The sequence below is a fragment of the Manis pentadactyla genome, chromosome 10 (assembly GCF_030020395.1).
Source record: "Manis pentadactyla isolate mManPen7 chromosome 10, mManPen7.hap1, whole genome shotgun sequence".
Classification (NCBI taxonomy): domain Eukaryota; kingdom Metazoa; phylum Chordata; class Mammalia; order Pholidota; family Manidae; genus Manis; species Manis pentadactyla.
The window spans coordinates 94,844,105-94,910,946 of record NC_080028.1 but is presented as its reverse complement, the minus strand read 5'-3'; the positions used below and the strand labels follow the sequence as shown (position 1 = coordinate 94,910,946).

The 66,842-nt window shown below is 55.2% G+C and overlaps 2 protein-coding genes and 1 long non-coding RNA gene across 3 annotated transcripts; 1 reads left to right on the top strand and 2 right to left on the bottom strand.

Annotated features, from left to right (window-relative positions):
• Window positions 1-8,067: 8,067 nt before the first annotated feature.
• HSPB1 (heat shock protein family B (small) member 1) lies at window positions 8,068-9,634 on the bottom strand. Its single transcript, XM_036905460.2, has 3 exons — window positions 9,179-9,634; window positions 8,542-8,605; window positions 8,068-8,385 (listed from the first exon to the last, which is right to left on the bottom strand). Exons 1-3 carry the CDS (start codon window positions 9,543-9,545, stop codon window positions 8,196-8,198), a joined length of 621 nt encoding a protein of 206 aa, XP_036761355.1. The 5' UTR covers window positions 9,546-9,634; the 3' UTR covers window positions 8,068-8,195.
• Window positions 9,635-16,274: 6,640 nt separating this feature from the next.
• Window positions 16,275-66,457, bottom strand: SRRM3 (serine/arginine repetitive matrix 3). Its single transcript, XM_057487256.1, is given in 17 exon segments — window positions 16,275-17,786; window positions 19,107-19,139; window positions 19,141-19,186; window positions 19,589-19,726; window positions 19,841-20,065; window positions 20,268-20,641; window positions 30,309-30,486; window positions 30,891-30,995; window positions 31,601-31,651; window positions 33,450-33,485; window positions 33,602-33,664; window positions 34,085-34,114; window positions 34,592-34,672; window positions 34,755-34,883; window positions 43,469-43,570; window positions 48,384-48,648; window positions 66,350-66,457. Coding segments are annotated over 16 exon segments (2,088 nt in total). The 5' UTR covers window positions 48,617-48,648; window positions 66,350-66,457; the 3' UTR covers window positions 16,275-17,522.
• LOC118922555 (uncharacterized) lies at window positions 28,221-43,343 on the top strand. The gene is made up of 4 exons (XR_005028809.2): window positions 28,221-30,300; window positions 36,423-36,677; window positions 39,391-41,513; window positions 41,770-43,343. It is a non-coding gene; the product is annotated as an uncharacterized LOC118922555 (long non-coding RNA).
• Window positions 66,458-66,842: the final 385 nt, after the last annotated feature.

The window sequence follows — 66,842 nt, the reverse complement described above, 5'->3', positions numbered from 1 at the left end:
CCCTTAATAGCTATCCATCTCCCAATTTCTCCAAATTGTCCCCAGAATGCCTTTCTAGCTCTTTCTAACTCCTCCCTCACCTAAGATTTAATTAAAACTAATTTGGATTGCATCACTGGGTTTCTTTAGCTTCGGTTCCTTCCACCTCTTGTCTGATTTCAAGAGACCCAGCTACTAGATGGTCTTACAGAAGGCCCCACATTCTGAGTTTGTCCAGTTGCTTCCTCTTATGTCATAATTTTTCCCATTCCTATTGAGACACTTTTTATCTTGCGTAATAAGGCTTTTGCTCTGTCCCTCTATCCAGCCTCTTCAGTGCTTCATGTGGACCTGAGTTTGAATTGAATGGAGGCCCAGCCTGCACTCTTCCCCCAGAATCAGGTAGTCTTCAGCAGTGGCCAGCACCAGGGCCTGTTAACTAGGCCTGCAAGGACGAAGCTGTATCTAAAGGACAGGCCAGAGAGAGCGCCTGCCACCCATGGGGATCGTCTAGTTTTCTGAGTCCTCTAAGCTAGGTTGTTTTTCCTCCACAACCTCTCTTGCCTCCCCTGGATGGAAAAAGTATTAGGTGCCCAATCATCACTGCTTTGACTCAGCAAGAGGTCTGCACATGTGCTCACTTGGCCTGGGGGTCTGCAGCTGTTCTGCCCCTGTGCCTGGGGGAGGTGGCAAAACAGTGCAGCCCACCATGTTCTCAGCAATTCCTCAGGAACAAGCAGGCACGCCCGAGAGCCTGCCTTCGTACTGAATCTACATCAGGAGAATTAATGTGACTTGTTTTCATACAATCTTCGTGTTAACTGTTCTTTCCACCGTGATGGACAAATTATAGCTACTACTTACTTGCTCTTAGGGGCCAAGAGGAGACACTGAAACCCACCTCCTTTTCACTCAGTGTGAAGCCAGATTTTAGGGATGGGCTATTGGTGCCTGGTGGAAAGCTCATTTTGGATTCCATTAGGTTTTTAATCAAAGCACACTTCTTTTCAAAAGTCCTTGCCTCCCCAAGTACTAAGGTGTTTCTGCCTGCTCAGTTTGGAAACTGCTGTTTTAAAAACATTTGGTGGAATGTTGGGGTCCCTTAGCGGTGAGTTTAGGCTGGAGAGGTTTGTGTAGTGAACAGAATACTGTTGCCCTAAATTGGATTACATTCAAAGAGACAAGATATAGGAAACTGGCTATGTCTGGGTACCCTGTATAAAGGATGAGCAGCTTGTGGCTGGCTGCCAGCATTCTGAGTGAGGCTCTTTGCATGTAACCTACCTAAGAACTGTCCAGATCTCCACAAAATCAGAAACACATCCCACTGCTGGGCGAAAGCAAAGGAGTAATCATTGTTTCCCGAGGCATATTGAGAAATAGGTTTCTTTAGCTTAATGGTGATGGGGCCAAAACGAACCTGGAGAGCAAAACAAAACTACCTTGGGTCCAACCTTCAGGGTTTCAGCATCCAGGAACGCACCAGAGACAACTGGTCTGGCTGCTCTCCCGTTATGTGGGTTACAGCGTGGTTCGCAGGGCCCTGGAGTTGGAAGTGGGTATTGCGCACCTACCCGGGCCCAGGTCTGGGTCTTCGCCCCCACCGAGGTGCTGGCTCTAGTGGTGCAGCCTTTGCTGCCCCCCGCTGGGCGCCGAGTGGCCCTGCAACAGGCCCGGGCCGCCGGTTTCAACCGGGTTCTGCTTCCCGCAGGCTTCCGCGCTTCCCAGATTTGGCTCAGAGCCCTGGACAGCAGCAGCGCCCCCGAACCCAGCCACCCGCGCGCTCACCACTGCCTGAGCTCCGTCCTTGGACTTTTCCCCAAGCACCCAGGCCCCAGGCGGAGGATCTGCCTGGCTGCGTGTATGCGCCGGCCTCAGTTTTGGGCGCACGTGCGCGCGCCCCGAGCAGCGAGTCTCCGCACCGCTGTAACTGCCCGCCCCACAGCCCGGCCGCGGGACTAGACGCGCCGGCTCTCTGACGAGCCTAAGGTTTCTAACGTCGGATCGCGAAAGTTCCAAGACAGGCCAGACACCGGGATGAGAACCGGGCGAGGACACGACCCTCCTTCTAATCTAATCGCAGGCAATAGCGAGAGCCAATCACAAGCCAGTGTGCCCCGCTCCTCCAATGGTCGGCCTGTTGCTAGGGCTTGGATCACTGCTAGAGGATCTGCCTGCGCAGCTGCCCATCGCCGCTCCCTACCCAGCCTCGTTCCCCACCGGGCTTCATGTCTTCACCGGTTCCCCTTGCCTCCTCTCCGCTCTCCGCCCGCTGCTTTGTCACGGGAGTAACCTGGTCTGGGCTAAGCAGGCGTTGTAACGCCATATAGGGCGTTAGCGACATCTCTGGGCGTTGTCCATCGCTGCGGAGGCTTGAAGGAGCCGGTGTGGGAGAGCGGGACCCCAGGCTTCTCGCTGGGTTCCCTTGACCCAGTGCCTGCCCCGCTGTTTTCTTCATTTAAACGTTGACACGACCTCTCATGCCTCGTGCAGTTTTGCTTCGCCTTCTTAAGGGCATTTCTCTCATTCTGGAACCAGCCCCTGAGGTATGCGTTGTTTTAGAGGAAGCCCTTCCTTTCAAAAGGACGTTCATGAACTCGTGTGGGAAGAAAAGGGTTTACCCTCACCTGCCCTGGGATCAGTGCCACTACTGAAGGCCTTTCTCATGCCAGGCCCTTGCTGGTCGTACAGAGAGTCATCCTTATGTCCATGGGGGCCCTTGGGACTTTTGCCTTCTTACTAATTGTTAGGCGACCCTGTACAGCTGGCCCGACCCACACCTCGGTTGGAAGGGCTCAAAGCGGAGTGGCAACTTGGGTCTGTCGGGTTCCATCACCTCATACGCTGGCCCCATGGCGGAATGGTCAGGTAGGGTCAGACCTGGTAGTCCAGAGGACACTGAAGCCAGCCCCCGCCCTTCTTAGGCATTCAAAGCTCTGCAACAAGGCCTTTCAGCCTACCTCTATGGGCATCGACGCCTGGCCTCTGTGTCACAGCCCCACCCTCCTTTGCATGCGCTGTTTCTCTGCTGACCACTCTGCCATCCCCTACACTACTGGGTAGATGTGCATAACTTCGAATTGAATGGTGGCCACCCAGGGCTCTACTCCAGAATCATGTCAGGAATTTTAGGGAGTGCATGCACCCCAATCTCTGCCCTTCACATGTCCCAGCGTAGAGCTGCTTAATCAGACCCGGGAGGAGTGATTTGGTTGCCCACTGCACAATCAAACCTGAATTTAGGAATCCAAGATCAGCTTTAGAGTGGCTACTGACTCTCTGATACCACCCTGCAATGTTTGTCATTTTTCAAATGAAGGGCTGTCAGCAGCAGAAGGGATAAGCGCTCAAGATGTGAATTCCTATCCTACCATGTCCTAGTTCTGTGGCATAATTTGTCAAGTTCATTAGTCTTGCAGTGTCAGTTTCCATATTTGTAAAATGGGAATAATACAGTCTACCTCATAAAAATGTCCAGTATTGGGTGCTTACTGTGTGCTCCAGGCACCACTCCAAAGACTTCAGAGGTAGCAATTCATATAGTCAGCTTCATTTTGCAGAGGAAGAAGCTAAGCTTTAGTAATTTGCTCAAGGTCCTACTGCTAGGAAGTGGCCCAATGGGTATTTGAACTGAGGCAGATTTGACTCCAGTGGCTGAAAACATAGCTGTGATCCTCTGCTGCCTCTTAGCAGCACAGAGTTGCTGTGAGTTCGTAAGCTAAGGAGTGATTGGCAGCTAGCAGGTGCCCAACACAAGCCAGTTATGAGAAGTAACAGGAACAGAGGTGAACACCTATGCAGCAGGGCAGGGCCGAGCCCCTGGCTCCAGGCCTTGGCTGCCTGATCCTGTGAAGGCTGGGTCAGGGGTGACCGCCAAGGAATTTCCAGAGTGAACTGCCAGGAGGCTCAGGTGCTCTTAGTAAAGCAGAGAAGAACAGGTCTAGAGGCATCATGGTAGTGTAGGGCAAGGGGTGTCAGAGTTTTTTCCAAGACCTGGTCTCCTGCCCCATTTCTACTCTGGGCCTGGCAGGACCCAGAAACTGGGCAGAGAGGTTCTGCCCTGTTCATCTCCAGGGGGCAGGTAAGCTTTCTTCCACTGAGGCAGCCCCTGGACCACCGGTGCTGTGTGTTGGCCCTGCCACTGCCCCCTTACTCTGGGTGAAGTGGTGTACCAACTGGTAGGTATGCAAGGCTGGAAGGAGAGGTGGGAGGGGGCCATTATGCTGTGGGGACCTCTCCAGGGGTTGATTGGTTTCTCCCAGGGTCCTCAGACATAACCTTTTCTCTCTGGGCTGGATCCTGGGGGCACTTGATTTTCCCTTGCCCTTCCTTAATCTGCCCTTTAGGAGAGATGGAGATGGGCTGGTGGCCAGAGGCTCTTCCACTCTCCACACTCCTACCTGAGGTCCTCCAGCAAGTCTGTTATTGATTCCTAGCTTCCCTTTCTTAGCCAAACTGGGATTCCTGGCAGTTTTCATGCCGCTGGCTTTCCCAGCATGACTAGCAGTTGGTGGAGCTGTCTCATACAAAGTCCATAAGAGTATGGCTCATCCTTGGGAGGCAGAGTTAGGTGCACGTAGTGAAATCAAAGTCACCCGGCCAGGTGGTGGATGAGGAGGAGGACCCAGGGCCCTTGACTCAGGACCCATTGTATCAGGGATGGAGCTATTTCCGGCTCATGCATGGGTCTCCCGCCAACCCCACGTGTGCTCCTCAGGGCTGGTGCACAGGGGCATTGGTTGGTAGAAGACAGTGCACACTTTGGGGTGGGGACACAAGCAGGGCCTCCTCCACATCCACTGGGGCCACTTTCTTGGGAGAGCAGTATGAGGGTGCAGCTTAACCTGTCTTTCATATTGGGGATGGGGTGTGGATTGGGGAAATGGGTGGGGGGGTAAGCTGAGCTGGATAAGACCCAGGGCCAGACTTGGCTAAGACCAGCCCAGTCTCACCTAGCTGCCTGCACCCATGCGGCTTACCCCCTCTTCTCCCCTGCTTTGGTCCTGGGCTGGAAGCTCATTGCTGCTGTGCAAGTCTGGACCTGGGGCCAAGCCTGAGCTTTGGGACTGTCTCAAATCCCCATGTTTCCCACTGAGTGCATGTGGGGTCGGTGTGCAAGTGGGAGGTGGAGAGGGGTCCAACATAAGGCCAGCAGATAGGACCCTGGCCAGCCTGCCTCCTGCCCTGGTCTCTGCCAGTGTTGGGTGGCCTTGGTGGCTGCCAGTAGACCAGGGGCTCTCCAGCTGTCAGTCCCATGGCTGGTCCCTGGTGGGGAGGCTCCAGTCCTGCCTGACCCTCCTCTTCTCTCTTTCCTTGGTTACCCCTCCCCACATCATGAAGGTACTCTAGCCATGCCCTTTGGACCTAGCACTAAAGCCTCTGCAGATGTTCTCTGGGCAGCTTTGCTCCCCACCCTACCCTCTCAATGGAGCAGTCTGCGCCTGGCAAACCCCAGGTGGGTTCTGTAGCAAGCAAGATGATGGGATCTGGAAACAGTTCATTCCCCCAGCAGCCAAGCTCTGGAGTCTGCCCAGCCTTACAGAGACTGTGAGGTCATCAAACCCTGGGCAGGAAGACCTGACAGGCAGGGGCTCAGGGCCTCAGCAGACAACCTCCTCCCCTGGTACCCTCATGTCCAGTCTGTCACCCCACCTGCTGCCTGCCACATCCTGGCAGTCACATCCTGGCACCTGGTCCCCTTTCTCCCTCCCCCTGACAGGACCCATGCCCACATCTCAGCAGCACATTGCATCCTGCTTCTTGGCTGACCCCACCCAGTCACCCTTCTCTGAGGTCTGGACCCTGGTTTCTAAAGCAGGGTGCTAAAACCCTTTGATGACTCCCCTGCCCTGCTCCTAGTGTGGCCTTCAGTGCCCTCATGTGCCCTCTGCCTCTCCTTCACGTGCAGCTCCTCCAGCCTGAGCCCAACAGCCCTCTAACCCTTGCCCATGTGATTCTCCCTTGCCCACCACACAAGGGTCACTTCTGGAAATCCTTTTTTCCCACTCCCCTGAGACCCCCACAGGATATTCTCTCCCTCTCTAATGTCATAATGCTGCTTATCACTGAGCTCTTTCCTTTCCTTGCCCCCTGGAGCAGGGATTTAGACAGATCAGCTGAGGGCTGGGCCCAGAGGAGGTACCAGCAGGGAGGGCAGATTTCACAACTGGGAGGGAGGGAGAAAAGGAGAAACCCAGGATTTGGCCTGAAACTGAGAGTAGCTTGTGCACCTCATAGACCCCTGGGGGAGCTGGAGCTGGCAACGGGTGACCAGTAACTGCAGAAACTTGAGATCCTCAAAGGAGTCTTTGTCATCAGCCTGGAGCATGGAGCTTTGCCCCTCAGTGCCGTTTGGCTGAGTATAGAGGCCCAGATGCTGGCATGCATTGAATCCAGCTGATGTGTGTCTGTAGACCCTGAAGGAACCGCAGGTCCTGCCCCAGGCCATGGCCCTGGAGTCTGGGCCTGAGACAGGCAGCTCTTTCCAGGCCATTTTGCAGCCTGGACCCCAGGCTCAGCTGCATCCCTATCCTCCTCCTGAGGCCCCAAGCCTCATTCAGCAGCATGTGGAGACCCACCCTTGGTGAACTAACATGTCCTCCCCTGCCTGTGGCCACACAAATGTCCCTCCACCCCATCCAGACCTAGCTGTGTGGCCATTTTTGAGGCTCACCGTGCCCAGTTCAGCAGGAGTGACCACACCTTTTTTCAGGGTTGATAAGAGGATGACCTTGTCAAAGGATTGGTACCAGCTTTCCCACACTTCACGATGCTGGCAGCCTTGCTATCACTCACTCTCTGACCAGGCAAGACGCAGCCACACCCCTAGAGGCCAGGGTGATCCTGCTGTCAGCTACAAGGGAGCTGGTGAGCAGAGAGGGTGAGATCTGGGTCACAGTCACAGGAGCATGGAGGTGTCCAGGAAACACCTGAGATGTGAGTATGTGCCAGGGAGGACAGATTTAGGAGATGGAGCTCAGGAAGTGAGTGGTGGACTGGGCAGTGCCCTGGGTGACAAGCCCAGACCCATGCTGCCTGCTGGGCCAGCACAACTCTCATCCCATATTATTTCCCTGTTGGCTTCCCTCCAGGTCAGGCGAGGCCCCCAAGGGCTGGGACCTGCTCTGGCCTCATGCCTGCTCTAGGTTGTGGTATCTCAACAGGGAGCCTGCACCAGGAAGTGGAAATTCATGAAGCTGGGCAGTGTGGGAGGTAGTGTATGTGTGTGGGGAAAATTCCAGGCTCTTCTCTGTAGTGCTGCTCCTCCCTGGGACCCTGGGAAAGTAGGGCTGTGGGCTTAGGAAAGAGCATGGCTGCATCTTGCCATAGTCTCAGGGTCTGGGACCTTGTGAGACTGGGGTGGGGGGATGTCTCTGAAGTTCTTGGAGACTTGAGACTGGGCTGCAAGGCCCCCATTTGCTTTCTACCTCCCCCAGGTCTCTCCAAACCCTCCTTGGGCCAGGTGAGGGTGGTGGTAGGACAAGGACAAAGTTGAGAACTGTAGGTGATTGTTCCTGCCTGGGCCAATCACCACAGGCCCTCCCAAGGCTACTTCCTTCCCCACTGGGGTCTTTGCCTCTTTTCTACCAAAACCTTGTCCCCGCAGCCCCCTCTGCAGGGTACCCAGAGTGAGAGTCCAGGCCCCATCTTGCATGCGTGGGCATGGCAGCTGGGTCCTCTGACTAGGCCAACCTCCCTTCAGGTGGTCACCTGGAGCTGCCATACCCTCTGTACCTGGTCCTGAGTCTCTGGGAGAATAATAAAGTCCGTAAGGGACACTGAGCCCCTAGGAAGCCCCCTTCCCTGGCCCTGCTCTGTCCTCTCTAACAGGTGTCCCTGAGGGCCCAAGCCTGGGCCTGGTATCTCTCCTGCCCTGCGGAGCTCCTGCACCTGGCCTTTGGGGTTTTAACTGCTGGTTACAACCATTACTTCTCTTCATATTAATGGACACAAGACTGTGCAGGACATGGCTGTACTCATAGGGCCCAGCATGTGTGTCTCACACAGCAGGTCCTCACAATTGTGATCGTGTTTGAGCCAGAGAATGGCACTAGCCCTTGACAAACACCAGGGTATGAGGCAGTGGCAGGCAGTTGCTCCAAACTTTATTTGAGAAAATCGGAAGGTGAATGTATCAAAAGAGCACACAGGTTGGCGGGTGGAGATGGTCAGTGATGGCTACTGGGAGGAGGGGGTGGGGAGCAGGGCCAAGGCCCTTACTTGGCTCCAGCCTGCTCTGGCTTCCCAGCTTCTGGGCCCCCAATCTGGGCCCGTGCCTCGAAGGTGACAGGGATGGTGATCTCCGCTGACTGGGTTGCTGGCTTGGGCATGGGGGCCTCCACAGTGAGTGTGCCCTCAGGGGACAGGGAGGAGGAGACCAGGGTGGAGTCCACACCAGGGGGAAGTCTGGAGGAGCAGAGGAGGGAGAGCAGTAGTCACATACCCGCCCGCCGCTGCCCCTCCTCCCTGCGGCAGCCCTCTCCCCATCATCCACCCCGCCACCCCTTACCACCTCCCATGCCCCCTCCCCGCCCCCCGCCACGATTAGTCGCCGTGACTCACGTGTACTTTCGAGTGAAGCAGCGGGAGATGTAGCCGTGCTCGTCCTGCCGCTCTTCGTGCTTGCCTGGCAGGAAAAAGGGATTAGAGGCTGCGGGGAGGGGCCGCCTCGGGCCCGCCCATGACCCACCGCGTGACCCGACTCCGGGCGGGCAAAGCTTGATTAGGATTTGAGGCCCCCCGAGACTGTCCCGGGCCCTGGAAGCTTCTGGAAAGTTTGATTCAGGGCTTCAGAGGGGCGGGAATGGCGCCGGGCAAGCGCACACGCCCCCTCCGTGGACCCGGGCTAGGACAGGGGCAGTGCCGGGGGAAAACGCCTGTCTTAACGCCGATCGCAGGGCGGGGCGCGGGTAGGCTCACGAGACCTGGCCATTTGGGGATGAGACTGGAGGTATCTCCGAGGTAAAGCGGGGCGTTTCTTCCCTTAACGGAGCATTTCCAGGGCTGAAGGGGCCCTCGGGCGCTCCCCACAACCCCCATTCTAGAGTAGCGACACCGGCCCGCGGCCAGGGCAAGGAAGACGGCCAAGCTCCCGGGCTGTGGCCTCCGGGTCCTGGGCGCAGTGTCCATTGCCCAGGCCTCTGGCCCATGTTTCCACGGCCCACCCACCAGCTTCGTCCCCGCAGGGCCGGGGGCTCACCTGTGATCTCTACCACGCCGTCCTTGGTCTTGACGGTCAGCTCCTCGGGGGCGAAGTGGTTGACGTCCAGAGACACGCGCCAGCGGTCGGCTGTGTGCCGGATCTCCGAGATGCCGCTGCTGAGCTGCCGGCTAAGAGCACGGCTGTAAGGCGGCGCGGCCCCCGAGGGGCCCTCGATCGCAGGCCCGGGCAGCGCGCGCACGTAGCCTGGCCAGGCGCCGTGGCTGAACCACTGCGACCAATCCTCAGGCAGCCGGGGCATCCCGAAGGCCTGGTCGAAGAGGCGGTTGTGGGCCGGGTACCAGTCGCGGAAGGGGTCCCAGCTGGGGCTCCGCAGGAGCGAGAAGGGTACGCGGCGCTCGGTCATGCTGGCTCGACCTTCTACCTCTGAAAGAGGTTGTGAGAAATGCTCAGAGCGCGACCCCGCCGCGCTTTTATAGAGGTCTCCAGCCGGGTATTTTTAGCAGGCGGTGTTTCAGGTCTCTATTAATGGTAATGACTGGCTGGGGGCAGCTCCGCCCGCCGCATTCCTCCCCTGCGTGCGGGGGCGGGGGCGGGGGCGGGGGCGGGGCAGGCCCTGCCCACAGCTGGAACCTTCTGTTCGGGACAACAAACCACTGGCGCACTGATGCTGGCGCGCTGCCCACGGCAGACACTCGCTGGCCTGGGCGCTAAAGCGCTGCGCGCCGCCCGTGGGCAGACCCATGCTCTTGTCGAGGAGGACAAACGAGAGAGGTTAGGTTCCTTGTTTCAGGCCACAAAACTAGGAAGTGGCTGTGTAGGGATTTGAACTGCAGGGTGTCTGAAATCATGTCTAAAGAAGCAGTCTGGTGTGTGGTTGGTAGACTGCGGGGTCTGGAGCCAGACTGCCTCAGTTCTGCCATTTAATTGAATGAACCTGTGGAAGGCAGACGCTTCGTGCCTCAGTTTCCCCATCTGGAAAAGGGAGAGGATAATAAATCTTACCTCACCAAGTTGGTGTGAAGATTCAGCAACTTGATGTGAGCAACGACTTCAGTTCAGGGCCTAGTACCTGATAACTGTTGATTATAGGTTTGATTATGTACCTGGAACTGAAGAGGCAGGAGAGTGGGTATGTGTCCCTGTTGCAGAGGTGGTGGCATGTGTAGGTTCGGCTGTCCTCCCTGTGCCCCCCTCAGTGGGGTTGACCCAGATCAGAAGCCCAGAGGCCTGGGCTGACAGCGGTCAGGATGAAGGTTAATGGCAAATTTCCCCATTATGTCTGTCTATCCTTGGAGATCCCTGGAGAGGGAACTGGAAATGCAGTGACCTTGAATCTAGTCTGGGTTTTGCCATTGACTTACTGTGTGATTCTGGGCAAGGCCCCTCCTTTCTCTAGATCTCAGTTTCCCTTTTTACAGATTATGATCTCAAAGCCCCTTTTGCTTATGATTCCCACAGCACAAACAGAGAGGGCGCTCTAGGCAGTACAGTTTACTCAAACTCGCTCGGAGCCTGAAGCCTGCTGCTTCATCCTAGCTCCTATCTGACCACCTGTGGAATCCAGGCCCCCATCTCTCACCTCTGGGAGAGGGTGCTGCCCCTAGGCTCCTGCCGTAATCCTAACATTTCCTCTCTCCTGCCTTCATAGGCATGATCCCTAGCCAGCCTGCCATCTTCTGATTTATGTCCTATTATCATCCCTCTTTTTAGATGAGGAAACAGGTTAAAAGAGATTAAAGTGATTGGCCACTGTCTCTTGTAAGACAATAGCAGAGGAAGTCTCTTGCCCCTCTACTGCCCAGGGCATAGAGCAGTAGAGGGACTCCCGTCTTGGGTTCCTCTCCTTCCTCTCTTTCTGAGGCCCACTGTGCTTGCTACCCATCTCTCAGTGCTGGGCTGAGGCCATACTCCTGCCAATTCTACAGGTGACCTTGCCCTGCCCGGGGCTGGAAGCCAGGGCGCTCAATGAGCTGGGGGTGGTGACAAGTCTCATACCCTCTGTCAGTCAACCTCAGTTTCCTCTTCAAAGAGAGTGCCCCTGGGTTCTTCTTTTTCTTACCCATCTGCTCTCCATGAAGCCCCAAGTCTGAGGTCACCTCTGGAAAGGTCTCTGAGCTCCTGGAGCTCTCACGGGCCAAGGGTGGGAGGCAGACAAGACCTCTGCCTCTGCCTCACCTCCCTGTTGGATCATGTCATGAGCCCAGTGGGTCTCAGTTGAGAGCTACTGGCTGCCCCTGAAGAATACCAGCTTCAGGAATCATCAGGCCTGGGCTCCCTGGTGCTTGCAGCCCCACCTCTCCCAATTCTATAAAGTCAGGGTGAGGTCAGAAGCCAGGGAGGGCCCTCGTCCGCCTGTGCTTGCCCACTGTGGCCCAGCCTGGAGCTCAGGTGCTCTACCCTAGAGGGAGCTGTCAGATGTGGTCATGGATGCTTTCAAGTGTAGTCCTGCCAGGTGCAGCCACACTCTGGGTGGGGGCTGCCTGCTTGGCTGCCAGCACTTTGTAGACATAAGCTCCCTTCATAGCTCCCTTCATCTTGCCTGAAATCAGGGCGGGAACATCCATCCTTGCTGCCCCAGCCAGAAGTTGTGCAACCTGGGCACACCGCCCATGGGGAATGGGGGAGGCAGTGTTGAGAATCCACATCCATCCTCAATGGGTCAGTTCTGCAGGACTCTTAGATCACCTGCCAATCCCAAAGGAGGGATGTGGGTGGCTCTGGGTGGTGGTAAGAAAGGGTGGGGTTGTGGGAGAAAAAGGATTTGGGGTCATACAAGGCTGGGCTTGAGTCTGGGTGCTATTCTTCACCCTGTTTGTGCCCCCATGTCCACATCTGTAAAACGTGGCTAATAATGCACCCAACTTGCAGGGTTGTGGTGAATCTCCAATGTGATAATGTCTGTGAAGTGCCTTAGTAAATGCCCATTAAGGAAACAGGGCCTTTCATTATGAATACTGACATTTAGACTAATGAGACTCACCCAGTTGTATGTGCTTTACTGAACATCCAAGTATCTTATCAGAGTCACATTTTTGAGATGAGAAAACTGAGAGTCAGAACTGCCCCAAGGTCACAGAGCTGGTAAGGGAGTGGGAGGGGTGGGAGCTCAGGCCTCCTGATTCTCCATCAAACAGGGGAGAGATTTCCCAGGCAGTCCAGGGAGAGCTGTGGGCTGTGGGCTGTGGGCCTGTGGGCACAGGGCATGGTATTGCAGCCAAGGGTTGCCTGTTGGTCTGGGGTCCCTTCCACCCCTGACCAGGTGCCCTTCCTCCAGGAGGTTGTACCCCTGTACCTGGGCACAAGTCTTAGCAAGAGGATCAAGGGCTGCATATCAGCCCCCACTTAACCACCTCCCCAGATGTGCTTTGATGATGATCTGCTCTAGCATTCTGGGCACTGAGCTGCCAGGGATGGTTTTTCTGGGATTAAGGGGACAACTCCACCCTCAGGGATTTCCCAGAAGCCACAGAGGGGTTGGGGGGGAGGGTGGATGCTGCAGGGTCTGAGATTCCTTTGTCTGAGGGCCCCTCCCATCACCCCTAGTCCCAAAGTCTGGGATATTTTGTAGCAGCCCCAAGAACAGCTTCCCAGTCTCCTGGCCTGGCACTGTGCCTGAGATCTGGGCCACACTAGCCACACCCTTGGCAGGCCTTTGCCAACTGCAGCTGAGCCAGCCCCACCCTCCCTGGCCCAGCCTCAGAGAAAGCTCGAGAGTCTTCAGGCAGCTACCCGAGCTCCCTGGAGAGGTCTGACAGCTGACAGATTGTGCCAGTCACTGAGCTTGCTGGGAATTTACAATGTGAGCAGCAGTAATTAGAGCTCATGGTGGGTGAGGGTGGCACCAGGTCTTTCTGGAAGAGTCTAGATACTGCCCCTCTGGAAGTCCATTTCCAAAAACCCATCTCCAGCCTGCCTACCTTCTAGGCCTACAATTCTGGCTAACTTTGGGGTGACCTCACCCCCATCACTGCTGAAGGGGAGCCAAGGAGGTGCCAGGTGGGAGGGCTGGGGGTCCGTTCTCTGGCTCCTCCTGCCCTGCTGTCTAGCAGAAAGAATTTGTCTAGCTTGGGAGTCTGGGGATCTGCATGTCTGACTCTGTAACCTTGGCCTACAGCCGGCTCCCATGACTCATTTTCTTCATCTGCACAATGAGACTGTTGACTGGGTGTTCTCTAAGGCTCCTTCCAGCCTGGTGAATCAATAGTTTCACCTCCACTGCCCCCTTGCCCCCAGGTCCCCTGCTGCCCGCTGTGTCCTCTAATGGTGCTGGAGGGCATGTGTCTGTGGTGAGTGGAGAGAGGGTGTGAGGGAGGATATAGCCTTGTGTCATCCCCTGTGGTGGCCATGGAGGCAGGAGACCCTTATGTCTTGGGTGTCCTGAGAGCCCTTGTCAGGATGAGGAGGGGCTGGAGAAAAAAGGCCAGGGGCCTGGTGATGGGGCCAGTTTGCCAAGAAAGGCCAGTAGGAGGCCAGGGGCTTCCAGGAGCATCTCAGAGAGGCAAGGGATTGAGGAGAAGGGGAAAATGCTGCCAGGAGAGGAGGCCACAGGAAGTGCTGCCCAGCCTCAGGGATACTGGGTGTCCAGGGGGGAAGGCTGAAGGGGACTCCAAGGCCCCATCTGCGGAGAGATACCAGGAGAGGTTCTTATACACCCCAAAGTCCCGCATATGGGAAGGTCACTCACCTGCCCCACATCACCCCGTCCCGATGCGGAACTGGAGTTTCCTGTTTTCCTGCCTGCCTTCCTGGCAGTACTTTTCCCTTTTACTTAGATACAGAGCAGAGGTGTTGAGGCTGAACCCTCTGTCTGGAAGGGACAGGGCGTGGTACGCTCCCCATCCTTCCACAGGGAATGGACACTGCTACCCCTAGTAGCCATGCAGGGTTCCGAGGACAACAGCTTCGGGCTTCCAGGCTGACGGGGACCTGCCTTACAGGGAGGGCTCCCTCCCTTGTCGAAACCTGGTTTGTGCCCCTCCCCGGTGAGCCATCAAGCAGTTTTTTTCCCCCTTTCTGTCGCCCTCTAGTGTGCTCCTGATGCTACCACACCTCACCTTTGGCCCTGGCCCCATTTCTGGGACTGGTCACTCCCTGGCTCCCTCATTCACTTGTTTACTCATTCAACAAGCATTTCAAGGGTGCCTAATTTGGGGATGCAGAGACCAAGAAGGCATGGTCTGGGCTCCAGAAGCTCACAGATTTAGGGATAGACATGCCAACAAATAACTGGGGCCCTAATGGCAGGAACAGACCTAGAGCTGGAGGAAGCAGGGGTGGGAGTGGCCACTGTGGCTGGGGATCAGGAAAGCTCCCTGGAGCAGGAAACAACTGTGCTCAAACCATGAGCTCACCTGAACCTGTGGAGATGGAAAGGCATGCATAGGGGTCCAGGGCAGCGGGTCTGATGCAGCATATTGGAGCCAAGTGCAGTGACAGGGGAGGAGTTTGGAGGACCAGCAGGAGTAAAAGATGCCAATTCTAGATGGAGCCATTCGGAAGGCTTTCCAAGCCCTATGAGCTGGTGGACATGGTGACAGGATGCAGGGTCCACAGGGTGGGGAGTTCTGTTTCATTAATTCAACACTGTGTCCTCAGAGCCGGGGACTGGGCATGATACATACTAGGTCTTCAGTCAGCATGTGTATAATGAGTATTTTTGAATGAATGATCCAATTTGTATTTTAGATACAGTGGGATAAATTGGAGGGGGCATGTCCCAGGCAGGCCATCTAGTAAGGAGGTAGGCATGGGAGTGTCCTGGTGAGGGTCCAAGGAATTTTGGGCCAAGAGCAGAGGTGGGGCAGAAGGAAGAAGTGGCATGGTCTGGAGGCAGCCTGGCTGTGGGGTGCGATGAATGGATGGGTAGATGAGGAAGGCAGTCAGGCTGGGCCTTGAGTGGGTGGAAAGGTAAATGTGAGAAGGAGCAGATAAGGGCTCTGTGTGACACCCAGAGTTTTTATGCCCAGCTTAGGATGTTTCCTGTCCCCCTTCCCAGCAGGGGGCATCTCCAGAGCAGGGCCAAGTCCACTCTTCCTGCCACCCCAGCTGCCTGCCTGAGGCCCAGTTTTGCTGAACTTGAGTAAAGGGTTAAAGAGATCACCAGTGCTTCTTTGAACAGGCTTCCTCAGACCAGAAACAGAGTCAGTGGCCAGAAGGGCACCCCTTCCAGTTTGAGAGAAAAGAAACCATTGAGAGTCACGTGTTGACACAGACTTAGAATTCAGGTGCACCCCCCTGCCTGGCTCTGGGGACCAGACCAGACAAAGGACACCTCCTGTGTCATGGCTCATGCGGACCTGAGCCATGGACATGCCAGCTGCCCCCAGAAGTGGACCTGGGTTCTTAACCTGGAGTCCTTACAAGCTTCGGAGTATCTAAGAGCCGAAACTGCATGCCACGTTGTGGGCGTGTGCACATCCTTCTGGGGCAAGGCTTCCTGGCTTGCACCAGATTACCGAAGAGCTCTTGATTCAAAACAAGGTGAAAATCTATCACACTTAGGGAAAAGGAAGAGAAGGGGCATCTGATATATTTGTTTAGCTATATATAAAATAAAGAAATACAATGTGAGTAGCTATTTAAAATAAACCCACCACTCTAAACTCCCTTTCCAGTGCCCAGCCAGGGCCAGTAAGCAGTCTCTCATGGAATCCTTGCCTGTCCCTGTGTGGGCCCTCTTAGCCCTGTGACACCTAGTGGGAAGGGGGGAGCCTGGATTCACAGCCAGGAGGTGCTCCAAATTGGGTTCTAGCAGCTCTGGGCTCTGCAACACCCCAGCTGTTGCGGGGGGGGTCCTGTGTGTTGGTCTATGCCTTCTCCCTTGCCCTGACCCCATCTATTGCTGAAGCTAGGTGGGGTGTGGGGTTGGGGGCATGGGTGTGTTCAAAGCCCACTGGGTCTCCAAGCTGGAAGGGAGGTCTTCTTGGGTCCCTGTTTTCCTCCACACCAAGTTGCAGGCTCTGCAGACTCATGTGCTGAGGTGGGGGAATGGTTCCTTGAGGTCAGCTCTTCGCTCTGGGGTCCCAAGGAGTCTGACCCCTTCTCATTTCTTGGAGGGAAGGATGTAAAGACCCCATACCCTCCCCACACTCCCTATGTGCTCAAATCCACAGAGGCCTGGTCTCACCAACTGTTGTCCGGGCACCAAGTGTTTTATTAGAGTCCAATTTTTATCCGCACCGCGGAGAAGAGAGGAAAAAATAGGGGGGAAACTGGACCAGACCCCAGAACCCCCCCCCCTCCACTGGAGCCCAGGGCATCTGCCCTATTGGGCCAAGGAAGACTGTGAGATCCCTGAGGGCCCCAGGAGGAGTGGGCTGGGAGCAGCACAAGAGGGCTGGGGGCCACTGCTTCCCCATCGATGCCCCAGGCGAGGTCCTCAGTCTCGATCCTACCCTTTCTTGGAAGGCTGTAGCACCCCTCTCTGGGAAGCCTTGGCTCACCACCTCCACACTAAATCCTGAGGAAGAAGTGCTCCCTTGAGCAGGCCCTGAAGCACATGTCATCCTGTGCCCGTGACCCCGTGCTGCCCTCTGGCACGTGTCACAGACACTGGGCACACGGGACATGGGCCCACTCAGTCATGGGACTGCACTGCTTTCCTCCTCACCTGCTCTGTTCCGTCTACCCCATCCCTCTGTCACTCCTGACTTGAAACCTTTTGGTCTCAGGGTCAAATGCAGTGGTGACCTCTATGTCCCAGCTCTTGTCATGCAGAAGGCCTGGCTCGTGTGGTCTTGGCCCAGGGCATAGAGTGAAGACTGGAGGAAAGAGCCTGACCTGGAGAGGAGAGGTGGGACCAAGAGTGGACTTCCTGGCCCCTCAGGCTGGGGCTTAGGGGCCCACCTAGTCTGGGCATTCCTGGGCCAGAGGAGAGGTTTGGGGAGGCTGTGGACCAGCCTCCAGCTCCAGGCAGTCAGGGTCCCCTGCAGTCAGCTCAGTAGGATGGTCATGCGCCAAATGTTAGGCCATTCTCCATTCTTCCTTCCATCTATAACTTAGATCCTCTTACTGTCCCACCTCCTTGTCTGCCCAGTGATGGAGGGGAGCTGAGGGCCTGGTGCAGTGGGGAAGGGAGGCCCCCAGATCTGGCACCTTCAGAGGTCTCCCTGGGTTCGTTGAGCTGAGTTCCTCAACCTAGTGAGCTGGCATCAAGCAGGAAGTGGGGCAGGGTGATCCCTGTGTTCACAACGGCTCTTTGTTCCCTAGACATGGTGGGCAGGCAGGAGGTGGGCGTAGGAACCCTCTAGGAGCAGCAGAACCCAGCTCCTCCTTGTCTGTGGGGAACCCCATCCTCAGGTCTTCCCTGGCCCCAGGACCATTTTGTAGCAGTGGGGTGTAGCCCCCTCTCAAGCCCTGGGTCCTGACCCCTCGCCTCTCCCTATGCCAGGGGCACCAAGCTGGGTCTGGCTGGACTTAGAAGCCCCCACTCTCTGAGCTGCTCCGGCTGTGGTAGCTGGGACTGGGAGTCCGGGAGGGGCTGTGTGAGTGGCTGCGGGTCCCATGACTGTGGCTGCTGTAGCTTCCATGGCTGCGGCCGGGGCTGGGGCTGCGGCTGGGGCTTCGGCTTGAGTAGTCGCTGCTCAGGCAGCTGGAGGAGGACGAGGGGCTGGGCCGGTAGTAAGGGATGGGACGCTTTCGGGCACTGCCAGGAGGGAAAAGCCAATTATAAGCCATCCAGGGCTCTGAGCTCTGCCCATCCTGGGCCCTCCCTCAGGCCCAGAGCCCCTCCTCAGCAGTGGCCAGGGCTTTCCTGCCTCAGTTTCCCCTGAGCCTTGGTCTTGGAGTGCCCCCTGCCCCAACAGGATTAGACAGTCAGTGGTCACTTGCCAACTTCAAGGTGATCATTTTGTTTTTCCTCACTTGTGTGCAGGGAAAAGGGACCATGTCTCTGCTTGACCTGAGTAGATGCTCAATAAATATTTTTGAATGAAGGAAAGTTTTAAATATAGACTGCTCACATCAACCAAGCCAAGCAGTGGCTTCTTTACACGGAAGGGTTTGTGGATATGGCCCAGCCCTGTTTCTCTGTCGCCCACAGAACTGAGGATTTGGGGTTTTCAGGTTTCTTGATGGAACCAGGAGGAGCCCCCTGGCCACAGCTGCCCATCCCCACAGCCCGGCGCAGTCCTGCTGGCCCCTTCTCCTCACTCAGCTACCTCCCGCAAGCCCGGAGTTAGTCTGAAGCCAGGAGGCTGTGACCCAGAGACAAGAAAGGAGAGTTGTTAAGGGGGTGACAGTGCCCCACGGCGTGGGATTAATGCTGAGGAAGAAAACAGGTGTACATTAGTGGGAGGAGGAGGAGGCAGCAGCCTGGGAGAGAGGCTGAGGTGGGTGCCAGGTGGAGGGTATGGGAGCTCGGACGTCTAGTACTTCCCACGTGTGGGTGGGGTGTGTGACCCGTCTGGGGATGTCCTGAGCCTGGTGGTCTGGCTTCCAGTTCTGGGGTGAGGGGAGGAGGCCATGCCCTTCCTCTCTTGGTGATCTGGATCCTTAAGGACTAGGAAGGGCTTGTTTGAGAATCAGACCATGTGAGCCCTGAAAAGATGCTCAGGGAGCCCTGATTATTGTTGGGATGTAGCTAGAGACCCAAAGAGGCACACCAATCTCCTGAGGCTCCCAGCAAGGTCTAAAGCTGAGCTGGGCTCAGAACTGTGCCTGTGGCCCTCTACTGAGGTCCAGGGCTTCAGACTGATTTCCACAAACACAGACCATAAGCTCACCTGGAGACCCAGGCCCAGCCCCTCCAGTCCTGGCACAGAAGCTCTGATTATGGCTTCTGCCACATCAACTCAGCCTGGCCCCACTGGGCTGTGTGGGGAGAGCGGCGGGGACTGGTTCCTCCCACAGCTGCCCCAGAGACCAGGCTTCGGGGTGCCCCCTCCTCCACATTCCCCAGGAGCAGTGAGGTTAGTGAGAAAAGGTGGGGCAGACAGATGACAGGGACAGAGCCAGATCAGCTCACATGGGCATCTCCCCTGCAGCCTGGGGGGAGGGGGTCCACCCGGCCCCCAGGCTGGCCACAGGCTACTCGGCAGACTGGACCTTGAGATGAAGGAGAAAAGGAGACATCATTGCCAGGAGACAGATGTGGGGAGGGAAGGGGCTCCAGAAGGGGTGGCTGGAATGTTCCAGAGCTGACTTCCAAGCCTGGTGACGCACACCCAGACCAAGTACAGAGTCTCCCCCCCGCCACCCCGCCCGCCGCTCCTCTCCATGGGCTTCAGGCCCTCAGCAAGGACCCTTCCCTTCTTGAGGCCTTCCTCCCCTCAATGAACCTCCGCCTCTGTCCCCGAGTCCCGCCCGGCAACTCTGGTCCTAGCCTCTCCCCACTGGGCCCTCTTTTCTTCCGTGAACTCCACCTCCTCTCCTACAGCCTTCTCCCCACTGTCCCTGATTCAGTCGGTCCCTCGGAAGTGCCAGAGATCCCCGGAGGTCCCTCCATACCTGGTAATGCGCCGCGGCTCCATGAAACTGGGCGAGTCCCGGCGCCGCTTGCGGATGGGCGAGTAGCTGCGAGAGCGGCGCCGGGCGCGGGCGGCCTCCGCCTCGGCGTGCCTCGCACGGCCCTCGGGGTCCTTGTCCCTGCGGACCCGCCCGACGTGAGCGAGGCGGCCCGGCCGGTCAGCCCAAGCCCGAAGCCGCCGCCCGCGCAAGGGCGCCCCGCGCCGCCCCGCGGCATCCCGGGCCCGCGCTTACCGGCCCAGGGTCTTCTTGGGTGATGGCGAACGGCTGGGGCTGCGGGCCCTTTTCTCGGCCGAGCGCGAGCGGGATTTGGAGGGCGAGAGGCTAGAGCTCCACGACCGAGGGTGGGGGCCCGGGCTGCGCGACGAGCTCTTCCCCTCCGGGCCGCCATGCCTGCCGTGCGCGCCCGGGGACGGGGAGGTGCTGGCCAGCCGGGTGCGCGGGGGCCGCTCCTTGGCCCTGGAGGAGGGGCAGGGCGACAGCGGAAAGCGGGCTGAGCGGAGGGGAGGGGAATAGGGAGGGGCCCGGTGAGGGGAGAGGGGCGGGGGGCGGTGTTCCGCCGGGCGGGCCGCGCTCAGCGCGGGGAGAGGGGTGGGAGCGCCAGAGCAGCGAGCAGTCCCGCGCGACCCGGGGGCCCCGCTCCCGGGAGCCAGCCGCTCACCGTTTCGCGTGCCCGCCGTGGCCTCGCTCGGAGCCGGGCTCGGGCCCGGGGCCGGGGGCGCCGTCGCTGCCCGAGTCGCTGCTGGAGCGGGCCCTGCTGAGCGAGCGCGACGAGCCCCGGGGCGGCGCAGGCCGGGCGCGCCGGCGGCCCCTGCGGCGGGGCGCGGACGCCGAGGACCGCGAGCGCCGTCGCCGGCGCCGTCGCCGCCGCCGCCGGCGCCGCCGGCGCCTGGCCGCCCCGCCCGCCGCGCGGCCTCCTCTGCCCTGAGACGCGGGCGCCGAGCGGGGGCTCGGGCTCTCCTTCTCCCGCGCCGGCGGCGTGGCTGCGCCGGCCTCCGCCTGGTCGCGGGCCCTGGGCGAGGGCGAGCTGGGCTTCTGACGGGGAGAGAGAGAGGCAGAGAGGGCACGGAGGGGGTGGAGAGGGAGACGGGGACGGAGACCGGGCGAGACGGGGCAGAAGAGACGGAGGCAGAAGCAGAGAGGACAGTAGATTGAGGATCCAGAGGGGAGAGAGAGCAAAGAGGTAGGGAAGTTAGAGAAGCAGAGAGAAAACGGAGACGGAGGAAAAGAGACAGAGAGGACAGACCAAGAGAAGGAGCAAGATTGAGGAGAGGAGAGCGGAGGGGTGGGGGTGGGGGGAGAGAAGGAGAGGGGGCTTTCACCGGGCCCAGGCCGGGGGCTGCCAGTCCCGGAGCGCACACACGGTTCCCCGCGCCTGCCCTGCCTCTGCCTCTCCTGAGTGTCCACCTTCTGGCCTCAACAGTGCAGCTCATGCAAGATTCTCAGCATGCAAAACACAAGAAGGACGGGACGGAGCGGTGGGGTCGGGGGTGGCTGAGAGGGAGGGGCTCCAGGATGGGCACGGGGCCTGGCATTGCCCCCCGACGGGACAGACGATCCCGGCAGAGAGAAGAGAGAGGGCGGGCACCGGGAGGCTGGGCCAGGGCCAGCCCACCAGGCCAGGCCCCCCAGCGCATGGGGGTAGGGGGATGGAGGGGGCACACGGCACACAGATGGGGTGGGGGCTGGGGGGGACGACTGAACTCAAAACTGAACCGAAGAAAGGGAGGAAAAACAAAACAAAACAAAATCCACAAATGTCATTAGATACCAAAATCAAAACAATGTCTGGACTCCTGGGGAACTGACATTTTTCTGGTTAACATTTTTCTTTGTTTTCCGGCCCTGCAGAGACCTGTGGAGCTGTCAGTAGCACCCGACTGTCTTTCTGTTTCTCTCTTTTTTCTTTTTTTTTTTAAGTTCTGATTTTTTAAGTCCCTCTTGGTTAACGTCCACTTACCAATAAAGTGGCACTTCCTCCTTTAGTAGGTAAGATGTGTAAGAGAAGGGAAAAGTGTGGTAGCGTAAGTTCATCATCAGATTCACAAAATGCAAGAGAGATAGAGAGAGAGAGAGAAAAACGCAACCACCCCATTCTAGGCCGAAAGGAGGCCGTGCTGCCTCTGGAGGAAGGACGGGCAGCACCTGGCTCCTCGGGCCTGAGCAGGCACCTCTTGGGTGACCGCTGGATAGAGATGTCAAATGTTTTTCCAAAAGTGGAGGTAGGACATAAGGATGGGGATACAGAAAGCCAGAAAGGGCACCTGGTACCATCAGAATGGTCCTGGCTGGGAACCAGGGGTCTGAGAGCCTGCCACTACCTCAATGAGTGACCCTGGCCAAGTCACTTCCCCATTCTGGGCCTCAGTTTCCCCATCCATAAAAGGGTTGGGCTTTGCTTCCTGATGTCCCTTCCAGAGCAAATACTCCAGAAGTCTCTGTGAGCAACCTCATCCCCTGTCCACCCCCCTCTATACACAACAGAACTGCCCCTCCTCTTGCCCTTGGGCTTCTATCTGGTAACAGTTGATTGAAATTGCTAGTTTATAAGTCTGTCCATCACCTCACTCCCAATCGCCAGCATCAACCTCAGTTTTTATCACAGAACTTGGCATCTAGTAGGGCCTCACAGGCCAGGGCCAAACCAGGGAGACCTTGGAAAGGGGCAGGGTCTGAGCCAAGCTCTTTGGCAGGCCCTTTGGATGGAGAGAATAAAAACAGCTGCCACACCCTGATGCCTGGGAATGGAAAGAGCATGGCTGGTTTCCTTGCAAAGGCTCTGGGTGCTTCCTGCAAAGGACAGGGTGGTGCAAAGGTCTCTCTCCAGCCTGGGCATGGAGGCAGAGCCAAGAAGTCAGCACCATGAAGACACAGCCAGCTTGTGATTGGTGGCTGATGCAGCCAATGAATATCAGCTATTTTCGGAGAGGAGCTGTCTGAAGCCAAGTGGGCCGTGAAGACCTCCTGGGAGAGCTTGATGTTTTCTTTTGGGGCGCAGGAGGCATGGTGGGCAGAGTGGGTATGACTGAGTACTGAGGTACCCCTCTGAGCTCCCCAGCTCTCCTGATCACCAGCTCCCCCTCACCCTGGGCCAGGAGAGATAGAGGCTGGGCTCCTCAGCCATGGCCCCGTCTGAGATAACTGTCCATTCTCAGTAGGCTCTGCTGTCACACCCTCTCCAGCCCAGCAGGTAGCCGGTGCCTCACAGCTCCCAAGGCTCTAGCACTAGGTTCTGTCATCCAGCATCCTTTTCCCTCCAGAGGAGGTAAATGAGAAAGAAGTCTCCAGGATCTTCAGATTTCCAGTTTCTTTCCTATCCCCTGGGTTGTCAAAGAGTATAAAGTGAACAGATACTAGGTCTGGGAGTGGGAGCCCAGAGAACCAATGCACAGTAACCCATACCCAGGGAAACACTGGACCCTGCATTTAAGAAGCCTTTGTTACTCTGGTTGGGGGTGGCAGGTGCAGCAGGGCAAAAGGGTATAATACTAAACTTGGGAATCAGGACCTGAATGTGAACCCTGGCTCCAACCCAGACTCTGGATCTGAGCTACCTACCTCTGCCTCCAGGGAAGAGGCCAACAATGGGGGAAGAAGACCTAGGGTTTGAAGTTCCTTCTTACAGTCACTGGAGTGCCCTCTTTCCTCCCCACTGTCAGGCTGGGAGCAGGGTGGAAGTGTTAGTAACTGAAAGGGTCTGGATTGGGTGGATGTCATGTTGTTGCCCCCAGTTATAGAGGCCCAAGCCCCTGGACCAGACCCCCTGTGCTGATCTGAAAGCTTCCTGCTGGACATGTCTTGAAGTCCAAGTTCTTCCCCCACATCCCACTTGCCCACTTCTAGCCAACTGCCATGGCCCAAGATGATAGTAATTGACAAAGTGGAACACCTTGGAATCAACCCTGGTGTGAGTTTGCTGTGAGACCTAAAGGAAGTGATCTAGCTTGGAGGTCTCAGTTTCTCCATTGATAAAAATGGGGGCACACACAAAAAATAGCTGTGATCTTTGCTGGGTTGGCCTGTATAGGGGTTGAGGTTGAGAGGTTCTTTTCAGAGTAAAGCTGACTCATGGTCCCCTCACAGATGAACAGAAGCCCTGGAGAGAGTGGCCATGATCCTACCACAGGTGAGCCTCATCCTCAGCTTGGCTGGATCTCATTATCCCCAGGAACTGAGGGACTTCCAAGTCCAGACATCATGAGATTTCATAGCTGGACAGGACTTTGGTGGCCAGAGACCTCCAGATTTCTCCTCCAGAACTCTGCTCTTGATGATTCTTGTCCCTCTTGCCTGGACCCCCTGTTTCTGCTGTCCCCACCTCCCACAGCTTGCTAGTGCCTATTGCCCCTCCACCATCAGCTCAAGGCCTCTGCCTCCAGGAAGTCTCTCCTGACCTTCACCCTGAGGCAGGCCACTCCTCCATGATCCCACAGACCCTGATCCTTCCTTCAGTAGGGGCTGCTCCTGGCTGTGTTAGGGTTGGGACTACCGAGCCAAGCAGAGCTCCTCACCCACATTTCAGCTCTCCCCACCTCATTGTTCTGCATGATCTTTGTCAGTTCTCCAGCCTAGCAAGTGGGGGCCTTGAACCTAGGTCTGCCTGCCTCTCCCCTGGTGTGGACACCCAGACAGGACGTGGGACAGAGGAGGCCTCAGCAAATGCCTGCCTTGTGTGTGCGTGAAGGAGCGAATGAGTGTGTGCATGCATGGGCCTTGCCTGTCTCTGAGCTCTGCTCCCAGGAGCCCCACTGATCCTTGCTACCACCTGCTACTTGATTTCTTTTCTTATGTAAGGAATTTGGGTTTGGGGGAGAAGACAATTGAAAAGAGTGGCAAGGGACACTGGCTCACAATCCTGGTGTTCTTAAGGACAAGAATGAGTGAGTTTCTGGGATGCTCTATCCTTGTTCCCCCAGGGCTCAGACAACTGCCTGTTAACTCAGCATTTGATGATCCTGTTTCTGGGTCCCTGGTCACATCAGGTACTCCTTGAGGGTGGAGCCTTCACTCCTCCTATCAGATTGCGGCAGAGTCTGCCCAGTGGACCAACAGTGCCTCTCCCTCCCTAAACAACTTTCTTGTCTGCCCTCCCAACATGGCTCACAGTTAAGGAATGTTCTAAGTGGGTCAGCTCCCCAGGACCTGCCCCTGGGGTCAACCTGGGACAGGTGCGGATGAAGAGCCAGGCCCTTTCTTTTAAAAGCAGAGGATGGAGGCCCACCAAGCCTCACAAGGGTTGGGATGTCAAACTTCAATAGCTGCTCCCAGATAGGGCAGGAAGCAAATTAAAGAGCAGGGATGGGGAGGTAACATCCCTGAACACCTACCCTTCACCTGTACCCTCAGTGTGGCTGAAGAAGCACTGGCTGGGGGTGACAAGGCCCAGGACATAGGGCCAGTTCTGCCCCAACACCTCGGGGGACCCTGGCCCCTACAGACTGTCCCTTCTGGATCATTTTGCACATTAAACTCAAGTTAGGAAGATGGAGGGGTCCTAGGACACTGAGGGAGCCTCTGTCTGCATGGATAGAGATCCACGCAGGGGCAGGAGAGCCAAGGGTCACCTCCATCCCCCAAATCACCCCACAGAGACTTTGCTAAGTAGGCCCTGTAAGACCAGAGTCTGCTCCTGGCAAGCTTCCCATCCCAGTCCCACCAAATTCAACTACCATTGTACCCAAAAGATGGAGCTGTGAGATTCCAGCCACTGCCCCAGAGTCTAGCTCCCACACTAACACTCCCACTCTGCCGCCAGGGCAGGACTTGTGGGAGCCCAGTGGGCCCTGGAGGTGCGACAGGGCTCCTTCCTTGGGCCTGAGCTCCATCAGAACTGCTTCCAGTGTCTGGAGGCCAGGCCCACACAGGGCCTTTCCACCATTGCTTGTGGCAGGGCCACTGGCCGGGGGGACGCGGAAGGGGCTCAGAAGCTACTCCAGACAACAGAAATCAAAGTGGCTGAACTGCAGCATCCAGTTCAGGAAAGGTACACAAACTTGGAATGCTAAACCACACAGAAATGCATTCAGACAACAGAATGAGAGAAAGAGAGTGAAGGGGACTGGGGGAGAGGGGGTGGGGAGGAAGAAGGAGCAGGGCTGGTGGAAAGGAGGGAAGAATGGACCAGAGAAGTTTTCAGGGAAAGTCAAGAAAACCAAATGACAAACCAGGAAACACAGCTCTGTGGCTCATTTGGAGAAAATGCAAGTTACAAATGAGTAGTCACTAAAATAAAGAAAAGGGAGGGGGAGATAACCAACCAGAGCGAGATTGAGAGAAAGAGAGAAAAAGAAAACCACATTCAAACCAAGCAGAGTGGCAGAGCTTATCTGGAGATGGGAGCGAGCGAGCAGCGCACAGCTGAGCCAGGATACCTACCTTCTCAGTGGTCAGGGACGGGAATGCAATAACAAAAAAGAAAAGAAGGTCTCTGCATTGGGAATGCAGAAGAGGGGAAAGACAGTGACGCTAAGCTGCGCTCCCCCTCTGAACCGGCACTTGGGCAGCCAGCGTGGCTCTGTTTAGTCCCAGGGATGGGAGGGGGATCCTGCCCAGCCGTTTCTGTTTGTTCTTTTTTTTTTTTAAAACCCACAGGCTCTAGTAGCCAAGCTTTCCTTAATTCTTTAAACAACAGAAAACCTCCAGAGAGCATGCAGGAAGCAGCTGATGGAAGCAAAACCAACCACAGTGTGGGCTGAGGAAAGGCTGGCAGCGTGGGGAGAGGCCCATGTCAAGGGAGAGATGGAGAGAAAGAGACAGAGAGACACAGGGGGAGAGAGACACACACACACATACATACACACACACACAGAAAGACAGAAACAAAGGCAGAAAAAAACAGAGAAGCAGGAAGAGAGAAAGGTGGACCCAGACAGAAAGAAGAGAGAAAAGTAAACAAAGCTAGAGGGGACAGATGGGGTGAAAAGGGGTCTGTGCCTTTAAAAGGGAAGGTGACCACAGGTTCAATTTCAAGGTGCCTCAGGCCTCAAGTTAACCCTACCCCCTTTCCCTGGCTTTAGCATCACTTTAGCAAAATTCATCCCTCCTGCCTTCTGGGTTCTTCCTGGAAGAAATGTCAAAATGTACCTGCGGTTCTGACCTCCCCACTCCAGGCAAGGCCACTGCTCTTTCCTGGGGACGCGGCTGGGGGGAGGCCTGGATGAGAAGTGCCATGGGCACCTCTTTTTGGAGGTCATCCTAGACTGTCCACTTTGTGATGAAATTTAAGCCTGGAGGCCTTGCTCACGAACCTTCTCTGCCACCCTCACCAGATGGTGAGGCTTCCCTGGAAACTTCCAGTGCTACGGACAGGTGAAGCTAAGGCAGGGGCCCTACTTCTAAGGCTACAAACCTTGCATACCCTTTCTGGCCAGGATGCTAGTCCTTGAGCTCAACATCTTAATCTTCCCTCTGTGTATCACTATTTCTTGCCCACATGTGTGTGAACTTCGAGGGCTCAGGGCGCCTAAGTGGCTGAAGCAGTGGTCACAAGAGTCAGGCTTGTGTAACGCCAGCCCACCATTGCCTCATCTCTTCATGGGCAGGCCCCAGAGCCAGGAGCATGGTATCCATACCTGGAGGGTCCGCAGGGGGAAGGCTGGAGCTGAGATAACCAGCATCTACCTCCCAAATCCTCGTCCTCTGGCTCAGGGCTCCTGGAGTATGTTTTCCATTCATCACCCTTTCCATCTCTTGGGGTCTTGAGGCCAGAGGCCTGGGGTCTCCTTTTGAATCTATTTCTAAAAGGCTGAGTGACCTTGAACTGTCACTTGAGTTCTCTGAGCTGCAGAGAGCAGTAAGCAGCAGAACCCAGAAATCACTTTGGAGGCCTGTCCTGGCCTGGGATGGGGCAACAAAGAGAAATGTTGGGGGCCAGCACCTTGCTGGTCTCAGTCTCGAGGCTGGGAAGGACTTTTTCTCTTCCCTGGGAGAGTGACTTTGAGGCTCTCACCTGAACAAAACTCTCTCAGGTGTCTTTAGGTCCCTCCTGAGGGGCCTCGTAATGATATGAGTCATGGCAGGGAAGGCAGGCGCTGAGCAGTCTGTCCCCATCATGTCCCCAGCCATCTTATACTAGATGACACTGGGGAGACATAGGGTGCTTACTGCTCTAGGAAATGTCTCTCTTTCTCCCTCGATCTCCTAGTTTCTGTCTCAGGTTCCTACTTTCGTTAATTTAAAAGCTGAGGCAGTTCCAGCGTGAGCCCCAGGGTTAAGGAGAGGCTGCTGCCGCAGATTTGGTAAATGCTGTTGGCGTGGGAGTTGTTTTTTTTAAAGAGTTATCTTCCCTTTTAAATTCTGGTTACAAAGGAAAAAAAGTATATAAATATATGTATATGATTAATGTTCACTTGAGATTTAAAGACCATCTCTGCATTAGGAGGAGAGGCTCCCACAATAAAACGCAGGAAAGCAAACTCTAGAACAACAGAGAAGAGAAAAAACCCCAGAGAGATAGTTTGCATTTCTGTACATTACAAAGGAAAAAACAAAAGAAGGAAATACAAACACAAAACAAAATAACAGGAAAAGTTACATAAACTTCCCCACCCTCTTCCCTCGCCAACTAGAAAAATGGAATCACAATATTACCACGTTTCAAATGGGAGGCTAAAAAAACAAACAAAAACATAGACGGGGTTAAAAATGGTGAGCTTTTCTTTTTACCAGTTTTTATCGCTCTCTTTTTTTAAAGGTAGTGTCCGAGAACACCCCTCCACCCCTCCAGTATTTCCCACTCCCGGAGACATTTCTGGCGAATGGCAAAGTCCATGACCCCTGCTCCATCTCACCTCCTTGGAGGTGAGCCACAACTAGCCTCACTGCCCTCCCTCAGAAATGCTTTGCAAGCAAGGAGGGACCAGGCTCAGGGAAGAGGCCTGGGATGTTCTGAAGTCCCAGATCTCGCAGGGCCTGAGCAGTAGGGAGAAGTCTGAGGAGCATGCTTTGTGAAAGGAGTAACACAGAGCCATCTTCTGGAAAACTCCCAGGACTATGCCACAGTGGAGTCCCATTTGGGGATGAGGTCAAGAACTGGGTGTTGCCCAGGCTGGAGGCTAGGCCGCCTTCCCTGAGTGCTCTCTCCCAGGGTCTACATTGTGTCTGCACATACCCAGGGTCCTTGGGGGGCTATTGCTCAGGCCTCCAGGGCTAGGGAGGAGACCAAAAGTGGGAAGATGCCTCCTTTCAGCCCTGGCTAAGAGAATCTGCATTCTGTGCCCTTACAGGAGGATGTGAAGGTGTTTGAGGCACTGTGCTGTTCCAGCTCTGAGCCCCTGGGGGTGGGGGACGGGTTCACCATCATCTCCCAGTCCTGCCATACCAGTCCCCCAGCTACCCCTGTGTGTCCTCCCCAACCTCCAAGACAGGTGTCCAGGGACATTGGTGTGATCATCCCCATGTGGTCCAATTAGGCCCCTCTGAGCTCAGGACCCTGGCACCTTGTCCATGTGGGACAGTCTCGAGACAGGTAATGTCCTTAAACAAAAATTAACCTTGAGACTAAGAAAGAGCCTTTTGTCAGCTGCCCTTGGCTTTCCTCTCTGAGGCTGTGGGAGTAAGGGTGTTTGAGCAAAGAAAGGAAGTGAAAGGAAACAGCCAAAAATCAAAATGAAACTGACCAACACGTACGTGTTTGCTGCTGAGACCTGAGGTCCAGGGAGGGGCAGCCCCACTCTCCCTGCTGAGGCTACTGGGGTAGCCTTCAGGTGTCAGGGGAACCTGCAGGCCTGCCGACCCCAAGATCCCTGTGTCCACCCAATAACCATACCAGTACTGCAGCCCTCCAGGTGGGAGCTCTCCCCCAATAGGCAAAAGAGGATCAATAGGCAAAAGTGGATGCAAGACTCTCTGGGGCCTGGGAGAACCCTGACCCTCGCCCAGCCCACCCACCTGGGAGGGGCTAGAAGCCTGCCTCCTCCCTCGACAGCTCCTACCATCACCATGCCTCTCTACGGGTCTTAAGGAGTCCATGCCCCTCTTGGGGGATGGGTGGGAACAGTTTTTGGGTGGCACTGGTGTGGACTCTGTGAGGGAGTGATACCCTGGGTGATGCCTTAGGAAGGATGGGACATGACAGGGGAACCTGCAGGTTTGAGACATCTGTTCAAGTGTGGGCAGTGCAGGGGAAGGAACAGACTCCTTGGAGCAGGGACTGAGATAGGGTATGGAGATCTGAGAGAAGGGGAGGGGCTAGTGAGGGGGTGGAAGGAGGGAGAGCGAGCCTCAGAGAGTGGGAAAGGGCTTGGGTGGGGAGAGGGAGCTTCAGGGCCCAAGTGATGTGGACAGGAGGCCCTTCTCTTGCATCCTGTTCCTGACTGCGACTGCTATGGCTATCCATGCCCCTCCCACCCCAATATACCTGCTGGGAGGGACGCAGGAGACCCTGGTTCCTCCCCAGGGCTTGTACCCAACTGGAGTGCCCCATTGGTCAAGTTCCCTCTGGCCTGCATTTCGCCAAGTTCAAGGGTGGCCCAAGCCTGCAGGCCCCTCGCACCCAGAACCTGGGGCCGAGTGGACCAACAACCAAGCAGTCCTGGTCACTCACATTCGGAGAGGAAGCATGGAGAGGAGAAGCGGCGCCTCCCTTCCGGGGTGTACACTCACCGCTTCCTACCCTGCGGCGACCCCCGACCTAGCCTGGCGGCGCAGCCTGGCGGCGCAGCCCGGCGGCGCGGGAACCCTACGCAAAGCAAAGCGTACGTACATCGGGCGGGCTGTGTGCCGAGTGGGGGCGGCCCCCGTGCGCTCCGCTCCGCTGCCTGCTACCGCCGTTCTGCTGGGGCGACCCCCATCCACTGCCCCCGGAAGGGGAAGGCGACCGGCTCCCGCTGGACCGCTGGCTGCCCGTCTTCCACGCGTCATCCCGGTGCTTGGGGCTCAGCCTGGGAAGAGAGGACATGGAGAGCAGGGGTAGGACGCACCCTGTACAATTGGCCTCTACAATTGGCCTCTACAATTGGCCGCTGCCCTGGAGTTAGAGTAGGCTCCCACCCGCCCTCTCACTGGGCCGGAAAACCCTTCCATTCAGACAGCAAGGCCCCAGCCCTGACACTGCCTTTCTTGATTTCCAATTCAGTGTATGGGGAGCCTTGGGGCAGGGATCACAGCCCCTCCTTGCCTACTAACAGGTGGACATCAGCACACCCCTGGTAACTTCTCCCCACTGACTACTGTTCTGCCCACCAGACCCTCCCCAGCCCTTGGAGGTATTTAATCAGCAACTCCCCTCCCCCAGCAGAAAGCTGAACTGAACCACAGCTGGATTTCCCAGAGGACCAGGACCTACCTGCTGGGTGATCTGGAATCGCTGTAGTGGGAGGAGAGGGAGGGGCTCTGGGAGCTGCCGCTGCTGTGGCGATGGGACCTCCGGCTTGGGGACTCAGCGTGTGGCCTGGGAGAGAAATCAGCCTGAACCTAAATTCTGCCTGACCTCCCTATATTGAGGGTCTGCTGGAAGCTACTGCCATCCCCACCCCATAGTCTCCTATAAAAATGCCCAGCTAGTCCACGTGGGGCCTTAGCAAAGGGAGCCCTTTTCTCTAGACAGCCCCAGACCCCCAGTACTTCACTCATCCCTCAGCTGGTGCTTTTGTGACTTAGGGGTGGGGGCTGAGGTTGGGGAGGTGCACAAGGACTGAGCTTGAGAGGACCATGGACTGGGTGACAAGAGGTCTAGGCTCCAGTCCCAGCTTGGCCACTGACTCTTGGACATCAGCACACCCCTGGTAACTTCTCCCCACTGACTACTGTTCTGCCCACCAGACCCTCCCCAGCCCTTGGGAGGTATTTAATCAGCAACTACCCTTCCCCAGCAGAAAGCCCAACTGAACCACAGCTGGATCTCCCAGAGGACCAGGACCTTTCTGGTCTGAATTTTTCCATCTGGGCGGTGGGGATAAATTGAGCTCTCCAAGGGCCTGATTCTGTGATTCTAGAAGGCCAGGTTTGCTCTGGGGGGGAAGGGGGAAAGGATGGAGAGCGGAGAAGGGTGCTCACCTCTTCCTCTCTTTGTTCTTTTCTTTTCTTTTGCTCTTGGGGCTTCGAGATCTGCAAAAATCAGACTGTGGTGACAGCACAGCCTGAGCTGGGTAGGGGGAGGGCAGGGCCTCTAAGCCCCGGAGCCAGGCTGTGCTGGTATGGATCTGAGATTCTTTCTTCTCTGGGACCTGAGTTTCCCAGGCTTGCCCACGGATTTGCCCAGCCAACCCCACTGCCTTGGCCCCAGCTGCTGCTCCCTTGTGGTTGTCATAGGTGATGTGACCATGGCCCCAGAAGACAGGATGACTTGTTCTTTCCTTCTGGCATCAGTCTCAGGACAGGCCCCTCTGATAAGCCACTGTGGTGGGGTTGGCCTTCCACACCTTAGGTGTGTCCCAGGTCTCAAATGAGGCTCTCTAGTGCCTCCCTGTCCACTCAGATTGTGGCCCAGCTCTGGGCCAGCTCACCAGGGGTTTAGGGAAGAACTGATTTCCCTTGGATATGATCTCCCTGGTTTGGGGTCCTCTGGTTCTTACTGACGGCTTCCCCAAAGCTTCCCATCCCATCCCATCCAGCTTTCTGAGGAGGACCCCATAGAGCTCCTTCTGTCTTTGACAAAAGGATTGAGAAGCTTCTGGCTAGATCTCTAAGGTCTCATCCCACCCCTGGTCCCTGTAGGCCTCTCAGCCCCACCCTTCCTGACACCACCAGATTCCTGCTTCATCCTTCCAGTCCTGAACAGATGTCTCCTTCCAACCAAATATGGTTCAATGCTAAGAAACACTAGAATGTTTCTTACAGGAGCAGAGTGAGTAGGGGACGAGCCTGGGAGGCCAAAGGCTTGAGTTCTAGAACAAATGTTACCTGCTTTGGGCCTCAGTTTCCCCATATGGAGCTGGCTTAGCCTTGGCTCACCTCTAGGTCCTTCCCAGGACTGATGGAAGCTGGCCAGAGGGTCTTGCAGGCTGATGGTGACCACTGGGGGAAAGTAGGGGCTCACACTGGCCCAGAAGAAGCAAGGGGAGCCGGTGGGAGGGAGGAATGTGGTGGTAGGGAAATTGGGGCAATTGGTGGGTCAGGATTAGGTGTTTATTTAGGTTCCTCTCACATCTGCCAAGTGGTCATGGGCAAATTCCCATTGCAGGAACTGGTCTGGGGACTCTGCCCCTCCTCAGGGCTGCTGGGAGGGGCTCTGACACTAATGCCAATGAGTGGATGTGACTGCCTGGTATCTTCCTTCCCTCCATATTGAGTTTTTAACTTTCCCCACTGCTGCCTCTGCCTGGGTCCCTGCCTTTCACCTCCTCCTCGCCCCTTCCCCCAGTCCATCTGGAGCAAGTGGCTGTCCTGCTCAGAGCTCCATGCTGGCTCCCAGCCTTGCCTGGGTAGAGGCCAGCTCCATAGCCCGGCAGTCAGGCCTATTGGGGGCTGGCACCTGCTCCCAGACACTCTACCTCTAGCCATAGTTCACCCGACCCACTGAGCCTTCCTTCTGGAAAGAACTCAAACTCTCTGGCATGCCCTTTCCCTTCAAATTAAGGGTCCCCATGCTTCTACCTTCCTAACTGACACCTCTATGGACACACCCCTTGAGCACTGGACCTGCTGTGTTGCCTGAAAATTCCTGGGCCCCCCAAGTCAAGGCTGAGACATGAGGCAGATAAGGGTTGGCCTTCATCCTCCACCTCCACCTTCCATCACCGGCCTGGCTCTGGTAAGGAGACACTGCAGTGGGCAGGGCAGGGCAGGGCAGGGCCCTCACAATGCCCCCCCTTCCCATCACTGCTTTCTGTGGGTCTTGCTCCCTCCAGGGGCTTACTAGCCTCGGTCCACATCCTCCTGTCCCACCTCTGCAGGGCATGCTCACCTGTGCCGTCTCTTCCTCCGGGACCCAGAATCAGACCTGTAGGGCCACAAAATGGTTCTCTTGAACTCCCCTGGGGTGGCCTGGGGACACAGTCTGCACAGCCTGGGTGCTGGGCCCCAAGGAAGTGAGAGGAGGCCCTGGGGAGGGTGTACCTTTCTCTGCGGTGCTTCTTCACACTTTTTTTCTTCTTGCGCAGGGGTGAGGAGCTCCCATAGCTGTGGACACAGGGGGTGGGCTCCAGTTAACTGGTGCCTGGGACTGGGAGAGGCAGCTGGCACTTCTGGGGAAGCCTGGCTGCGTGGGGCCCTGTAGCTGGGAGACTCCAGGCCCTGAAGCCAACTGCCTGTTGTACGGTGAATGGAGGCCTCAAGGGCTGGCAAGGTCCCTGAGGGTAGCTGTTGCAGCCTGTGTTGTCCCCGGCCGCCCTGTCAGTGTCCTTGACAAGGGCAAAGGTTAGAGGCTCCAATGGTGGGATTTCTGGCTTCTGGGGAAAAGTTGGCACTGTGGCAGCATCCAGGGCCCAGGCCCTGAGGTGGCAGGCCTCCTGCCTCTGGGAGACGGCCTTGGTGTCTTGCCCACCCACAGGCATCCCCACTTCCCTGCCTGCCCAGCCCCTGCCCACCTTCATCACTGACCTGCACTCAGAGTCCAGTCTCCTCTTTTTGCTGAGGGCCAGGGAGAAAGAAGAACAGATGGACAATTGGATGGGGTTGGCTGGGACCCCAGGCACTGCCAGGGTCTCACTCAGGACAGCAGAGGAGGGACATAGAGATGGGGACCCACGGAAGAGACCCAGCCAAACCCCTCCTCCCAGCCACTTCCAATTGTGGTGGTGGTTGCAGGACCCCTGGGAGGGAGGAGGGGGCCTGCCAGCCAGTGGGTGGTGACCCGGAGGCGGGTCAGTGTGTCCAGTTCTGGGGAAGGAGAAGGGCCATGGGGGAGGGCTCACTGAGGTGGAGGGGGCAGTTAGGGGGAGGGCACTTCGTGTGGGACAGCACAGTGAGGGGCAGGGGTACAGTAGGGGTGCGGGGGCTCAGTGCCGGGCAGGCTCACATGTGCAGCGCGGGGTCCCCTGCGGGCAGAGGGGTGGGCACCTGGGGCCTCCCCACACCGTTCCCACCGGGCGGGGCGGCTGCTCTCACCGGCTTCTCCGGTGGCCGCCTTTCTTCTTCTTCTTCTTCTTGGGGGGCGGCGACGCCGAGCTGCTGGACCAGCGCTTGGTCCTGGGTGAGGGGGCGGCGGAGGTGAGGGGGCTGCCCGGGCCCAGCTAACCACCCCGCACGCTCCACCGCGGCGGGCGCTGACCTGTAGCCGCGGTGCCCGCGGTAGCAGGCGGCCGGGCAGTCGCAGTCCACAGGGCCGTCGTCCTCGTCCAAGGGCGCGTACTCTAGGCCCGGCTCGGCGCCCTCGTCCAGCCGCGGCGTCTCCGCCACGCTGCCGGCGACAGGGATGCTCAGCAGCCGCCCCGCGGCCGCGCCCTCCAGCTGTGCCTTCCGGTCCCCCGCGGCAGCTCGGGGAGGGGGCGGCGGGTCTGCGGCCCCGACCCGCGGAGTGTGGGACGGGGTCTGGATTACCGCGGGGGCAGCCTCCCTTGCAGGTGCCCAGCCGCGACGGTGCCGTAGTTTTCCGAACAGGAAGAAGAGCGCGGGCCCTGAGGCCTCACTTAGCCCGCACCCCGCTAGGTTCTCACCCTCTCGGGGAGCCCCCCTACCCTAGCGGGCCCCTCCCCTCGCTGGTTCCCTCCCAGCACTGATCCTTTGTCCCTCGGCCCCATTCGTTGCGCCTACTCCCCCTCACCGAGCCCCCTTTCCCTCACGGAGCCCCTTGCACCGATCCCTGCCCCCTTAAGCCCCCAGTCCTAGTCCCCAGCTCCTTCTCTCTGAGCCCACGCTCCCTCCCCAGCCCCCTCTCGGCCCGGCCCCCTGTCTTATCCCCCTCTGATATCTGCCTTTCCCCCACCCGGCTGTCCTTGGCCTGCAGCCCCCTCCCCCTCGTGGAGCCTCCGCCCGAAGCGGCCCCCCTCCTCCAGCCCGGCTGCTGCTGAAATATTCATAGCCTCTCCTCGCCCTCCGCTCTGCAGCCTCCGGAGGCCTCCCGCTCGTCTCCCGCTCCCGCGCTGTCATCAATCACTGCCCAGTGGCAGCCGCGCGGCCCAGCACCATGCTGCTGAGGATGCCCCCATTTGTCTTGCAGAGCCCTCCCCTCCACTCAGCAGGGACCTGTCCCTGCTCTCTGCCGGGCTCTGGAGCCCCCAGCCCGTCTTCTGCCACAGCTATACGCCCTCTGGGGCAACTTGGCAGAGAAATGCTTTTTTCCTAAAGGGAGCTGGGCTTAAGGCAAGAGCATGAGCTTTGACGCTGTAAGACGTGTCCTCATCTTGCACCCTCCCTGAGTCACTGTGTGACCTGGTGCTGGTCACGCTCCCCCACACAGCCTCTTCTCCAAGATGAGAACAGTAACTGTTTTAGAGCCACCGGGAGAATTCGCTGAGGTAACGTGTGCTGCACAACAACTTCCTTTACTGAACAAGCCTGGACCTGACCATCCAAAGGCCTAGCACCAGGGTAATGGCTCCAGGGTGTTCATTTTTCATCCTATGCTGGCTCAGATAGTGCCCCTCCCAGGCAGAGGCTCAGCTCTGGTTCTGGAGGAACTGCCCTTATTCCTGGGTTGTGTTCACCAGGCTTGTTTCGTCCCTGACCACAGCAAAGGAGGCCAGCGCTCGGACGGCAGAGCATTCAGGACATGACATAAGCTTTGAATTCACACAGACGGCCTCGATCCAGGCATGGCCAGGCTCACTGAGTCTCACGGTCCTTATCTATACAAGGAGGGGGACAATATCCCCGCTCTGAGGAGAGGATTAAGTATGATTCTGTCTATGAAGCTTCTGACTCAAGCCCAGCCTGTGTGTGTTGTTGTTCCCATGGAGGGACTTTGCCAGACAATCACTCCAGCCTTCCTCTCTTCCAGGGAGAAAAGTGGTGGTGACACATGAAACAGAGACAAAGCAAGGAGGATGGGCCACAGCTACTAAGGGAAGGAATGCTCAGGGACACCTCAGTAGCAAAGCACCCACTTCATCAACTATCTGGAGACTGATCTGGTTCTGTTTCGTTTTCAACAAAAGAATGTAACCTAAATCTAACAGGGTTAGCTTGTTTATTTCAAGAATGCCAGTCAATTCCCAAACATCAGCCTGGCCCTGGCAGCCTTGAAGCCACACAGGTAGTAGAGGAGGTTTTTCGGGGTGATGGAGGAGGGGCTCATGTCATTCCCTGTGCCTCCACAGAGCCAAAAGCCCCCTCATCCTTCATTCAAACCTCTGTGCTCTCCCCCACACCCCTCTTCCTGAAGCCAGTGGCCTCCCACTTCCCATCCCTGAAATCTCCAACTCCTCAGCCTGTCCAGCCCCTCACCTCCCAGGGACAGTCACTCCCATGCAGTCCTCAGCCACACAAATGCCTGACATGTAAAACACAATCTTTAGCAAAACTTAAGAGCAGCTCAAATATCGTGTGGGTAAACTGGTGGGAAGAGGGAGCTTCCGTTCATCCTGACACAGAAATGGTGAAGGCTATTTACAAAATAAAACAGCTCGGTTTGGGCACTGGCTTCCTAACATCAGAGCTGGGTGAGTGGAATCCAGGTGCTTACTGAACTCCTCCTTCCCCTCCTTATTCTGTTGGCTGCACCCCTGGGGACTCTTTCTTTTCTTCCTCTGTCCCAGGGAAAGAGCTACTCCATCTTCCCTCTCTGGGGCCTCTCTCACTCTCCAGCCCCTTCTGGGACATTCACTTGGGATCTTAGTCTGCTGGGAGCATTGAAAGGCACAGGGTGTGAGTTGCAGGCTCAGGGAGAGGTGCATGATTTCAGAACCTTCTGGTAAGATTTGCTCTGGGAATTCCAGAGGTATAATGGGCCTCAGCTGAGGCCTCTTTTGCTGGCTTTGTGCAGTTTGTACCACTATATCTGTTTTGCAGCATCTCCCAGGGCTAGAACCCTCTCCTGCCTTTTGGGGATGATAATATCACCAGCATAATGCTCTTTAATGTTTAGACAGCTCTCCACAGTTGACAAATCCCATCCAGAGGCACTTCTTCCTTTAGAGAAATTCCACTCTCCCATTTTACAGATGGGAAAACTGAGGTCTAGAAAAGGAAAGGAACATTCCCTGTGGTTTTAGGAACTGTGAATATTCACCTGTGCGGCTGGTTTTGAGAATTCATGTACAAACAGGGCAGCCCTTGAATTTGCTGGCTGGGCTTCCCTGCTGTAGATGGTAGCATAGCCTTCCTCTTGTTATTATTTTTTAATAATTTTTTATTAAGGTATTATTGATATACACTCTTATGAAGGTTTCACATGAAAAAACAATGTGGTTACTACATTTACCCATATTATCAAGTTCCCACCCATACCCCAGTCTAGTCACTGTCTGTCAGTGCAGCAAGATGCCACAGATCCACTATTTGCCTTCTCTGTGCTACACTGTTCTCCCCATGATCCCCCATACCATGTGTACTAAACATAATACCCCTCAATCCCCTTCTCCCTCCCTCCCCCACCCTCCCCCACCCCTCCCCTTTGGTAACCACTAGTTCCTTCTTGGAGTCTCTGAGTCTGCTGCTATTTTGTTCCTTCAATTTTGCTTCGTTGTTATACTCCACAAATGTCCTCTCCTTATTTTATAGATACAGTTGTAGGTATGTGCAGTGAGTTCTAGATTTGTTTAACATTTCAAGCTATTAAGTTCATGTTTGTTCATGTTGCTCCCCTCAACAGAAATCAAGCCCCATAGAGCTGATCAAAGTAGCCCCAGAGTCCCCTGCAGAGGGACCAAGAACCTACTGATGTGTGGGACTGGCCGCCAAGGGCAGGGCTCCAATCAGGGAAAAGACTGACGGTCACATGCTCTTCCTCATGCCAGCAGTTTCACTAATTAACTGGTTCTGTTTCCCATTAGCCAGGAGCATAATGGCCAATTGACAGATGAATGAGTCCAGACAGAGGAAGGGAGGATTCCAGGCAAAGGGTCTGCCCTCTCTACTCATTCATTTAGCCAGCATGCCAGGCCTGCCAGGGGCCTGGGGGAAGGGTAGTTGTGTCAGGGGCAGGGATGAGTCAGGCTGGGGCCTCTCCTTTAGCTTCTCACAGTGCAGGGCAAAAATATGACATTAGAGCATATTATAATAATTGCTAATGCAGGTACCAGGTATTATTCTAGGCACTTTACATGCATTTATCTCATTTAATCATTTGATAGAACAAGTCTGACGTGGGTACCAACATTAATATTTCCATCTAGATAAAACCATGAGACACACAGAGGTCACACTTCGTATAAAATTAGATACATAGAAAACACTGGAATTTGCTCACAGTGTTAGGATATAGCTTACAAACATTGTTTTTCATAAACCCTATCTCCTAAACATTTTGTTATAGTCCACAACTATGAAAACTATTATTCATAAGAGTTGTCTATTAGAGTGGGGAAAAAAAGAGAACTGATAGGCACCATGAGAAGTAAAGAAAATATTGCATGGATTCCAAAGTGAAGATTTTAATTTTTATCTTGGGAATATTGGTGAAATGGTTTTTAGAGGCAGCCTTGAAGGATGGGGTATATTTGAACCTGTGCAGAAGTGGCTAGGCTGTTTTAGGCTGAGGTCCCAGTATGAGCAAAGGTGTGGAAATGAGAACATGCAGGACGTAGCTGGGAACTGCCAGCAGGTGGGGCTGGCTGCTGGGTGTTTCTGGGAATGGGAAACTAGGCTGGGTCTAGAAGGTGGAGAGCCTTGAATGCCAAGATAAGGAGTCTAGGCTTCATTGCATGGATGGTGGGGAACCCCAAAATAAGACCCCCACATTAGTCAGTATCCAAGACAAAAGTGTGTCTCTGGGACCTCACTCATGTTCTCCATCACCTCTCTCTCAGGTTACAGTGCCAGCTGCTCCACTGTCCCCCTGCAGATTCACTCATCTGATTCATCTGCCAAATGGAAAGTCCCCAAACACCTGCCTGGCCACATCACACCTCTCAAAAAACCTTCCACTGACTCCTACCATCTATGGTATCATGTCCAGATACAGCAGCAGTATGATGTTCTGGTATCCAGTGAGGAGGGTAGACTGGATGGGGGATTGTCACAAGAGACCATCACTCAAGCCAGTTGACTGACTTAAGTAGGAAGGATGATCCTTGGGGACAAAAATCTCTGAGAGTAACCCTGCCCCTTTTGAGATGCTTCTTGAGTGGGAGGTGTCATGGCCTTTTACAGCCCATGAGGGTTAAAATCAGACATTCCCCACCCCTTCTCCCAGTATGGAGACCCTTCAGCTGGCTCTGGCTTTGCCATCTCACTCTAAGAGGGCATTGAATTTCTTCATGTCCTAAAATGCCACTCTATGGGGGGTGGCGTAGGGTATCAGGGTTAGGAAGCCAGAGGGATGAGCACAGGGGCTTCTGGTGGTCAGAGGGCTTCATAGACTCCCAAGAGAATCCCACAGTTTGCAGAGAGAGTGGAGACAGCCAGGCCGAGGAGAACCAGTTAAGGTCAGTCCAGTGCTCACCATTTCCAGGTGAGTGACTGTGAGGAAGGTGGTTGCTGTGGACGGAATGTCTGTGTCCCCCTGACAAATCCATATGTTGAAACTCTAATCCCAATGTGATACTGTTTGGAGGTGGGGTCTTTGGGAGGTAATTAGGCCATAAGATGGACCTCATGAATGGGACCAGTGCCCTTATAAGAGGCCAGCCAGCCAGCTAGTTTTCTTTCTGTCATGTGGGGCTAACAAGAAGGTAGAAATCAGTAACGCAGAAGGGGCCTTTAACCAGAACCTGACCAGATCATGCTGGCATCATGATCTCGAAATTCCAGTCTCCAGAACTGTGAGAAATAAATTTCTGTCACTGATCCACCACCCACTATGGCCCTTTGTTGTAGCAGCCTGGGCTGGCTGAGCTGGTGATGGCGATCATCCCACAGAGGTGCATGTCTGCAGTGTGCCAGCAGCTATCCCTCATGCTGACATTCACTGTCGCATTTAATTTCCTCAATGATCCTATGAGGTAGGTACTAATATCTCCATTTTATAAACAAAGAAGTGAAGTGCCCAGAGAAGTCAGAGAGCTGCCCAAGTCACACAGCTGGGGTGTGATGGAGCAGGGACCCAGAGCCCAGAGGTTAGCACTGAACTTAGAGGTTTGGACAGGGGTGTCTGACATGAGAGTCTGCATTCTCCCTCCAGTGTACCCCCATCTCTGAGCTAAAAAGTGAAGACCCAGCCAGATGCCAGGTCCATAGGAAAGCACATGACCCATCTGTCGCCAGCCCTCTGTCACCTCTGCCTCAGACTTTGGGTTCAGCACCAGAAATAGTTCCTTCAAGCCCAGGAGTGACCCGGGCTGCAATCAACTTCCTTGGCTTGTTGCAGTCACTGTTTGGAAAGCTAGAAGCCTGGGGGAAACTGAGGCTTTGGGGAAAACTAAGCAAGCCACACTGTTCCAGGCACTGAGGATATAGCAGTAAACAAAACAAAGATCTTGTCTTCAATGTCTTCTAACATTCTAAGGGGATCCCAGCACCCTGCCAAGTCTGTATTCTCCTCTGCCTCAAGAGCAGGAGTCTCCTGACCATTGAGTCTTCCAGACATTGCCTCTTCACAGGAGCGCTTCCTGGCTGGCCGCCCTAGCCTGTCTCTTCCTCCATTGAACACTCACAGGGCCTGACGGCTAAACAGTTCAAGTGGCCACATAGTTTCCTGGTTTTAGGTTTCAGGTTTGTTTACACCCAGAGAGCAGGGGACCCGTCTTCCCTCCGCCACCTCCTTTCATAGAAGTAGAAGAGGGTTAGGCATGTAGCCCAGACTTTCAAGAATATTTCTTCTGATGATGGAGACACTGCAACCTTACCATGGCATATTTCCTATGTGTCCTGGTTCTTAAATATATCATTCATTCAGTCAAGGAAAAATAAGATTAAGACTACAGGAAAAGACTTGCGGGTCATCCACTAACAGACGAGAGTTCCAGCTGGGAAACAGAGGAGATACCCCAGGGTGGACCAACATCTGGGAAGTGGGCAGGAGCAAGGGAGACACGGGAAGCCATGGGAAGGGCAGGAGGAAACTCCCGGAGAACTGCATCTTGGAAGCCAGGGGGAAAAGTAGATTTCTAGAAAGGGAAGCACAGTGATGGCACCTGACAGAGAGAGGCCAGGCCTGCTGACAAGTCTCAGACATGGTAAGTAGGTCTGGCGGGCACAGCCCCCACAGGTCCCAGGAGATGCAGAGCAGAAGCCAGATCTGTCTTAAGGAAGTGGAGACAAGGAATGCCACACACTCAACAGAAATCTGATTGAGAAAGGAGGGAGAAATGTGGGATGGTAGCCAAAGAAAGTAGAGTTGAGGAAGGACAGGAATCAGATTAAGAGGAAAGAGCCCGGGATAGGAGGAATGGCAAGATTGAGCTGGAAGGGCCCAGAGAAGGCGGCAGGTAGATCCCAGAGGAGGCCTCCTGCTCTCCCATGGGCTGGAAGAGGAAAGGGTGGGTGATTTTCCAGAGGAGCCCTGGGCAGTTTGAGGGGGTGCAGGTCAGAAAGCCAGGACCTCTTGGATTTGGAGGTGGTGCAAATGGCAGTGGGAGGATCTGGGTGTCAGGAGGTTTGAGAAAGATAAAGGGGCTGGCTCTGCTTTGAGGAACCCCATCACGGGGGTGAGGGCGGGTAGGTACAGGAGTTGCTGGGGGAGGTGCTGTGAGCTCTGGGAGGCTGGAGAGAAGTAGGTGGCTGGGTCACCTCTTTCTACCAGAGGGAAGAGAGCAGGCCCGCTGAGCCTGTCTCCCCCAGATCACCCATGAGCCCCCCAAAAGCCTGGGGCTGCCCTGACTCAGCTTTTTCTCCTACCTGAGCCAGAGAGGTGAGTTTTAGGTGGGGAAAGGTGGGAATCTCCACCTCTGGAGCCCCCAGCAGCCTAGCAGGTCTGCAGAAAGGGCCTGCCCCTGCCCAGAAAGGTCTGCCTACTTCTGTTCACCTTCAAGACAACCGGCAACAGAGAACTCTCTCACCAGGCACTGCTGTCATTTTATTTTTGTCTGAGTAAAGGTGACGGATTTAAGGCCTCAGCAAAATGCCAGCTCCCCAAACTAGTCCTATTCTGGAGGAAATGACCAAAGAATTTGCCCTAGATTTCCGCCCAGACTCAGAGAAGCCCCAGATGCCAGAGCTGGGCAGGGACAGTGAGGCTTGGCAGGAGAAGTGCCACCGGAGTGGATTCAATGGCTCTTCCTCAGTGCACACTACCTTCCGGGCGTGGAGGGTGGTCAGCCAGCCAGCCATGCCTGGACACTTGCAGGGATGGGCTGCCCTGCCCTCCTCCAGCAGCCAGCTCCATTTCTGTATGGTTTTGAGTGGTTTCCAGTCCTTCTCTCATCTGAGACAGTCTCCTTCCCTATAAGTTCCCTGTTTGATTCAAAGCCTGCCCGGGGCCTATAGCACACTGGTGCTCCTCCTGTCCTGTGTCAGGTGCAGAGACATGGCCCCACAGAGCCCACATTGCCTTTACCTGGAGAGCCCTTGGCCACACCGGTGGTGGCACTTGGTGTGTTGATTGTTTACTCTGGAGCCCATTTTACAGGTGGCAATAGTTGGGACAGAGGGACTAGCCTGGGGTCAGCCAGTGACAACGCTGGGGTCAGAACATTTATGGTTTCCTGATTTGCAGCCCAGGATTCCTTGAGCTGAGACTTGGGCTGCCTCCCTGACTGCTGGGCTATAGAGAGAATCTGGGGTGGCAGGGGAGGCCCATGGTGATGCCCAGGTGCCCAGTGGTCCCTGCCTTGTGCCTGGGCCAGACCAGAGCTGCCAGGAGACAGGGTCCCTGTCCTCTCCTCCTCTCCTGCTTCTCCTCCTCTCACCCTCACCCCCAGCTCGGGAGCTTTGGAATGGCCCCACTGGCCTCCAAGCCAGCTGGCACCCTCCCCCGCCCCCAGGGCCCCAACCAGGTTGAGCACTCACATGTGGCTCCCAGGCCGGTCCTCCCTCGTAAGCATCCCCTCCTTCTCCATCAGCATCTGCCGGAAAGTCCTGACCTTCTGTCGGGTCTCCTCCTCTGAGTACCTACAGGGGCACAGGGAAGGTGAAGGCTGCTTTCTAGACTTTGATCCCTCCCCACTTGCCCATGCCCCCAGCCCTTGGCCACAAGTGGACTTCCCAGTTTGCAATGAACTGTCTGTCATCACACCCCCAAGCAAGGCTCTCAGCACTGGAGGAGCTCAAGGCCTCCCCATTTTGCACGAAACCAGCCAAACAACCAGCCAGACAAACAAATAAACTATAGGGAAGTGCTGTTCCCAGAGGTGGGGAGACATCAGGTGAGGCTGTGCCCTCCTTCTAGCCCTCCCCCGCACCCCGGGCAGTCCCTCCTCCCATATCCAGGCTGCAGCCACTCTGGAGACATTTTAGGGGAGAAACAAGAATCCATGGCTTTCTCTGCTTTCCTAGCCCCAAGGCCATCTGATCCTCATGACACCCTTGGAAGTGCATCCCCACTTTTGCAAGATCAAGGCTGCCAAGTGGCTTGACCAGGATCCCAGTGCGAGATCCTCTGCTTCCTGGTCTGGGGTTGAGGGTGGTGAGGTCTGGGCCTTGAATGGAAGCTCCAAAGCTCTCTACTCCCCTCTCTCTCCCTCTTTGAGCCAGGTGTCTGGCTAGGGACCAAAGCCCAGAATGATCTACTCTTCATCTTTGCTCCCACACCTTGGGGTCTGTCATCATCCTCTCCCACTGTACCACTGTGACAGCCACTGTCTGGGCCTCCCAGCTCCTCTGGCATCTCCCTCTCCAGCCTGAGTCCATGCTGTCCCTGGGGGGTCTTTGCTTCCCCAGCCCCTTGTCCTGTGCCTGGCGCACTGCGTGTGTTCAGTGTCTGTTGCTGAAACAATATGGGGGTCCTAAACCTCTTACTTTCCTCTTCCTTGGCTGCAGGTCATTGTCCTGGAAAGAAAACATGGTGGTGAAAAGAAACGGGGGTCCTGTCTTTTCTCGGCCATCAGCTTACCATCCACACAGCAGGTCCTGCCCTTCCCACTCAGCCTGTCCTTGACAATGGCACCTTGTTTGCCCATCTCTTCCCTCCTCCCTTCAACAAGCACTGGGGATTGGCCCAGCCTTTTTAGAGAGCAATTTGGCAATTCTTTTCAAAGGCCTTAAAATATGAACACATCCTTTGACTCATAAATTAACTTTAAGGTTTCCCTGTGGAAATAATCATGGCTAAGCACAGAGATGTGACTCATGGGATGTTGAGAGCAGGATGGATACCCCTGACCGGGTTAGGTGCCCACATTTGTGTTTCCATAGCAACCTGTGCCTCCTGGATCCTGGCAGGTGGCTCATGTGCTAGTCATCACCTGCTGACTCCTGTATCCTGTGCTGGCCTGGGAGCTCCGCAGGGCAGGCAGAGACCTTGTCTGTCTGAGCTGCCATTGTGTCCTTAGCATCTGGCACCTTGCCCGACACATGTGGCATTCATAATTTTTTGACAAATGAGTGACTGGTGATGGAGAGGCACTGAAGAATTTGAAGATTGGACTTTCAATTTGGATTTTCCATTGTGGGTCTGAGATTGCTGGATTGAACCTACTCAGAGTCTTGGGAAGGGACCCTCTATGTTTCAGTGTATCTTGCTGGGAGCAGCAGGGAAGCCAGAGATCACATCTGGTTATTCGGCAAAGAGGTTTCAAGTGAGGTCACCACCTGTGAGTGTCCCCTCTGCTCCTATTTCTTGAAATCATCCCTTAGCTGAGAGCCACGTGGGACGGCAATTAAGGGGAGAGGCGGGAGAGCCAGGCAGTCTTATTTTTGAATCCTGATACTCCTCCTGTCCCCACTTTCTAGCTCTGTGACCCTGGACAAAGTCCATACACTTCCCTTACTCTTAGTATCCACATCTGTGAAATGGGATAGTAACCTGTCTTTCAGGGTTGTCATAAGGATTAAGGGAGATAATGCATATAAAGCACCTTATGCAAAGCACGGCACATAGTAGAGGCTCAATAAATGGTAGCAATTGATGATTATTTGCCCCAGTGCAGGGGGGATAGAGGGTCTAGTCAAGCTAGGCTCCCTGCCTTTTCCCACCCTGGCTGGGTCAGCATGGTCCCAGGTCAGGAATCACTTGGGCCTCTTCTCTCTGCTCTTCCAGGAGGCAAAGGCTGAGATGGGGAGAGAGGGTGCTACCTGAACCATCCTTTCCCTGGGGAGGTGGCGGTATCTGCCAACCTAAGGCCATGGAGGAGGCCTGGCTAGCAAGGCAAAGACTCAGACTGAAAGTCCAGGACGTGGTCAGGGGAGTGGAGCAGGGAGGGCGATGATGTCTGTCTCAGTGCCTGCCTCTGGCTCAGACACGCCCCCACAGCCAGTCTGGCTCTTTCAGAAACAAGGGAAGGACATACCAAATCTGTTGCTGCTGTGGGGACTTTCTGGGTGGCCCTCTGGGGCTGGTGTGGGGTGAGGAGACACTGCATTTTAAAAGAGGCCCCTGGAGTGGAAAATGTTTCATTCTGCCTGTCTCTGCTCAGAATCACTTGGTCATTAATTTGATCTTCACCACAGCTCTGAGGTGGGTGGTCTTCCTATTTCCATTTTGCAGGTGAGGAAACCCAACAGGGAGAGGAAGGGTTCCAAGCTCAAAGCCGTGCTCTGTCCACCTCAGGGGTGGTAGGTAAGGGGGGGCAGGGGTAGGTCAGTGGGGGAATGTCAGAGTGACTTCAGTGCAGCCTCATACCAGAGAATTAACAGGCCAACCAGTAGCATTAAGGAAGGAATTGGTTTTTAATGGGGCCAAAGAATATGTGTTCCTGGGACTAGTAGGTATATTTATCAAGTGTCTGAGAATCTGGTAAGTAATGTGAATGGACCAGCATTTCTAGAAATGGATATTAAGGACTGGGTTTGATAAGACAGCAAGAGTCCCTGGTGTCTGTAGAGCACCTTCTGGGGACTGGCTGGGCAGGGAGAGCCCTGTGTGTGCCTTAGTCCACAGGACCCTCATAACAACTCCCTACAATACAGGCCAGTGACTGTGGCTTGCCCAAGATCACGGGCCTGGACTGTTGAGGTCCAGAGGAGCTGTGCCCTCCACTAATCAGGCTGCTGCCAAGGGATGGGGCAGGCAGGGGGATGGTAACTTGAGTGCTAGCTTTGTGGGAGACTGCAGTCTGAGGGTCACTTGGAGTTGGGCTTGGGTGGGGGAAGGGGCCCTGACCAAAGGGATGGGGCTCTGTGAGGGGAAGGGGACAGTTTCTAAGAATAAAGCACAGAAGTCTGGCCCTCCTGTGCCCCAGGCACCCCTCCTGTTCCCTTACCACACCCATTGCGTACACTCCCTTGGCTCCTGGAGTCTCCAAACTCAGCAGGATTTGCAGGTTTAATTAAGGTCCTGGGCTCTCTCTGTAGAAGGATACTCCACTCCTGTGCACACTCAACCCTGCCCCTGGGGATCTCATTTCCTCTGTCCAGAACCACAGCTCATCAAACCTGTTTATACTGCCAGCTGGAGGCTTCCTTTCAGTCTTCAGCAGCCTTCCACCCATCTATCTCTGCAGGGACCGTCCCCACTCCAACCTGGTCCCCAGCCGGAGGTGAACACCAAGTGCCTACGCTCCTCTCTTTTCCTTTCGAGTGGCCCTGACTAGCAGCCCCCTGGAGACCCTGGATTCAGGCCCAGCCATGTCCCTGTTTTCCTGATGGCTTTCAGCCAATGACTGTCTCTTTCTGAGCCTCAGTGCCTCCTGGGCTCCAGGGATGGTCTTAGATGCCTCTTAGGGAGCCCAGGAGGCCTGGATGGACAGAGGTGTGGTTGGTTTGGAAGAATTGCTGTACACAGACTGTCTTTGCTGATGTGGCTCCAGGCCCAATGCACTGGGGATTTCTGATTTCTTGGCTCACTGACAGTGCAAATCTGATGGGCAGATACTGTTCCCCACTTTGACTCCCTCAACAGCCAGCCCACTGGTTTCAAAGTACTCAGGGTAGATGCAAAAGGGAGCTTTGGGACCACCAGTTTCCCTTGATGCAGTACACATGGGAATGTCTTTGCTCTCTGTTGCTTTGCCTGCAGCTCTGTGTGTGAGGGCTGTCTCATCTCCACTGACTTTCTGGGGAGGTCCCTAAGTCCTCACTGACTGATCTATGCACAACCCTTCCTTTTCAGCCTCAAGAACTCCTACACATTCTTCAAGGCCCATTCAAATGTCTTCTCTCAGAATTTCTCCTCTGAGCTCCTGAAGCACTTGGCCCTCTCCTGTTCTGTCCTATAACCATGATTCTGATCTGCTTTGTGGTATGGCTGGCTTTTACCACGACTGTTTCCCTTCTGAGATGGGGAGGGAGTTGGGGGTTGGGGAGTGGTCTTTGAGGAAGGGACTAATCCGGCTCTGGGGCCCAACATTGCCCAGCACAGTGCCTGACACACTTGTGAGCCCTGTGACTGGTTCTGAACTAGACAAGGCGGCTGGGATTCCTTTGTGGAAACCACAGTAGCCATCACACATAGTAACAGCCCTTTGTGCTTTTCTGCCTGGCCGCAGCACCCGCTTGGCAAGTCCAGGCAGCTCAATCCACCCATTTTATAGAAGGGGAAACTGAGGCCTTGAGTTGACATTGATGTTTCCACGCCTCTCTCCCCTGCTGGACTGGATGTGTTTGGAAGCACTGTGTCTTCTTGGCTTCTGAGCCCAGTTCATAGCTTGGCACAGAGAAGGCATTCAAGACAGCTTACAGTACAAATAAGCGAATGAATGAATGGAAGTTTGGCTGGGCTTGCAATGGTTCCACCCTGACTGGTTCAGACTCTGCCCCCTTGCCTGACTCGCTCCAGGGTCCCGTCCTGTCCGGCCCCGCCCCTTGTCCCCGCCCCTGGCCCGCTCACCCCTGCTCCTCCATCATCTCCTGCAGCTCCATGCACTTGAGCTCCACGCGCCGCTTGCGTTCGTGGTCCAGGATCTCGCGGTGCGCGCGCTTCACCAGGCCCGGCTCCGCGGCCCGCAGCTCCTCCTCTGCGCGCGGCCAAGCCCCCGAGGAGGCGCCTGGCTGCGGGAAGCCATTGGCCGCGTCGGGCGGTGAGGGCATGCTGGACGCCCCGTTGTTCACGGTGGAAGACATGGCAGCAGGCCCCAGAGCGGCTGGTCTCGGTCCTGCAGGACAGACACAGGCACCAGGCGCGATGGTCACTTTTCGGCCACCTGCTAAACTCCTCTCTGCGCGGGTTAATCCTGGAGATTTAAAGGCCCACTCACAGCTCTAATCCGCTTCCCCGCATGCTGCATAGGGGGGCAGACGGAAGGTTTACATCTTTGGGTCATACCTCAGGGCGCAAGCGAGGCTTGGACACCAGGCTTTAACATCTGTAAGGTGGGGGATACAGGCTGGATTAGATGGCCTCTAAGGACCCTTCGCTTGGAATCATCTCCGGGGATCTAGTAGCCACCTAGGGCAACCATCCCTTCCGTGTACCAATTCCTGGGCCTGCCACTTAGCCCCGGCTTCCAGCTTCCCAGGCAACCAAATCGGTCTCTGGAAAATTTGTTAGTTTCATTTTTGTTTTTCCTTCAGGCTCAGTTTTACCCCCTCCCCTCAAACACTGTCTCTGGCCAGTGGGGTCACAGACTACATGCACTCCCACCTTCCAGACTGCTCCTGCAGCGATGGGAAGTCGAGTCAACTCCATTCCCACCACAGATGCAGTTTTCAGCTCTCACTTTGATCTGGCCAGCTTCCCCAAAGCCAGCGTTCTAGGTGGGGGTCTGATCTAGATTGGAGTGCACAAGTCTGTGAAACTTCTGGAAACACTGATTCTGAAGATGTGACCAAAAGTGGCACTGACGCTGGCTTTCCAGGCAGCCACACCCTCCTGCAGGCTCGAGAGAGTGATGTGGAGTCAGCAGGGCTTGGGAAGTAAGAAGCCCTAGCTCTATGCTAGGCCCAAAGTAAAGCATGCACGTGCCCGTGCCTGGGCACACATGTGCGTGCACACACACCAAAGACCTATCTTGACAGAGGGGAGGCACCTCCTGAGTTATTTCCATTTCCTTTCTCCAAGGTTCTGCTGGTTGCTAAGCAACAGGGAGGCCTCCTTCCCAGGAAGTGGGATTGGAAGGAGGGAAGGGGTGGAGGGAGGTGGGAAAGAGGCATTGGGCGTGTCTGGACATCCTGGATGGGGGCTTTCTGCAACACAACCCCCAAAACACTCTGCCCTCACTGGCCTCAGAGTGATGGGGGTGGGAGGATTGAAAGCCACAAAGCCTGGAAGGGTGAGAAGAGATGGGGGGACCATGAGAGGCACAAGAGGCTCTGAAGGGGACAGAGTGTGACAGGCAGTTACAGTGGTGAAAGAACATAAGCTCCTTTTATATGTTCATCCCTGTAAGTCCCAAGTCCTTGAGTCCCAGGCCAGGCTCCTCCACGTCTTGCTGTGTGACCCTGAGGATGTCACTGACCCTCTCTGAGCCTTTGGTCCCACCTGTGCCTAGAAGCATCATCCAGACTCCTCTGGAGAGCAGGGCTCTTGGGGATTTACAGACCAAAGCTGTTCTTCTAAACTCTGTCTCCACCTCTAAAACCCTGCTGGGTCCCACCTCCATCCTAGCTGAGCCCTGCACCCCAGCTCACCAGGGCTTCTCCTGGGTTGCCCCACAAGTACCACCCACTCACTCAGCCCCACACAGAGCTTTGGGAGTCCCATCCCCTGCCTGTCTGGGCCATGGTGCTTGGCTCATGGGTGATCCTTCCAGCTCTTGGCCACCCGAGCCAGGGATGTGTGTGGAGCTTGTCCTGGCCCAGCACAGCTCACCTGTCACCAAGTTTGGCCCCTCATCTCCTTTCTCAACATCATCCACATTTTTTTGCTTGCTCCCCTCCTGTCAGCACCAAAATCCAAGCCCCTCACCCTGGTCCCATCTCAGTATCTTGCCTGGTGCCCCCATCCTCTCTGTCCATCTTCCATTGCAACCTGAGAGACTGGTTCAGGAGTGAATCAGATTAACAGCCTCTAGTGGCTTCGCCTTGCCTTGGCTTGAAGTGGTGGCCTGCCTTCTGGTCTAGCCCCACCCCCACCCAAGATTCGCCATCTCTCTTGCATCTAGGCTTTTCCACTCGCTGTTCCCTTTCCCTGGGACACCCTTCTCCTGAATCCATGTGTCCTCAGAGTCACTGCTTGTAGGCATGACCACCTCTTGGGAGCCTTTCCTTACTCCTCTGGCTGGTGCTACCCTCCCAGAGCCCTTGCCACTATTGGCACTGTGGGCTCACAGGTCTGGCTTCCTCTGGGCTGAGGGCTACTTTCAACTCCTGGCGCCAGCAAAGACCTGAGCAGGTAGAGCTCAAGGTGCAGGGGTGGAACAAATGGAAGATGATTACAATGGGAGATGGGATAGAGGAATGCCTGGTGCCGTTCTGTAATGCAGTCTGAGAGACCCCTTTGCATTCTGCCGTATGCTATCTCACAGCTTCATCCCTTGCTGCACCTCATCCTGCAACCCACATCCAGTCCCTTAGCCTTAGTCATCTGTCCCCAGAAATGTGCTCTCACTCTCTGTGCCTTTGCCTGTGCAGTTCCCCTGTGCTGGAATTCCATTTCCTCTCTTCTCTACCTGGGCAACTTCTATTCATCCTTCAGAGCCCCATCTGAATGTCCCCTCCTCTGGTAAGCCATTCCTGCTTCTGAGGAAAGATAAATCATTCCCTCTTTGTGCTCCCACAGGTTTGTCCTCACCTCCTTAGATGCCTAAGTTCAAACTTGTCTGCATATGAACCCTCTCCTCCCCCTCCTTCTGGACTGTGAGCCCTTCAAGGGGAGAGATCCCTTTGTTCTGGCTCCCCAGAGCCTACCCAGCACCTGGCAGTGCAGGAGGTGAGCCAAGGGTGTGGGGAGAAAGTACTTAGGTCCCAGTTATCCCACAGAACCCGTGGAGCCAGGTTCTGAGCAATGCTGGTCTGCATGCTTTCCCTCTGACAAGGGCAGGCTCCCCAGCCTAGAACTTGGCCTGAGCTCTTGAGGGCAGAGTAGAGGAAGCTGGTGGAAGTAATTCTGAATGCACTCAGATCTCCAGACATTGCGAAATTCTATCCCCAGCACTAGGTGCCTGCGTACAATTGCTAGGCTTGGGGCAATCTTTCAGGAATGACTAAGAAGGAAAGGAGGGGTTAGGAAGGCCCAGGGGGCAGACGTAGTCTGGATTTTCACTAGGATAGATGGTGGAGTACATCAGTTTTACCTGGCAAGTTGGAGAGCACCAGGCAGGAAACCAAAGCAGGTCTGTTAAAAGAATGACCCAGAACCCATAGCGGAGGAGCCAGGCTCCTAAAATAAGTCATTGCACACTAAGCTCACTTCTTTCCAAGTTGGGGCTGCTGGGCCAGCAGACCTGGGAGTTACTGCAGGCACAGGGTCTCTCCATGAGGCACCTGACATTATCTTTTATGGAGTCCGTCAGATTTCACGAAGAGAGAGAGCATGCTGGTGGGAACTAATATTCTGTACCGTTGTTTCTAACTGATGGATAGATCAATCTGTGCTCCAAGGGAGTTGATTAATGGGTCAATGTCACATTAGATGGAAATGTTTAGTGGGAGACCACAGGGCTCTGTCCTCATGCATGTCTGATCCAATTCGGTCACCACTTTCTGATGGAACACTGATAACTGGGTGATCAGATTCACCAAGGACAGCACTGGGGAAGGCTCAGAAATATACAGTCAGACTCTGAAAAGGGCTCAAAAGACTGGGAAGAGGGAAGGAATCTAAGAAGGTGACACAGGATAGTGAGAAAGGCCTCATTCTGAAGCTGGGTCCCAAACTTCCTAAAATTGGAAGGGGGTCAGGCATAGTTTAGAAGCAGCATCCTTGCAAAGGATTTAGGGGTTTTCAATGGTCACAGACTCACTTTGAGTCAGTATCATGATGTGGTTGCCCAAAATGCATGTTATTTTATGCTCTGTCAACAAAACGACAATGTCTAGAATGGGGAGATGAGGCTATACAGGTGGTCAGAACCCCTATCTTGAAGGATTGTAGATGATTTAGGCTGAACATGGCTGAATCTGTGGGGAAGCTTGTTAGAAACTGGTAGGGTTGCCAGATATGGCAAATAAAAATACAGGAGGCACAGATAAAATAAATTTGAATTTCATGAATTTCTTATTTGGGGTATACTTACGCTTAAAAAAATTCATTGTTTATCTGAACTTCAAATTTAACTGGGTGTCTTGTACTTTATATGTCAATCCTACCTGGGACCCACCCCAGACTTGCTGAATTGAAAGTTCTTGGGGTGAAATTGTTTATGCTCCCCAGATTAATATGATACGAAGTATCTATGGACCAGCCACTGGGAGCTAGTGTCTGGAGCCGAGGTTCTCAAATCTTATTAGGCATCAAAATCACCTAGAGGGCTTGTAGATCTGGGGTGGTGTCTGAGAATGTGCATTTCTAACAAGCTCCTAAGTGCCTCTCATGCTGCCCCATCTCACACCACGCTGAGAGGAGCTAATCTGGATGGTTCTAGAAGCCAGAACTCCTGCAGGGAAATCATTTAGAGGGGACTTCATCTAGGTCCAAGAAAGGATTTTTTTCCCCCTACTAATAAAAACTTAGAAAAATAAAATAAAAGTAAGCAACTCAGTCATTCCAGGATGAGTTCCCCATTATGAGAACTGTTCAAACAGGAGATAAGACACTATTTGCTCAACACTCACTCACCCAGCATCTACTCTGGGCCCCACCCTATGAAGGGCTGTCAATTTGGAATTGAAGGAGACCCTGTCTGGGAGCTCAGTGGTATGCGGGAGACCAAGAGGTATGGCAGTGCAGTGTGATATAAGAGACTTTGACGAGTGTCTGTGGTCCCACCCGGCTGGTCAGGGCAGGCTTCCTGGAGGAAGGGCTGGAAGGGGCTGGAGACAGGGGAACCAAAGCCTAGACCATGATTCCAGAAATAAACAGGAAGACAGCAGGACTGGGACTGGCTGGATGTGGGGTTGGGTGCAGGTGTCTGGGATGACACTGAGTTTCTGGCTTGAGTGCCCTGGTGAATGGTCATTTACTGTGATGGGGAACATGGAGGGCAAACTGGGGGTGTGCTCAATGAGAGCCTGTGAGGGTCCAGAAGGCAGATACAGAGTCTTGAGCCATAACCCTAACCCCGAGCCTAATTTGCTATAGTCCTTGGGGACAAAGACATTCTCTCTTTGGAGGCAGAGCAGCAAATGGGAAGACTTTTCTCTACTGTTGTTTGTCTCTGAGACCCTGAGAAGTCTCTTCCTTCTCTGGACCCTTGTTTCCGCACTGGACGATGAGGGGGCTGGACTCAAAGACCCCACAGATCCTTCTCTGGAAATTTAGGTAATACTACCTGCGTGTGCTGCCAAACCTTCAGCCCACCCCCTTCCTGCTGATGTAGCCAGTGGCCAGAGCCATACCAGCCACCCCCAGAGCTCAGCCCTGAGGCTGTCCCCAGTCCTGGGAAAGGTCCCAAGGGCAGCCCAGATGCTGGGCCATCCAAACCCAAGTGAAGATTCAATACTTTGTTGTCTGCCAGCCAGGAAGTGGTTAAAGGGCCAGAGTCCTGATTCCAAGTCTCATGGCTGAGTCCTTGGAGGTGCCTCCCTCCCCCAGACCCAAGCCATGGGCCCCTGAGCAGGCACAGCCAAGGACAGGACAGAACACTGTCTGCTGCTGGTACCTGCTCCTCCAGCCCTGCTGGCAGAGATTAATTGAAGGTGAGATAGCCCATCTGTATACAGCGGGGTCCAGTCTGCTAGGCACAGAGCCCTCTCAGCTAATGAAATCATCATTCAGCCTGGGGCTCAGAGGGGTAGGATACTCAGGTCAGTAGTGACCTGGCCAGGTCTGGAGGAAAGGACCAAAGGACCAAAGGACCACATTATGTGTCTGTTGGGAAGGCTGAGCCCTGCCCGGGGAAACCTTGATTTGAGGGTGAGACTGGGCCATGCTCAAAGGCTGGGCACCAAATAGCAGTGCTCTTTGGGAAATCATGAGCTGAGTGACCTTGGACATGTGACTTAAACTCTCTGTGCTTCAGTTCCCTTGCTTGGAGAATGGCACTAATAATAGCAGCCTCCCCATAGGTCTGTTGCAAAGGGCTAATACAGGTGAAATGCTATTACAGTGCCTAGTATGCAGTAAATGCCTCATACATGGTACTGGTGATTGTTACTATTATACCTAAGTGCTGACCATCTTCTTTCAGATGTGATGGGAGTAAGGAGTCCCTGGACATCCAGATGAAGATGTCCAGGAAGCTTCCTGGCACTCAGGAGGCTGAGATCTAGGTCTGATTTGTGAGTTGTCATTACATAGCTGGAGATGAACTGGAGAGTGAACTAGGCTGTTGATTTTGGAGGAAGGGGGAGAGGGCAGAGGCTGGAGCCGAGGGCAAGGGTGGGCATCATTCCGAGGAGCTTCCTGGGATGATGGGGGCCACTTTCCCTTCACTCTCTGCTGGCAGCAACAAGCCCCTCCCTTCCCCCTTCACTGGGAGCTGGGCTCTACCACTTCTGCCTGGGTGACTTGGGAAAGTCATTAAACCTCCCTGAGCCTCAATTTTCTTGTCTGTAAAATGGAGACAACACTATACTTCAGAGCACAGTGGGATTGTTCATTCTTTCAGTGACAAGCTTTTTATGAAGACATGCTGATTACAGCCTCACCCCAGAGCCCCACCATGCTGGGCAAGTGAAAAAGAGACCAGAGAGGGTCAAATTTTGCTTGTGATGGTAAGGAAGGCTTCACAAAGCAATGGTGTCTCACCGCAGCCAGCCGGCAGTGAGAGGGTTAGCAGAGTGAGCTGCCTGCCTGCCTCCTTGGAGTCTCTCTTGGGAGGTGCTAGCACTGCTGTTTGTTACCCAGCCCTGGAGAAGACGCTGCAGCGGGGGAGGGAGAAATGCTGAAAGCCATCCTTTCAATTATTCAGCAGCCCGAGCTTCCTGCTGCCCATTGGAGCCAGAGGGAGGCCCCGGCCAGAGCCCCCAGGCTAGGTCTGCCTGTGTTGGGGGAGGACTGGTTCCAGGAGGGGCAGAGGGGCCTGGCCACAGAGGTGCTGGCACCCTGACAGCCTGGACCTGGGCCACAGCCCTCGTGGTGCTGCTCCTGGCCTTCCCAGTCCAGCCCTGCACTGAGGCCAGCTGGCCTGGGCAGGGCATGGCGTTGTCCGCTCCCTGTGATCTCTGTGCTGTAGAATGGAGGTGCAGGTCTGGCCAAGTTCCCAGAGCCAAGATGGAGTGTCTGGGACAGGCAAGGGAAGGAAGGCCAGCCCACTGTCCACAGGAGAAAGTCCAGGTAGCTTAGCTGGCCCCTGCGTCCCAGGCAACCTGTCAGACCCCCTGTGTCTCCGATGTAGAGTACTCTGCACCACCTAGGAGCACACTGGCCCATGCTGCCGGCTCTGCCCGGAACGCCATTCCTCTTCCATCCTAGCTGCTCTAGCATCACCACCTCTGTGAAGCTTGCCCTGACCTCCATGGGGGACATGCATCTGCTGTGCTCACAGAGCCTTAGCCTCTGGCTAAACCACTCTCAGTGTTTACCTCATTCTATTGTGACTGTTCACCCCTGGCCTCAGGAGGCCTCTCCAGGGGCCATGACTGGGTTGCATCCATCTTTGTGTCCCTTGTGCCCAGCACAGAGCATGGGCCAGAGCAGCCGTCTGTGAATGTTTGTTGAAACTCGGCCTGTGTTTGCACTGAGAGGAAGCTCACGATACTTGTTTTTTACCACTGCCATCTCCAGGGATCTCAATGGGAAAGGTCCCTGGTTACTCATATGCCTGGGCTTTGTGTGTGTGACATTTGCATGGGTCATACTGTCACATACTCTGTAAGCCCTGGAGTTCAGCTCTGTCTTTGAACAAACAGGAAGGACTTGCCTGGCACCCAGGCTCCTGCCCATCAGTCCAGCTTCTTGTTGGCTCTGATTTGGGTTCACAGAACAGAGGATCTGGGTGGCAGGTTCCCAGGGACAAGGAGGCCTCAGCTGTGTGCTCATGACAGAGGGGCCCACAGTATAGGCAATACAGCCCAGACAGACCAGTGCAGACCAAGATAGCTCAGGAGGGGCCATAGAGAGTCTGAGTCAGAAGTTGAGATTGGATACATCACAATCAGGGGAACCCACAGACCAGCGCAGATTGGCATTATAGACCAGTAGAACAGAGCAGAGTATGCGATGCTGGTCAGTGGAGGTAACACAAACCAGTTCAGCCTGGTAGGCACACCTACCTATATAGACCAGTACTGAGACCAAACAATCACGTAGTATTTCAGATCCTCTTCTCTGCATCTAGTGAAACAGAGAAGCCTGTCCTATCCAGTCCCCTCTGCTTCTCTTTAGGGACCTCACTGGCCTTTGGGGAGCTGTAGCCTTCCAGCCTTCAGTGACCCTGTGGCTGCCTGAGCTAGAATGGAGATCTGGGGTGGGCTGGGGGCACCCTGAGCAACAACCTAATCATTGCTGAGCTGTCACTGATGGCATGGGCTGCCAGGGAGATGGAGACGTCCACATCCTGGGGAAGGTGCCTGCCAGGTGGCCTTGGTGAGGTGTCCTAGGGCGAGCTGCCTGTGTATCAGGACTCCGTGCTCTCTGATGACTCTCCCAAGTGGCCTCTGGGGCTCACCCTGGAGTGGAATGAAAAGCTGGGCTCAAAGCTGTATGACCAGATGTCTTTTCTTTTTGGGGCCTCAGTTTCCCCATTTGGGCTGTGTCAGGGATCTGGATACTAGTGGGGCCAGCTAGACTAAGCTCTGAGTTCCTGGCAGCCCAAAACTTGGAAAAATCAAAGTTGGGCAGTGATGTACCTCCCCATAGGCGCTCAGTAGGGAAGTTGTGTGCTGGACAGACAGACAAGCCTCTTCCGCCCGACCGGGAGAGTGACAGGAGAAGCCAGCACAGCTGCCTCTGCTGCCCGTGTAATCTCATTATGGAAAATTCCCTCTATTGACTCAGCTCTAATCAAGCAGGCTGCCCCGGGCATCCCCCTCAGGTTTCTGCTGGGCTGGGTGAGATCAAAGAGAGAGAGAGCTGGGCTGGGGGCTGGAGACCCACCTGCCATTTCCATCGATCCAGATGCTCCTCTGGTTGCTAGGCAACAGCCTCCAGTCTCTCCTGGTTCTTCTTCCCCCAGGGGCTGCAGGATTGGGCAGTAAAGGGGGACCCCACATTCATTCTCCAGGTCTTCCCTTACCAAGCTAGAGATCTCTGTCACCAAGCTGAGCCCAACCTCCTGCCATCCTGGAAGCTTGACCCTCCCACAAAAATGGACCCCTTCCTCTCCCCTCACATTTGTATTCATCTCCAGGATACTTGAAATCCACACCTCTTCTGCTTCACGCAAGCCTCCTACCAGGACGACAGGCCAGGGATTGACTAGAGAGAAGAGACCCACAGGGAGTCAGTGATACCAACTCCCAGCCCGGTGCTGGGCTAGACGTGGGAGCCATTTTATCTTGAGAGAATGGCTCTAAGACAAATTCACACTCCCACTTTTGAGTGGGCTGGCTCTTTTTTTTCCTTTTTCTAAAACGTAGGATGCATTTCATAGTAGTTTTTTTCTTTTTTGTCTCAGTGCTATAATTTAAAACTGTAAGTTGTGTTTTAAAACAGGCGTTAAAATGTACTGTGGGTTTTGGGGGCTGTAACTGACTAAATAATGCAAACCTGATAATTTTATCATAGTTTAATGTTTCACATATTTTATCTACCCTATACTGATCATCTTTCCTTTTTTAAAAATAAACTGAATATGTGCACTTCATCCCAGCAGTTGTTATGTGGTGACCTACTTATATTGTGGCTTATTTAGGATTTTTAAGTGTCTCCCCCTTGGGAGATGGAAAATATCTTGATCTGCCCCGTGGTCCCTCATTAGACCTTTTTTATGCAACTAAGGGAGAGGAAGGGGTGATGTGCTTCCCAAAGTGTGAAGAGCCAGGACTCAGGAGTGCAAGGGCCCAGCCCCGTGAGCCCCCCAGAGATACGCAGTCCCTGGGCAGCAGTCCCGGTGCGCTTGGTCCTGCCACTGCCTGCCACCTGCTCCCCGAGCTCCACAGCACAGTGACAGAGCTCTTCCCTGATGCCCCTGCTCAGCCCCAGCCACACACTTCAACTCTGAGAGGCACAGCTTTCCAGGGTCCTTGACAAATGGTAGCCAATTAATGTCAATTAATCTGATTAGCCTAAATAGTTAATTAAGCAGTTAATTAACGACATCATTGACAATAACCTATGGCTCCGGAGGGATTGCGGGTGGGAGGCAGGAAGGGCGGGGGGCCCTCCTTGCTCTGGCAGGGGCCCCTTAGGGTCAGATCAGGAGAGGGGGCTGCTTTGCAGCTGTGGCCTCTCTGAGTCTCCACCTTGCTCCACCATCAGTCCCAGAATCTCCATCAAGGCGTCTGGCCCCACCCTAGCTACAAGCCCTCCCCCGACCTCCAGGCAGGGTTGAGAGGGTCTGATTTCTGTGGGAGAGGTACAGCAAAGGAGGGAGAAAGGCCTCCTGTCCCAGAAACTGTTCCATCCTAAAATCCCAGAGGAGAATCCCTGCCTCCACTGCCACGCCCCCCACCCCAGAGCACACACCTCACAGCCCTGGAGGGGAACTGTCACCCTTAAGCGCACCCCACAGATGAGGAGACCCAGCACCTCCTGTCTGCCAGGTCTTGTGCTTGCACTGGGGACCTGCGGCCATGAGTAATAGCAGCCCTGCTCTCCAGGAACCCCAGCCTGGGGCATCACAGCACAGCGTGGCCTCTGTGGTCCTACCCCGTCTTATCTGGGTGATCTTGATGACATTATTAACCTCTCTGTGCCTCAGTATCCTCCACTGTGACCTCGCTACTTCATAGGATGTCATGAGGATGAAGGATGAAAGGCATTAGAACAGGTGAACTAGAGCTAGAACAGTGCCTGGCAGGTGGGAAATGCCAAATGGGTGTGCATGGTGATTATGGAGGGAGACAGAAGGGTAAACATCCGGCTAGGGCAGAGGATGAAAGGGGTTGAGGAGGACACAGCACTGGGCGTTTGGGGGTGTGAGGAAGGAGGAGAGCTTGGAACAAGGCATCACACAGAGGACATGCGAGCAGAGGCTGAAGTTTAGGAGGCAGAGGAAGAGGGAAGCAGTGCACCCAGACAAAGGGAACGGCATGTGCAAAGTAGCACCGGTTCTCTTCTCCAGCATGTACAGTCCCCTGGGAGCTTTAAACAGTGCAGACCCCCGGGCCCCACACTCAGATTCTGAATCAATCATTTCGGGTGGGTTGCAGGAATCTGCTTTTCACTGACTGTCAGCTGAGGCATGTACTCTGCACCCAGAGACCACGGCTGCTGTGGTTCTGGGTGTCCCAGGTTGGGAGGAGCTGAGCTGCAGTAGGAGAGGCCCCAGGCCATGTGACCTGTGTCCTGAAAATACACCACAGGACCCCCTCTTGTTTCCATCTGTCCCAATCATGCTTGCCCTTCAGGGGTGACCTTCCTGAAACAGCTCTGGCTATGTGCTGACCTGCTGGAAATATCCCTTGGTTACTCTGGTGTCCACAGGAGAAAGGCCAGACTCCCTCAGCTGGCACTGAGGCCTGCATGATGCCACCTTCTCTCCCAGGCCTGGCTCTCCAGACACACTATTCCCGGAGTGAGTGGTGCTCTTTCCTCCTCCATATCTCTGCTCATTCTGTTCCCTCTGCCAGAAATGCCCTTCCCCTTTGCCCTCCCTGGCAAACCTGTAGGCATCCTATGAGGTCCATCTGTGAAGCTGGCTCCAAGTCAACCAGGCAGGCAGGCCTCCACCTGCACCAGTGCCCTGGCAGTCATATTCCACATACCAGATTCCATTTCCAAACTTTCACCAGCTTATGGGCCTTGCTCCCCACTAGACCGAGGGCTGCTCCCTCCTCTCTCCCATGCCTAGCACGGGGTTTGGGATGACAAGGATAACTGAGCTTTTAAGTTCAGAGGAGCTACTGAGCAAATGTTGGATGAGCGAATAAACAAACACCTCTGTTTTCTGAAATACAAGAAGCAGGGTGGCTAGAGGAAGAGAGAATTTGGGAGGTAGAGAAGAAGGGTGTTCTGGAAACAATAATGGATGGGTCACAAGGACCAAGGAACATGTGTCAGACAGGGCCAGACAGGGAAGGGGGCAGGACTGCCTGGATGTGGCACCTGAAGAGTGTCCCAGGTTCCTTCCCATTCCACAAGCCCCCTCTGGCACCCTGTTGGGAGAAGGAGTGGCTTGGCTCCTCTGCCAGTCCTGAAGCCCACTCCCCCAACCTGGGGCTCTGCCAGCAGCTGGGGATGGGCAGGGAGGCAGGCTGCCCCACTTCTCTGCCCCTGCCCTGGCCTGCTGCTCTTTCTTTCTGTCTGGGTGAACCTGGCCTGGAGCATGTCCACGTACACCCGTCACATCTCCCAGAGGCGTGTCTCCAGTACCTGTCCCTCTGCAGCTGTGCCATCGCCTCCTCCCTGGCCTCTGGGCCCTTGGTCTCTTTCTCTCCATCCTCTTGCCAGGTACAGTCACAGTTGGCCTCCGCAAGTGCAGATCTGACCATTTCATGACAACGCTCCAAAGCCTCTCGTGACTCCCACTGCTTTCCAAATAACTTCCCAGCTTACAGTGCTTTTCAGGGTCCTTCAAAACCTGCCACAACCTACCGCTCTGCCTAGGCTGCCCTCTGTTCCCAGGCCTGCTCTCTCTGCTATGGCTACATAAGATCAGTCTCCCCTTAGTTCACCAGGACTTTTCCTATCTTTGTGCCCACTCTGTTCTCTGGAGTGCCATGCCTCTACCTTCTCTGTCTGGTGCCTTCCCTGTCATTCTCCAAGGCCCAACTTAAATGTCCCTCTCCCGGAAGCCTCCTTGGGCTGCCCACACCACCGTGGACATCTTAGTTATACCAGGACCTCAACAGATTGTCACTGTCAGCACCCATGCCTCCTTCTCCAACTGGGCTAGAGCTCTTCAAGGTCAGGGCCACTGTCTGATTCACCTGTGTCCTCAGTGGTCATACTGTGCTTGAACACAGGAGGTGCTCGGTACATGCTGACTGCATAGCCTCACACACACTGATGACCGCTCTTGGGGGTGCTCTGGATTTTATCTTCCCTCGGGCCCTTTCACACCCACTGCCCGAGTTATTCTCTAGGCACATTTGGAGGCAGGTAGCATCATAACCTACGGCTCCTGAGGGATTGTGGGTGGGAGGCAATTGATTGTGGAGATTGAGGCCCAGGTGAGATCAGAACCCAGGAGACTGGCAATCGCTGGTTCACAGTTCTGAGCTCTTTCTTCTGAGGTCTTGGACTGAGGTTCCACCTCCCTCAGGGATGTCTGACGCTCACATGCTCCCCGCCACTGCCCCAGCATTGTCCCTTCCCACCTCAATCCCTGGCTGACTCTGTCACAGGCCCCAAAGCCATCCTCTCCAATGGAAACCCAGGGACAGCAGACCCCAAAGCTGTGCCCCAGCCAAAAGGGAAGGGCAGGGGTAAGGCTCTGCCCACAGCTCTCACTGGCAATCTGGGAAGCAGCTCCACTCATGCCTAGCCCTCCTCCAGCCATTAAAAACATGCTTTTGGAAGAATCTTTAAAGACATCAGAGAATTGTCACAATAGAGTGAAAAATAGGATGCCAACTTCCCCAACAGCGTGCTCCCAGTTATTTAACTCTACGGGTCTGCGAACACATGGACAAAATCCTGGAAGGAAATATCCCCCACCCCCATGTTCGCAAAGGCTATCTGTCTTAAAATCAGAAGAATTTAATGAAACTTACTTTTCCTGTCTCTATCCTGGGGTGTTTGGGGACTGGTAGTGGGGATGGAGCTTAATATGGGGAGGGGTCTCAGAGCCACATACCATACTCAAAGCTGGAAATAGGCAGGCCAAGAGATCCCCAGCTCAGTAAGCTGCCTGTACCCCAGGGTCCAGTTCACTGGGCTCAGGCTGCCTCATAGCCCTCCAAGGCCCCAGCAGGGTACTAAGGGAGCTGTGGCACGGCTGGCCAGCTCCAGCTGGCAAGGCAGCCTCTGCAGTGGGCAGCAGGCCAGGGCGGGGGCGGCAGGAGGCTGAAGCCAGGCTGACTGCCGAGGAAGCAGCGCAGCGGGTGGATGGGCAGGCGGCTTTTGGCTATAGGGGGGCAGCCCCTGGGGCTCGGGGGCTGCTCCAGAGCCAAAGCATAAATAGTCACTGAGGCCTTTCTCCTAGGCCAGTAGTCATCCTGGGCAGCCTAGACTGGCTCACCTTCTTAGGCCACCTGAGACCCCCATTCTGGATGACATGGAGTCAGTAGGACTCAGCCTCTGGGGATGGAGCTGTCATCCTCCTGTGATCATGCCCCAGAAGACGGTGAGTGGGCCGGAGCCCAGAGGGGTCAGCAGGCGCTAAGCCACAACAAGGACTTGGGCCAGGCTGGGGGCTGAAACTGTTGGTAATGAGCCCTCCTTGGGAACTCCTGCCCTTTCTCTGATCTCACTCTGTCCTCACTGAGCACCCCCTACCCCTCTTGTTCTCTGAATCCACTCTCACTGAGGGACTGCTTTCTCATCCTTTCTCTCTTCATTAAACTCTTCCCCTCTCTGAGCTCCCCACCCTTTCACAGAGCCCAGGTGTTGGAACTGAGAAGGCACTCCTGGGTTTCTTGCCTGGCTGCCCCTCCCTGTTCAGCTGGACTAGTCATCATACGTCCCACTTCCTCCTGCAGGGCCCTGCATCCTTTCTTTAGAGCATCTGCTGCAAAAACCTCCCTGTCCCCAAGATTACATGAATAAGCCTCAGCCACTGCCCGCCTGCTGCTCCCCTGGATGTGTGTGTCCTTGGGGCTCCTGGGCTCTGGCGAACAACTCTGGGAGGTGTGTGGAGGGCATCTTCAGTGTCCCTACAGGTCACCCCAAATCCTGGGCCAGAAGGGCTTAATCCTGGTACAGCCAAAAGAGTTCCAAAATCTCCCTGGCATCTCCAAGCTACATTTACTCCCATTTAGTTAAGACCTCATGTTTTTAAGACCCCATGGGTGAATTTTAAATCTTAGCTCCAAATAATAAGTCAAACCTTGAAACACTGGAGTCAACTTCTACCTCTGCTGAGGAACCACAGGCTTCCCAACATACAGATTTATAGAGCAGAGAGATCTTAAAATCTTGGTGCTGGCAGGGTGTCATCCAATCGAATCCCATCATTTTATGGTTGAGGACACTGAGGTCCAGAGACAGGAAAGGACCTGTTCAAGGTCACACAAGGAGCCAGGGTCAGAGATGGGCCCTGAAAGAAGGTCCTTGAATTCCTGTCCCAGAGTTCTTCAGTGACCTCTACCAAATGCCCCACTCCCCTTCCCACACTGGCCCACACCCAGGACAGCCTGGGGAATTGAGGCTCGGGTGGTGTTGTGGAAACCACACTGGGCCCCTGAGGCAGTGGGCTTGGGTTGCACCAAGACCTTGCTCTATGACCTTGGGAAAGTCACATCACTTCCAGGCCTTGTTTTGTTGCTCTGTGACAGGGAGGTAGCAGCACCTCCGGCACCAGGTTATGTGAGGATGAAATTGGATGATGTAGGTGTAGTGACAGGTCCATGCGGAGGCTGAGAGTGTTGGTAGGAGTTAAGGAAGAGAGGGTGGATTCCCCTCATCTCCTCAGCAGAGCCCCCATTGGCTGCTGGGGCAGTAAGCAGTGGGCAGAAGAGAAAAGTCAGTAGGGGAAGCTGACTCCAGCAATGTTGGCAGCTGCCTATGACTGTGGCCCCATCTCAGGGGGTGAGAGCTAACCGCTCGGAAAGGAACAGGCAGTCACTGGCTTGCCTAGGTCAGCAAGAGGCTGGCAGGCAGAGGAGGTGAGAAGTGGGTGAGGCAGTGAACAGATGAGCCTGCCAGACCCATACTCTCCCTCTGGCAGAGGCAGAGGTGGATTGTGGTGGGGGCACCCAGCTGGCCAGTTTAAAGCACATTCCACCTCCAAATATCCCAGTGACCTTGAGGGACTCAGCTCCTCACTGCACTGCACACCCTCACCCATATGCCTCAGGCTCTCCACCTGGAAAGCTGGCATCATGAATCAAGAAACTGGCATTTAACTGGGCCTTGATATCAAGGGGCTGGGACAGGTCATCAGCTCCACTTCTGCCCCAGGGAAGACAGCTTGGGTGGCGTCATGACCTTGGTTAAGTTACTCAAGTATCATTTTTCAGCTGTGAAATATGGACAATGATGGCTTCCTTGTGAAATTTTTGTGAGGATTAACTGAGCCAACTGTAGTGTTTTGCTTAGCTTGGAGTCTGGTAGAAGGCCCTCAGCCTATGTCCACCTTCTCTAGGAAGAGAAAGATGTGCTCCAAACAAAGCAGAAACTTTTCCACCTTTATCCAGCTCCTCCCTCAGAAATGCTTACTTCCATTCAGTTTACTAACACTCACCTCACATTTTACAGCTTAAAAGTAGTTCCCCATCCATTATCTGGGTTATTTCTTTTAACAGCCGAGCAGATACTATTAACACTACCCATTTTACAGATTGGGAAACAGGCTCTGGAAGGTTAAGTGGTTTACCTGAAATCATGTAGTTCACATTGGAACCCATGTCTCTCAGGCTTTGGAGTCCCTGACTCCCTACCCACCCCCACCTCTTAAAAATCCAACCAACTCTTTATTCACTCTTCAAGAATTCCTCCTCCACCTGGCACAGGAGAGTGGGATGGGGCATAAAGTCAAGGAGCCAAAAAGCTGGTGTTGTGTGGGAGCAATTTCCTAGCCCACTTGGTCCTATTTCTGGCTGGGGAGGAATCTGGTACCTGCTGGGGCCATGACCTTAGGTTGCCCCTTGGACAGAGAAACTCCAGCGCCTGTTCTGCTCTTCATCAAAGTACCTGCTTTTCTCTAAACACAGGACAAAAGACCAGCCCTGGTGCCAGAAGTGGGTGAGTGACTGAGGTCTCAAGGGAGTGAGAAATCATGGCTGGACAAAGCACAGGCATTGGAATATCAGGCTAGACCCGAGTGCCCTTCTCTTGCTCCCACCCAAATCCATCCCCACAGAGGACCTGCTGCCAGGAGCAGGAGCTGCAGGAGGCTTCAACACTGTCCAGGCAGGAGCCCTGGGAGGGAGGAGGAGGAGGATGCAAGGCAGAGGCTGCGTCTCTTCTCTCACCTCCCATTTTCACCAGGAATTTGTTTTGGAGTTGGGTCCACTCCAGAAACTCTCCCTGGGCATCCAGAGAGACTGCAGAGGAATCCCCTAAACTCCCAGTGGCTATTTTTTCATCCATGTTCCCCATCCTCTTCCCAGAGTGAGAGTGAATGCCATCCTGTGTGAGACCCAGTTCCAGATACCAGCGCCTGCTTTCTCAGGGGCATTTGGGCATCTGGGAAAGGGGCCAGACTGTCCCCAAAGCTTCCACCCCTGCTGAATAGAAACCTAGCATTCAGGTGGGAGCTTGCTCCCTCTACCCCTCCCAGTAACCAGCATCTCCACAGGGTGTCTGCATTGGTCTCTCCCTTCTCTAGGGAGCAGGTCCTCTCCTCAGCTCGGGGAGGGCAGCTGGACTTCAGTTGGGGGCCTCCACAGCATCCTCATGAGCCCGGCCACGGTCACTAATGGCCAAGGGAGTCCTGCCCACGACCCCACAGTGCTCTCACTTTCTCCAACCCTCTCAGTGAAATGAACAACGCTTCTCATCTCTGTTCCCCTGGTGCCTAGCACCCCCGATCAAACACTCTAGCAGTCCCCCAACCTACCGTCTACCCCAGGGCCTGCGGACCCTGAGCCCCAGCCCAGCTGGGGAGGCCCGAGGTTCAACCCAGCCCCAGCCCCTCTGGGAAATGCTCCCGCCCCACGAGGGGCTCTCACCTCCGCGCTGACCGCCGCGCTCCGCCGGGCGCTGAAGCCAGGCCCTGCGTTGTCCGGTCCGCCTCCTCGGCTTGGCTCGGTAGGCAGCTCCACGGCCGCCGCGGCCCTGCGCCCTCTGTCTCTCCGCGGCCGCCGCCGTCGCCGCCGCCGATTGCTGAAATGCTGGACAGCGCACCACCATGGAGACGGTCTCTCTGCCCTCCCGCCGGCCAGAGCGGCCTGGATCCCACAGCGCCCTCCGCAGGCCTGGAGGGCCTCCAGCAGCTGAGGCCAGAGACCTGACCTTGGTGAAGGAAGGCCTCAACGCAGACTTCCGTTCCACCCCTTGAGGGTGGGGTCTCCCCAGCTCTGGGAGGCGCCCGTAGGGGAGGTTGGTTATTCATTTGGAACTGGGATTGAAACTCTCTATCCTGAATTCTCGCCAGGACACAGAATGAGTTCCTTATGTCTAAGAGGTCTCTGGGATCCCGCTGGAAGACATCCCTAGGACGCC

Coding starts and splice junctions, on each gene's coding strand:
- HSPB1 (XM_036905460.2), bottom strand. CDS start 9,545: ATGACCGAGCGCCGCGTACCCTTCTCGCTCCTGCGGAGCCCCAGCTGG. Junction 8,606..9,178: donor CGGCGTGGTAGAGATCACAG/GTGAGCCCCCGG, acceptor TTTTCCTGCCAG/GCAAGCACGAAGAGCGGCAG. Junction 8,386..8,541: donor TGCTTCACTCGAAAGTACAC/GTGAGTCACGGC, acceptor CTGCTCCTCCAG/ACTTCCCCCTGGTGTGGACT.